This window comes from Lemur catta, chromosome 15 (assembly GCF_020740605.2).
Source record: "Lemur catta isolate mLemCat1 chromosome 15, mLemCat1.pri, whole genome shotgun sequence".
Classification (NCBI taxonomy): Eukaryota; Metazoa; Chordata; class Mammalia; order Primates; family Lemuridae; genus Lemur; species Lemur catta.
In genome coordinates this window covers 29,458,165-29,511,653 of record NC_059142.1, presented here as the reverse complement: position 1 = coordinate 29,511,653, position 53,489 = coordinate 29,458,165, and the positions used below count along the sequence as shown (strand labels likewise).

At 46.5% G+C, this 53,489-nt stretch overlaps 2 protein-coding genes across 3 annotated transcripts; both read right to left on the bottom strand.

Moving 5' to 3' along the window:
* Positions 1–10,017: 10,017 nt before the first annotated feature.
* Positions 10,018–29,416, bottom strand: TRIM25 (tripartite motif containing 25). The gene is made up of 9 exons (XM_045525698.1): positions 28,751–29,416; positions 24,450–24,545; positions 20,480–20,713; positions 18,126–18,297; positions 16,518–16,580; positions 14,178–14,204; positions 13,774–13,857; positions 13,598–13,696; positions 10,018–10,672 (listed from the first exon to the last, which is right to left on the bottom strand). Exons 1-9 carry the CDS (start codon positions 29,345–29,347, stop codon positions 10,143–10,145), a joined length of 1,902 nt encoding a protein of 633 aa, XP_045381654.1. The 5' UTR covers positions 29,348–29,416; the 3' UTR covers positions 10,018–10,142.
* Positions 29,417–39,646: 10,230 nt separating this feature from the next.
* Positions 39,647–50,246, bottom strand: COIL (coilin). 2 transcript variants are annotated; one of them, XM_045525696.1, is made up of 7 exons: positions 49,971–50,246; positions 47,203–48,307; positions 46,996–47,082; positions 46,689–46,736; positions 44,678–44,747; positions 42,152–42,240; positions 39,647–40,618 (listed from the first exon to the last, which is right to left on the bottom strand). In XM_045525696.1, the coding sequence occupies exons 1-7, from the start codon at positions 50,213–50,215 to the stop codon at positions 40,535–40,537; spliced, it is 1,728 nt and encodes a 575-aa protein (XP_045381652.1). In that variant the 5' UTR covers positions 50,216–50,246; the 3' UTR covers positions 39,647–40,534. The 2 variants fall into 2 exon arrangements, with proteins under 2 accessions (XP_045381652.1, XP_045381653.1); XM_045525697.1 differs by lacking the exon at positions 46,689–46,736 and having other exon boundaries at positions 49,971–50,240.
* Positions 50,247–53,489: the final 3,243 nt, after the last annotated feature.

Here is a 53,489-nt window from a genome sequence, read left to right as displayed (position 1 = left end):
CGTGCCTCTACCACAATGTAGGAGCCCCGGAGGGAGGGATTTGGGTTTGTTTTCTCAGTGCTGTATCCCCAACATGGGAACAACACCTGGCACCTAGTAGGCACCCAACAAGTGTTTACTGAATGAGCAAGTCACCCCTCCACTAAGGTCAGTGTGGCAACCGTACATTGTATGGAGGGGGTCAGTGGGACAGGGCAGGGGACCGCAGAGACACACCTGAGGGTTAGGAGGAAAGAAGAGTTACCCCAAAGAGCAGCTGTCCTAAATAGAGCAGCAGCAGACGGCCCGTGAGCAGGTTCTGCGAGTTGGTGGGGTTTTCATTAAATATTGTTGCCTCGCTAAGGAAGACGGGAGCATAGTTAGCAGCACAGGGGAGGAGCTGTCTGATGGAGAGGAAGGGATTGGAGATACAAGAAAGAGACAACTGTGGAATAGAATTTCAGCGCCTACTTTTAGCTTCTACCTTGCCGGGCGTAAGACAGGGAGTTATCACTTCTAGCAGTCTCTCCTTTCACCCGTAGTAGAGACCACTGATTCCTAAAAGTAGACAGCAGTGCCTAGTCCTGCTGAACTTAGTTTCTGGTTATTGGCTACATTCCAGATGGGTGCCAAAGGAAAAGCCACTGTGTGTCATTGTTAGAATATGTTGTTTTGTTTTGTTTTGAGACAGAGTCTTACTCTGACACCCTGGGTAGAGTATAGTGGTGTCATATAGCTCACAGCAACCTCAACCTCCTGGGCTCCAGGGATCCTCTTGCCTCAGCCTTCTGAGTAGCTGGGACTACAGGCATGCACCACCACGCCTGGCTAAATTTTCTATTTTATGTAGAGACGAGTCTCTCTCTTGCTCAGGCTGGTCTGGAACTCCTGGCCTCAAGGGATCCTCCCGCCTCGGCCTCCCAGAGTGCTAGGGTTACAGGCATGAGTTACCGCGCCCGGCCTAGGATATGTTTTAAAGAAATCTGACCTGAAGCATATTAAACAGTTAGACATAAACAGTAGTGTCTCATCATGAGTCATTAGGAATAGGGGAGAAAAAGCAAAACAGAAACTGCCCCACCTAACAGGCGGGGACAAATAGCTGCTCATAGACTAGCACAAAACTGAGCAGCAACTACATCAGGGACATACACGTAGAAACTTTTTTGTTTATATCTCATAGAATTTTTTTTAAGATTACATTGCTGGCATATATTTCTTTCTTTTTTTTTTTTTTAGAAATGAGATGTCACTACGTTACCCAAGCTGGCCTCAAACTCCTGGGTTCAAGGGATCCTCCTGCCTCAGCCTCCCAAGTAGCTGGGACTACAGGTGCACACCACAGAGTCCTGCTTGTTGGCATATACTTCTGACTAATGGTAGCTGGCAGTTACTATATCATTGGTAAATTTAGATTTATATTTTTAAATATAATTATCCAAAAATGCAATACAGCACAAATTGCTTTCAAACTTGTACTGTATAGAGGTGACAGTACTTTAATAGTCATTTCTTACAGATAAGCAGTGAGTGCTTTATAAAGTAGGAATAACAAGTTTCTGAGCTTTTTTTAAAAAAAGGAAGTCATTTCTGTTAAGGAAGCTCTGATTTGGTTTGGCATTCTAAGAATTTAGTTTCTGTGCTCCAAACACATGATACTGACAACTTTTTGTGTCATTTCAAGGGTTGTTACATCTGGTGGTCCCAGTAGCATCAAAGGGTGATTAATAACCCAATATTATTAATGAATAAATGGATATTGGTATTGAAGGTCAAATCTTTTTGTCTGTGAATCTTTTATGTAGGAAAAGATGAATATAAAATTACAGGTTTTTTTTTCATATGAACATTCCCCTATCCTCAAGAGTAAGACAATAAGGCCAGGTGCCGTAGCTCACACCTATAATCTCAGCACTTTCGGAGGCCAAGACAAGAGTACTGCTTGAGCTCAGGAGTTCAAGAGCAGCCTGGGCAACATAGCAAGACCCTGTCTCTAACAGAAAAAAACATTTTTTTTTTGAAATAGAGTCTCGCTCTGTTGCCCAGGCTAGAGTGCCATGGCGTCAGCATAGCTCACAGCAACCTCAAACTCCTGGGCTCAAGCAATCCTTCTGCCTCAGCCTCCCAAGTAGCTGGGACTACAGGCACCACCATGCCCGGCTAATTTCTTCTACGTATTTTTAGCTGTCCATATCATTTCTTTCTATTTTTAGTAGAGAAGGGGGCTTGCTCTTGCTCAGGCTGGTCTCGAACTCCTAACTGCCAGCGATCCTCCCCTCTTGGCCTCCCAGAGTGCTAGGATTACAGGCATGAGCCACTTCACCCAGCCAAAAAAATTTAAAAATTAGCTAGACACAGTGGCCCATGCCTGCAGTCCCAAGTACTTGGGAGGCTGAGGCAGGAGGATCCCTTGAACCCAGGCATTTAAGGTTACAGTTAGCTATGATTGTGCCACTGCACTCCAGCCTGGGCGACAGAGCAAGATCCCAACTCTTTTTTTTTTTTTTTTTGAGACAGAGTCTTGCTCTATCACCCTGGGTAGTGTAGTGGCATCATCATAACTCACTGCAACCTCAAATTTGTGGGTTCAAGTGATCCTTTTGTCTCAGCCTCCTGAGTAGCTGGGACTATACAGGAGCCCACCACCACACCTGTCTAATTTTTTTCTATTTTTGGTCGAGATGGGGTCTTGCTCTTCCCTCAGGCTGGTCTTAAACTCCTGAGCTGAAGCCATCCTCCTGCCTCAGCCTCTGCGAGTGCTAGGATTACAGGCGTGAGCCAATGTGCCTGGCCCAAGGATCCCAACTCTTAAAAATAAAATAAAATAGTAGGACGATAATAAATTCACAGAAAAGCAACAATAAATTAACACAGGTGCTGGCCAACCTGAAACCAAGACATAAATAAATAACTGTTCAAGGACAATGAAAAGACTGAGGGAGTTAGGGCAAATTTTATTTTTTCAAAGATGGTCACAGCATGACTTCCCATTCTACATTAACTTACCTAATAGCCCAACAGCACTCAAATTGTCTTCCCACAGAACACGGAGCTGACACTGCTTTTTAAGGGAATTAGCCTTGCTGTAGCACTTCCTATATCTCACGGTCTTGAGGTTGCTAGAATAATGGTCATTATCAGAACGTCACTCTCATCTGTTGGGCATTCACTATGTGAAGTACCTACCGTGTCTTGTTTAGTTGTGTCGTGACACTAGGTGTTATTGTTCTCATTTTACTGGTGAGGGAACAGAGAAGTAGGTAGAGTCACTTGCCAAGGTGGCAGGTCTGGTGAAGATGGGGTTTCCCTCACACCAGACTGCTTTGTCCCAATATTACAGTAGTGGTCTGTTTCCAATTCTCAGAAAAAGAAGATTTAAAATAGCCAATGGGACTTTCTCAAATTGAAGTTTTTCTTTCATCAATTTTTTTCAAACTTTTGCATTTCTAGAGAAAGCAAGTGGCAGCAGATGACACGGTGAATTAACAAGTAGCAAATAAGCATTCGTGGAAAAAGTCAGAGTAGCTAGTTTTGCTTGGTTCACTAGTTTGAATCTGTGTGTGTGCTGTGTGTGTGTGTGTGTGGCTGTACTCACGTGCTCACACGAGTTGGGGTGGGTGACGTGGCAGCAGCTCTTGGTTGTCAATATATAGCGCGCATCACTGTTTTCTTGTTTACTGATAAATTGTTCTTTGTGTCCATTATAAAATTAAATAGACCTTTTCATGGGGTTGCACAAAGATCATCAAAGATTCGCGTGGCAGAAGCTTTACATGAGTCCTGTAAAACTGTGTGCAAAGTTGTGTGTGTATGCGTGTGTGTGTGTGTGTGTGTGTGTGTGTGTGTGTGTGTGTTGTTCTGGTGAGAGAGGTCTCAGATCTACCCATAGTCAGATTCTTAAAGAGGTCTGTGATTCCAGAAGGATTAAAAATCACTGACCATCTACCATTCAATCTATCTGCCATCTCTCTATTTATATTTAGAACATTATTTATCTATGCATCTGTCCATTAATCCATTAAGAGACAGATTTCTTTTCAGATGGTAGCATTTGAGATAATCTCTTTGTAATTTTCTGTCCTCCTTTAATTCTTTATAATGACTGAAAGGATGGCATTGCTAGTAAATCATGTAACAAAAAAATCACTGCACACAGTGGTGTGCTGGCCCCCATTGTCTGCTTCTTGTTTGACCACCAGTGGCTTAACTTGTTCTTTTTTAAGAGCTTGTTTTGCAGAACTGGAAAAGTGCTGAGCAGACAGAAAAGGACACATAGCCCCCTCCACATTTGCCAAGCTGAATTCCAAAAAGCCAGATAAGACCAGCCTAAGGGAAAACAACCGCCTTCCCTTATCACTTTGCAACAACAACCGCTCTGCTCTTTATAACCCCAACAAAAGCCCAAGCCACCCAGCTTTGGGGCCAGCATTCCTTCTTCCTTTCATGCTGTGCCCTTTTCTCCCTTGGAAAGTAAAATAAACTCCTTACTTCAAAGCCTGCTTTAATCTTTGAGTCGAGAATTCTTTCTTGGCCCCAGCTCCGAATCCCCTAACAATGACCACACATCACTTTTAGAAAAATAATGAAGTGACTTAAGAAGAGGAAAGGACAGCTGACCTGGGTGACCGGACACTTGTCCAGGCTGTCTTCACATGTCCATGGATGGGAAACTCAACCAGCTCCCTAGGTGGTCTGGTCTGTCTTTGTACACTTCAAAGTACTACCATGTCCTCCATATTGAAGGAAATTAGAAATATTTTGCCCTGAGGTATATTTCTTTGATATATTTTGAGATGGCTGCCATGAGTCTCACAGTAACACTGCAAAGCTGTCTCTTACACCTGTAAGAGAATCTGCATTAATACAGCCAGGTTTATGCTTACCTGATCTACAAAAAATTAACTGAGAGTCTGACACCTTTAAAGGTCTAAAAAGAAACACTTACCATCTGTTCTCTCTGAGGGCTGCTACCTGTAAGGTTCATTTACGTAACAAGACCACCTTTGCTGACTAGTCAAATCTCTTTCTCTCTCCCTCCCAAAATCTGTTTTTCTGCTTTCAAACCCCCATTCTTTAAAAACCTCTGTACCTTATTTCGAGGAGTTGAATCTTCATTCTGAGGGTTCCCGTGTATACACGGTAAATAAATCTGTGTCTTTTTCCTCCTGATTCTCAATCTGCCTCATGTCAGTGATTTCTCAGCAACCCTTTATGGGGACAGGGGCCTTTGCTCCCTGCAATATATCGAATTCCTATTTAGGCAATGGACAAATCAATGACGCTCCGGGGCAGAGAAAGAACAGAAGTGAATCTTGGGGTGGGAAACAGGGAGGGTCATCTGTGGCTTGACCCCTAGAAGCCATCTGAGGTCACTTGCCTGCTTTCCCATCCCCAATCAGGGGCAAAGTTCAAGGACAGCAAGAGGGTTCAGCACAGCCTGGGGATGCAACGGTCTTGTCTGTGTTGGTGGAACACACTCAGGCAGCTGGAGGTGGGGGGATGCAGTGAGGCAGAAGGGAGAAGGGCAGAGGTCACATACACAGGGGAAAGGGAGTAGGTTGGGCTCACCTACTGTCAGGAGCCCCCTGGGGCAGGAACTCCGAGGGGAATGTGAGTCCAGGAAGGGAATGGTGGCAACACCATCGTGCCTCAGTGGAGAGAAAACGGCTCTTTCACTATAACACTTTATCCCAGTTTCCAAGACAGCCTTCAACTGATTTTCCCTCAAAATGCAGGTGTGTGTCCGGGTATGTAGAAAAGGTAGAAGAATCATCACATGTACCATATTTTAGCTTTTGACCTTTTTTATCTCAAAAATTTCATCTAGTTTTCATGGAACCCTAAAGTGCAAAGACTCAGAAAGGCGAAGTGCCTTGACAGAGGACACACAGCCGGACAAGGGCAGCAGGACGATCCAGCCCTGCCCTGCTCTTCAGGTGAGCCCCCAGGTGGGTGGGCGCCCCCTGCGGGGGTCAGATTCCTTTCTCAAATGCAGAGCTCACAGTGTTGTAGTCCAGAATGACTTAAACCTGATCTGAGAAAACATCACCCCAAGGAATCCATTACAAGGGGCCCAGAGTGCTCTCACATTTAGACCTCTCATGAACTGGTACTATTTATTCACTTGTTTTATCTATCTTTCTACCCATCCACCCGTTCATCCATCCATCCACCCACTCATCCATCCGTCTGTCCAACCATCCATCCACCCACTCATCCATCCTTCCACCCACTCATTTATCCATCCATCCACCCATCTACCCACTCATCCATCCGTCTGTCCATCCATCCATCCTTCCACCCACCCATCCATCCATCCACTCATCCATCCGTCTGTCCATCCATCCTTCCACCCATTCATCCATCTACCCATCCACCCACTCATCCATCCGTCTGTCCACCCATCCATCCTTCCACCCTCGGGTTCAATAATTCACTAAAAAGTCACAAAACTCGGGACAGCACTATACTTATGACTATAGTTTTATTAGAAAGATACAAATCAGGACCAGCCAAAGGAAGAGACATAGGGCAAGATCTGGGAGGGTCTCAAACACAGAGTTTCTGTGCCCTCACCTCTAGGAATTAGGGTGCATTACCCTCCCAGCACACTGATGTGTTCACCTACCAGGAAGCCACACCAAGCTTCTGTGTCCGGAGTTTTTATTGGGGTTTCATTGTGTATCGATTAAACTCAGTCTCCAGCTTCCTTCTCCATAGGTCAGGCTGATGCAAAGACCCAGCCCTCTAGTGCCAAGGCTGGTCTTCCTGGTGACCAGCCCCCATCCTGAGTCTTCTCACCTCTTAGCATAAACTCAGGTGTGGCCCAAGGGGATCACTGATAACAAAGACGCTCCTATTACTCAGGGAATTTCAAGGCCTGAAAGTCTTTGTCCCCCAGGAACCAGAGACAAAGGCCAGACAACTTCTAATCCACACCTCCTGCAACTCGTATTGCGATTCAGACTGGGGTAAAATTCACAGAATAGTGCCCCTTGCTGGCCTGGGCTGTTTTCTGTTTCATTTTTTAACTTTCTATTATAGAAATTTTCAAACACAGGCAATAGTAGAAATAAGGAGCCCTCACATCTCCATCCCTGTGCGCTGACTATCCATGTGTGGCTTACTCTTCCTCCACTTCTCTCTGCGCCCTACCCTGGCATCATCCGAAGTGAGGCTGGGACATATTATCAGTCTGGGAATCGTTTATCAACAGCTTGCTGAGGGGGTGCCGTACCCACAGCAGGTCTAAATGGGTGATAGGTCTGCTGAAGTTTCAACTCCTGGGAGCAGCTGGGGGGCGCCGGGCAGCCGGGGCTCCCTGCGCAGTAGCCTTCTGCAGTGGGCGCCTTGTCTGTTAACCTCAGCACGAGGAACAAGGAACAAGGAACGTTTTCTACCTGCACAGCGCTAACATCACTTTACAGCATTCAAAGCTTCTAAGGCACATCAGCCAGCCCCAGTCCTGTCTATGGCTGTGATGCTCTCCTTTAAGAATCAACTCTTTAAAAAAAAAAAGCTAAAAAAGTAACAGCTGAAATATTCCTAATTAATTAAAATCAATAGAGAGAGGGAAAATGAGGTAAAAGATAAGGTATTAGCATTATAAATCATAGATCGATTTCAGAATAATTAAAACAGGAATCATTTGCCACCCTGTCTTGAATAATACAAAGGTTTGACCCTAACCTTTGGTTTATCATGCCACAGTGACTGCGACAGTCCCTAGTACCCGGGTCTAGGATAACATTTTATGTTTGTGCTTCCGGGGGTTTCTGGTACTTCCCCAGGGTACCAGGGCTTCCCCCTCACACATGCTAGGGGGCATCTCCACCCCGATGGAATGGCAAGAGTGGTGAACAGTGACGCTCTGCCTTTTCATCTTATTCTGCAAAATGAGAAGTTAGATGGGTACAAAGGTTCCTCCAACTCTGGGACTCTAGGGTTGTGGGCAGCCCTGCACGGCTAGGTTATGTAAGGTCTCACCATTGCAAACAGAATGGCTCAAGACAGCAAGGTGTGCTCCTCGACTGATGATGACTCCAAAGCACCTTGCACGGAGCTCGGCTTCGGTTGCCTACTTGACTCTCTCATCAACAGAGGGGCTCACGCTTCCCTCTCCTGAGCTGCACCTTTGCCAGAAAGAGCCCTCTCTGATGCCCTCATTTCTGCAGAAGAGAGCCGTAGCAGGAGCCGCGGATAAATCTTTGGCGTTCTATTCCTCTAAACCCAGCTGTTTCCCAAGTATAATTGCCTTTAGACAAGGCTTTTGTTTCAGGAAATCAATGAAGATGATTTTGACCATCTTCAAAAGCAGAGAATTACCAAAAAACGTTTCTTCCAAGTAGCGAAGGAAGAAAACTTTTAAAGACCACATATCATCTATTGCAGGGATGTCTTCCCTACAAAGATTCTCTCTTCCCCAAGGAACTGAAAGTTCTTGTTGGGAGAAGACACAGATCAGGTACGTTCCTGTGCGTCAGGTGTGTACCTATCAGGAATCCCGGAGCAAGCGCTGTGAGCCTGGCTAGAGTGCCCTGGAATTCCAGCACAAGGCCTGAGATGTGTCAAATCCTCAAATATCCATATGAAAAGGTCTGGGGCCCCTGCTTCCCCAATGGTGACCTCTTTTCATATTGTAAGAAGCTTGAGGGGAGCTCTCCTCCTGGCAGACCCCAGAGCTGGACGCAATTCACTACAAGAGGTTAAATTTCTCACACTCTGTCCTGACAACACCAGGCTGCAAGGAGCTTGGGGCAAGTCCAGCAATCCATTCACTCCTGCCCCTTCATGGCCTGGGTTATTTTCACTGCACAGAAACACTGCAGGGAAAATAGCCACTTATCTCTTTAGCTCATTTCCTTCCTGCGCCTTAAAAGTCTTTCTGACCTCTAGCCTGGTCAATGTGAGCATCTAGAATTGGCCCAAACGAGGAAGACAGTGGGAAGGGCTCAGGCTGGCCCCAGGGCCTCTGACTGTGGCCAGGGATGAGCAGGACTGCTGCTGTTTACCATGGGGGTTGCTAAAAAACCCTTTGGGCCATAGCTAGTCACCACAGCAGGTGACCTTTAAGTCCCTGAGGCAGCCACACAGCCTTTGCAGGCAGCAGGCTTTGGATACCCAGCCTAGCTGGCTGCTCAACTGTGCCACCTGCAGAGGTGGCCGCTGTCATCTGTGATCCATCCAATGCCTCGCCATCCAGGGGCGGGGAGGCCACAGCTGAGAGCTGTCAGTAAGAAGGCAAGGTGCTCTAACACGAGCATCTTGCTTCCGTTGACCCAGGTCAGGGTCTCTCTTGCCCAGCAGAGCCCCTGGCCCCATGGCCTCGGGCATGGAAGCTCACGGCTGCAGCCAAAGTGTCTCTGCCGAGATGCCTCTCATAACGCTTGGGCCTGGGAAGGATTTTCATCCAGACTGGACCTGGGTCACTTTGACCTTGAATCACAAATTCAAGGTTCAGCTTAAAAGGTTCCTGTTCGAAGAAATGTTTTGAAACTATCGATGGGGCGAGCAAGGTGGGAAGAGAGCAGCACGATTCTCCAGCGGCAGGAGGAGGATGCGCCTCTTTAAGAAACTCTGGTCTTAAAGAGTTTCTTCTTCCGGGTGGAAACTGCTGTGGGCAGTTACCACGAGCAGATCATAACCAGGGAATCGAGCCCCACTTCGTGGGTAGAGGGAGCTGCTTAATATTGAAATTCAGTGACTTTGGTATTTTAAAAACAACTTAGAGAAAGTTATCAAAACTCCAACATCTGAAGACTACCCCAGAGAGCAAAGGGCAGATACGGAGTGGCCCGAGAAGGAACGTGCAGAGGCTACAGATTGTCCCTAAGAGGAGGGAGGCACGCATGACTTTACTCCCCAAAGCTCTGCCCAGCAGCCCAGAGGCTTCCCAGAGCCACGGGGAGGAGGCCAGCCCGCCCTGGTAGGCAGCAGGAGGCAGAAAGCCTTCCTTGCCCACAACACAGTCACCCCACCCCTTTCCCTGGCCCAATCCCTTCCTCTTATCCCGCCTCCCCACCCTCCCACCAGCTCCCATCCCATCCCATCCTTCCAACCCTTGGGGGCTCTTGGGGGAGTTCTCTGAGGAAAGTCCCACCTGCAGTATCGTCGTTAGAGTCTCGGGTCTCTGCAGACAGTCAACCCGCGTGCCTGTGGCCTGCCTAGTTGCGGGGGCAGATAGAGAGCGTGCCACCTGCAGAGAACACCCAGAAGCCCGGGTACACGGCTTCAGTAAAGTCCACCTTGTACTTATACAACAGGTGGACCTTGTCGGCAACAGCGAAGAAGATGACGAAGCCATGGTCACAGTTGAGAAGCACGCCGACCCGCGTGGCCTTGGTGGAGGGCAGGGTTTTCTCCACGTTGTTGTGCCAGGCAGAGATCTTGGTGTTGAACCACTCCACGCACCAGGAGGCACTGTTGCGGCCGAGCCTGCTCTCGGGGCCCCTGCGTTCCATGCTGCCGTAGCAGATGCCGACCCCGCAGAAGTTGTTCTTCTGCAGCTCCACCTCCCAGTAGTGGATCCCTTTCTTGTAGCAGTGCAGGCCCAGCACCTGAGAGCAGGCCGTGAACCTCTGCGGATGCGGCCGGTAGCTCTGAGGAGTGTCGGCCACAGAAGCTACAGTGTAGTTCTCTGACAGGGCCACCTTGTTGTGGGCAGTGTTGTAGTCCAGGATGACTTTATCATAATCTGAGGAAACATCACCCCAAGGAATCAATTACAGCAGGCCAAGGTGCTCCCTCTTGTAGACCTCTCATGAACTTGGACTATTTATTCACTTGTTTTATCTATCCATCTGCCCATTCATCCATCCACTTGTCCATCCATCTGTCTGTCCATACATCCATCCATACATCCACCTTTCCATCCACTCATCCATCCATCCTTCCACCCACTCATCCATCCATCCATCCATCTTTCCATCCACTCATCCGTCCATCCATCCACTCATTTCATCCATCCATCTGTCTATCCATCCACTCATCCATCTATCCATCCATCCATCCATCCATCCATCCATCCATCCTTCCACCCACTCATCCATCCTTTCCAGCCAGCCAGCCATCTATCCATCTATCAGTCACCCACTGGTCTGTTCATTCATCCATCCAAAATCATTTACTGAGCACCTGATTGATGCCAGATTCTGTGCAAGACTCACAACCAGGAAACAGAGAAACAAGGTGCCTGGCCTTACAGAGCTCACACTCCAACAAGCAAGGCAAGTCCAATACTGAGGCCCACCCTCTGCTAAAAGTGTGGGCACAGGCAGTAGGCACATGGAGACGTGTGGAGGGGCAGGGAGAGCACAGGGGACCATTTCTCAGGCAGGCTGTCATTGGAGACAGGCAACAGAAGATGAGAAGAACTAGACAGAGGAGAGAGACAAGCCACTCCAGGCAAAGAGAACATGTAGGGGAAGCCATGGAGTCCCAGGATGGTGGCCATGTTCTGGGACCAGGGAAGGCTGAGTGGTGGCAACAGCAGCAGGAGGAGGGAAACACGTTAGGGCCAGAGAGGGAAGGACTAAGGGGTCTAGACTTTAATTGGGGGCAGCAGGGAGCCAATCAAGGTTTGTAAGCACAGCAGTAGCCCAACCACATCTCTGCTTGGAACACTAGCACACGCTCCCTGCCCCTCCTGCCACGGTTAACCAGCTCCAGGACATCTGAAGACTAAGTCCCACCCCCCCCACCCCCCACCCCCCCCACCCCCCACCCCCGTGTCATCCTCACACTCAGCCTTCTCCTTAGGACACAGCGTGCCTGCCCCTCCCCCTCGTAGGCTATCCTAGACCCACCCACGGGAGGCCGGCTATGGTACAGCCAGGCAGAGGGAGACAATCCCTAGCTTAGGAACCTGGGAGCCAGGAGACCTGGGCTTTCACCGCCATTTACTACTCCCTGGCTAGGTGGCTCAGGGCAGGACGCTTTTCACTGAGGCCTGAGTTTCCCCCAGGGAGAATGAATGGGCTGCGAAAATGTCCTCTAAGGTCCTAAGTTGCTAGATCTTTACTTTTTCTGCTTATGGGGCTGCCACAGAGCGCATGGCAGCACCTGGAACATGTGGCTCAGCACCACCGCCAGCAGCCTGAGTGACAGCTCTCTCCCAGCACTGGTCGGGCCTCACATGGGGCCCAAGGACAGCAAAGGGCTCTGGGGAGGCCCAGCCTGAGAAACCAAGGTGCCCACCAAGCCTCAGTAGCTGCAGAGAAGGGAACAGCCAGAGTGCATTTTTCAGTGATGCGTTTGGGCCGCTGCGTGGAGGTGGGTACGAGTGGAGGGAGCCGCATGTGAAGCTCTGGGACAGCAGGGCCCCTGGGCCTGGCCTCGAAGAAGGAACTCCACCCAAAGGAGGCTGAGGAGCGACTAGAGAGGTGGATGGAGACCTGAGGAGTGTGGCGGCTCAGGGGACATGGGGACAGAGTGTCACAAGGTGAAGCTAAATAAAAGCTTAAAGGGTGTCCTTTGGATTTCATGGCACAGAGGCCACCGCTAACCTCAGCCGGAGCTGCCTGGGTCAAGGGCAAGGACAGAGGTCAGACTGCAGGAGGGCAAGGATTAGATTTCTGCCTCTCACTCTGGCAGCACACTGCAACCCCTGGGCCACTTTAAAAAACACTGAGGTTCTGAGCGAACCGGGCTGGGGAGCAGTCTGGGCATCAGGAAGTTTACAAAGCTCCCAAGAGCTCCAACAGGAAGCCACAGCTGAGAACCACCAAGGCAGACGCTGCAGAGCTGCATCTGCCCAGCTTTCCTTGAAAGGATCACCGAGGAAGTGAGTCAAACACACGGCTTTCCATGCCCGCCCTGGAGTCTGATCTTGCAGGACCGGGCAGGGCTCGGGGATTTGTATTTCGAACAAGCGTTCAGGTGAAAGGGAGGCAAGATGCAGAGCTGTGGCCCAGAAAGTCTTCCTGGTTTTGTTTTTGTGATTTAGGGAAATTTTAAACATGCTGTGTAGAATGGGCAGGCCCCTGTAGAGACAATAAGGGCAGAGAGATGGGAGTGAGAAAGCCCACCCGGGAGCGGAAGATTCCAGAGACAGCAGGAGGGGCGGGCCCCAGAGTCCAGCGGAGGGACTGGCCTTGGGGAGGGGGGCAGAAGTGAGGAGGAAGGTGGATAGGTACGGGGGAGGTGACAACAACAGAGGCCAACATTGTTCTTTCTGGGTTGTCCCTCTTCTCCGTGAAGCAGAGGGTGGGTGGGACAAAGAGAAACCTGGAGTTAGGGCAAGTGGGAAGGCTTGGAAATAAATGGCGGCTCTGGGGTGGCAGGAGTGGGAGGGGCGGCAGAGCTATGGGACACCCGGTGAGGCTGGTGACCACAACTGCCCTGCCCGCTCTGCAGGGGACAGCAGCTGGCTACAGGCACTGGCCCAGAGAGAGGGGTGAGCTAGGTCCCACCAGACTGGACCACAGGGTGGAGATACAAAGGACCAATCGTGGGGTCTGAGCTGGCGAGGAAAAGAGAGGAAGAAAGGCAGGTACTGAAGGGAGGGAGGAAACAAGGCAGACACTGAGCAGGGGACAGGCGCAGGGGCGTGGGCAGAGCCAAGGGCGAGGGGTGGAGACATGCAGAGTGGCCGGACCGCACCAGCGCCCAAGCTACTCACACTCCAGGAGCTCGGGTCTGGACTTGGCTAGGAAGTTCCCCAGCACTGTGGCCTTGATCGACTCTGAGTTCGCCTTCAAGTTGGCGGCTTTGGCTGCAGCTGGGAGAGGGAACACAGCGATTTTCAGGACAAACTCAGAGTGAACACCCCAGTGGCCCTTGCCCACAATAACTCACCCTCCAGGCCAGCTTGTTTTAAATCCACTGACTGGTCCGGAGCTCCGAAGGTGGGAAGCTTGCTAGGTGAGGCAGGGGGCGCGGCTGGGGGGTGAGGAAAGAGAAAGGCGAGTTGGCAAAGGGATGAGAGTGACACGGTGGCCTCTCCTCCCTCCCAAGCCGAATGCCAAGAGCCACTTAATAGCTGGCAACAAAGGGGAGTCCACACGGGGCTACGGTCATCTTATTCGTCTTATTCTTTTACTCCTGCCCTCACCTCAGGCCCGTCTGCCTTGACAGGTTAGAGCCATAAAGCTCAGGCCCGTCTCAGAGCCCTGGGGGGACAGGCCGACTCTCCCTGCCAGCACTCGGTGCTGCGCTCGGGTGGGCCCAGAAATGAAAAGGTGCAGAAACGCATGACTTACAAAGCTTCTTGGATGTCTTTTCGTCTTCTGAAAAAGAAAGTTTTCAGAATTAAGATCTTTTAAAGCACAATACAATGACGCTTTCCAAAGCCCATAATGACATTCATTTGCACGAATCTGACCCGTACAAATGAAAGGATGTTTTAACATGAAAAATACGAGAGGCCGGTGGGCAAAACGAATCGCTAGTGATAGAAACCAGCAACGATCGCTGGGAGGGGAGGGGCGGACTAATAAAGAGCACAGAAAAATTTTCTGGAATAAGGGAAATTCATTACCTTGATTTGGATAATGGTAACGTAGGTAAGCATTTGTCGGAACTGATCTAACTGTACATTTAAGACCTGCACATTTCAGAGTTACTGTAGGTGGTGTACAAGCTGTCCGGGTGGTCCCAGAGCATACTCAAGTCACTTGATTTCCCAAAAACTGGATGAAATCTTGGCATCCCCTCCCCACCCGCCTGCAGGACACTGCATGTTCCAGACATGCCCCACTCTCTCCCGTTACCCTCCGCCTCCCCACGAGGCCCTGCCTCACCCCACACGGCCCGGCTACCCCTTCTCCCACTCTGGAGTCACATTTCTCCCAGTAGTGCACTCTCAGCCCCTTTCCTCAGCTGCCACCACTCTCCTGCCCGCTCCCAGAGGACCAGCATTTTGGGGGGCCCCAGACTGTGACACCAGCGTAGGGCACAGGCCACCCCCTCATTGCTGCTCTAGGTGTCCCTCCACTGTGACTGTCCACCCGTCTTACCTCCTTCCGCATCTCAGCAACCTGGAGCCACTTTCAACACAGAACAGCCTTGATCACCCCCTGAATTTAACTTTCACAGCTCCAGCTATTTTCCAGGGTGTCAATAAGCAGAGCAAGAGCGCGTCACCTCACTGGGGGACCCGCCTGCCTGATGGCTAGCATCACCAGCTCATTCGCACAGAGGATGGTGTTTGTGACCTGGGACAGCCGCAGGGAGTTTTCAAGGGAAGATGACTGGGGAAGGATATATACAGGCCAGCGATGCTTTTTCATCTACTCTTTCACTTCCCTTTCACACAAACTGCCCTTTGACGTCTTCCGGCCTAGCTGAGGGCTCCCCCTCCCTCTGCACCAGGCGCCCCAGCCCTGACTCTACTCCATCCAGGACCTGGCCCCACACGTGTTCTGCTGAAGACAACCTAAGCACTAGCAGCAGGCACACACGGCAACGAAGAGCGAGCCCAGAGTCTCTCATCCCCCCAGCCACCCCACGGCGTGGGGCATTCCTCCCAGGTTCACACTGACTTTATAAGCACACTTACGGCTTGTAAAGAGCTCTCACAGGCTGGGCGCGGTGGCTCACACCTGTAATCCTAGCACTCTGGGAGGCCGAGGCAGGAGGGTTGTTTGAGGCCAAGAGTTCAAGACCAGCCTGAGCAAGAGTGAGACCCTGTCTCTACCAAAAACAGAGCAATTTTCCAGGCACGGTGGTGTGCACCTGTAGGCCCAGCTGCTGGGGAGGCTGAGACAGAATTGCTTGAGCCCAGGAGTTTGAGGTTGCAGTGAGCTATGAAGACGCCACTGTACTCTAGCCTGGGCAGTAAATTGAGACCCTGTCTCCAAAAAAAAAAAAAAAAGAGCTTTCACAATCAGTGCCCCATGTGAAAGTCACAATAATCAATAATCCTGTGGGCTCGATATCATTATTGTCCACATTTAACAGACCGGGAAACTGAGAACCAGCTGCCACGTCAGCAGCACATGCCTTTCCAGTGAGGGCAGTCACCCCCAAGAGGGCAAAAATAGATTCTTGAGGCAAGAGGAGTAAAACAATCTTACTCTTTTTATGTGCAAAAGCACAGAATATAAACAGTTATGGGTGGCATTAAAATTTCATGGGTGGTGATTAGGAAAGAAAATTTCTAGCATGGCTCGAGGGGCCGCAGGGGGAGGGGCGACAGGGAAGCGCTGGGAGCACTGTGACAGCAGGAGCACGCCACCACCCAAAGGCCACCAGCAAGGTGTGGCCCTGGCTCGTCCAGGACCACTGTCGGCGTCCTCCGGGGGCTCTGCCGGCTGCAGGAACTCGAGTGTAGCGACATTTCTCGCAACAAGCGGGCTTCGGGGGCTGAGCTGCCCCAGGCAGCCCAAACGTGCGATGCTCACGGAGGAGGCCTCCCGAGCCCCGGGGGAGCTCCTGCGACAGCCCTTCCACTGCCCCTTGGTGGCATCCGTAGCCCAGCTTTTCCCCAGCTGAGGCCCGGCCCCCCGTGGTAACTCGGGACGCCCTGCGAGTGGCTCAGCCCCAGTGCCAGCCAGTCACAGCCACGCTGTTGCCATGGGGACGGGGACGGGGCTACTTACTTGAGACTTTCACAGGGCGTGAGGCTTTGTGTGTGGACACTGGGACATGCTCTCCAGAGTCACCTGTGATAGAGAAAAAGGCTCAGTGTGTGCAGCTCCTCCCACCTGCCCCAGAAGCCCCAGAGGCCAGCTTTGCCCTGGCGGGAGGGCGGCAGGCAGAGGGTTTACGTTGACAGCCATTCCCACGGACCTTCCCCATCCTGGCGTTCACAGGAGCTAGAAACAAGGGCACAGAGGGGCTGGCTTGGTGTGTTCCCTTTTTTCTCTGTGTTTTCTCCACCAGTACCCAGCTCTGCGACCTGAGGCCTCTCGATGGGCAAGATTCCACCTCGCTCATGGGTGACGTGACCCCTGAGCGAGGTCAGGTTGCCCGGCATGTAGCGGAGGCTCAGTCAACATTTGTCCCTTGCCTGCTGCTTTTTCTCTCCCCTCATCCTGCACACCAGCCATGGACAGCTTTGCCCCCTGCAGAGCACTGCCGCACTGGAGCTGCACCACCACTTATTTCAGACGCCCTCTGCAAGGACATGCAGCTGGCCAAGCTGAATTCAAGGCCACTCCTGGATGACACAATGGAGATCTACCATGGACCAGGCTCTGTGCCAGGCACGGGGGGAACAGCACTGAGCAAAGACCAGGCACAGCCCCTGCCCTCACTGAGATCCTAACCTAGTGAGGGAGACAGATGGGAATGACAAGGAAGAGTAAACAGGAGGATAAGGATCCTGGGACCGGGTGTGAGGAGTAGGAGAGGTGGCAGGGGAGGCTGGTGGGACATGGAGTGTTTCCATGATCTTCAAAGGGTGAGAGGAGTTAACTGGTGAGGGTGGTGGAGTGCAAGCCTTCTGGGCAGTGGGGAGGAGCGTGTGCAAAAGCCCTGTGGCAGGAAGCTTAGCGTATTTGAGGAACTGACTGCAGAAAGATGCACAGGGGAAGGGCGGGGGCACCTTGGGGCTGCAAAGATGAACAGGACCTGACCGGGCTTGTAGGCAGGGTCAAGGGTCTGGTCTGTGCTCTAAGGGTGATGGAAAGCCCATTAACAGGGTGAAGGGGGAGAGGTCCCGGGGGATGAGATCTGCAGAGCTCTCTCTGGCTGCAGCCGTAGGTGCCGAGGGGCGTTCAGGAGGCTGCCACAGTCACGGGGCACCGGTGATGGCAACAGAGAGCGGGTGGCTGTTGTTGGGATCAGTGGACTGAGTCAGGAGTTACCAAAAAAGCAAAATTTGGCAATGGACTGGTATGGGGTGAAGGAAATGGAGTGTCAGGGAGGAATTCCAGGTTTCTCCCCCAAACTAGCCATTCTCCCACCAAACACAATGACAGCCCAGAGTCCATTTGAAACCCATCCGAGTCGGCCTCAAGATCACAGACCAAAAGAGCCTGTCTACCCAGAAAGTCCCACCATAACATCAAGCCCCCAAAAATGTGCTGTAATGTCAGGATGAAGCAGCTCCCCACTTCCCCCCAGATGCAGGGCAGATGTTTCAGAAGCCCTGAAACTCAGGATCACACCCCCACCCCATCCAACCCCATTCCACCCCAAAGCGCCAAGGGGACCCATGGGGCTCAGGGCTCCACAGGGGGCAGGTGGCAGCTGCTAATGGTCACCTGAGCCCGTGTGCTCCTCGTGCTTCCTCTCCTGGAGCTGCCTGAGGCAGCGCTTCAGCTCATTCTTGAGGTCCACGGTGCTCTGGTGGACGCCCTTCATCAGCTCGTGGTTCAGCTCCACCTTGGTGACGTACACCGGCTTCGTGGAGATTCCCTGCAGTTTTGACGCTTTCTGGAACAAGCCAGGGGATTAGCGCAGGCAGCTCCAGGGAGAGGGCAGGCAGCTCCAGGGAAACCAAGGCCTGAGCTCAGTCCTCACAAACCCTGTGAGGAGTTCCCAGGCCCGGGGGCACTAAGTCCAATCATCCCTCTCAAATCACAGGCCAAAGGTCACCGGGGATTAAAGTGCCACTTGAAGACACAGCAATCTGAAGCTAGAAGGGACCTCAGAGGTGGCTCATCTTATAGAAGCAGAAACTGAAGTCTAGACATGACAAGTGGGCTGCCAGGAACCCTGCCAGTTAGTGGGACAGGCTCGGTTGGGACAGAGGTCTCCTAAGCCCAAGGACGATGCTCTTTCCACTCCTCCAGCTGTGGCTGGAAAAGCACAGGAAATTCAGGACCACCTCCGCCCTAGAGGAACAGCTCCAATCACGTGTTCTGATGGCAGACAGGGATGCCTCAAGGGATGTGGGATCAAGCCAGGGCAAACTAGGGTCGTACAGTATCAAGAGGCTCAGATGTGGACCCAGAATCCTTCTCAGAGAGCTCAAGGCAGCTGCTCCAACAAGCAGGAACGAGCATGTGGGATGAAGCTTGGCAACCTCCCACCCAGGCAGGGATGAGCATCTACGCACAGACAGGAGACGGTGCCCAGTCACTCCTGTGCTCTCCCCACGACCTGAACAAGGAACCAGGCCTCTGACATACAGTGACAGGTCACCCAATCAATGGGGCACACCGGACACCCCCGAATGCCACGCACTTTACTATGCACTGGTAAGACAGCCAAAACAGGTGTGGCACAAGCACCTCTGAGACAACATCACCCAGTGCTGTAGTAGAAGGAGTGTGACGTGCTCGGGAACACCAAGAGCAGCATAGCAGTGGGGTCCGAGGCCCTGGAAGGACAGCATTCTAGGCAGAGAAGGTCAGGCACGGCGCTCCCACCCAACGGCCGCTGTGGTCAGGGCATGGGTGAGGGGGTGCGTGGTAAGAGATGAGGCTGCTGGCAAAGACAGGGCCCAGTTCCCAAGGACTTTGTGGGCCTAAAGAACCTGAGGCCAGAAAGGGTGGCGAGGGGGAACCTATGCTCTAGAAAGACACTTCTGGGGTCACTGGAGGAAGGATAGGAGGAAGAGGGTGGAGGCATGTGTGGCAGACAACAGTTTAAGATGGCCTCAACACCCCTCTCCACCCCCAGTGCACACACCCTACATAATCCCCTCCCCTCGAGTGTGGGGGGGGGATGGTAAATGTGATGGGGATACCCTCCTGTGATGAGGTTATGTTACATGGCAAAGCGGAAGGAATACTACAGGTGTAATTAGATCTCAAATCAGTTGATTATGAGTTCATCAAAACGGTGATTATCCTGGGTGGGTCTGACTTAACCAGGTGAAAGGCTTTAAAAGCAGGACTAGACCTTTCTAGAAGGAGAGTCTTCTGCTGGCTTTGAAGAAGTAAGCTCTATCAAGCTGAGACAGCTGGCAAGAAAGCAAGGACCTCTTAGGGCCGGGCGCAGTGGCTCACACCTGTAATCCTAGCACTCTGGGAGGCCAAGGCAGGAGGGTAGCTTGAGGTCAGATGTTCGAGACCAGCCTGAGCAAGAGTGAGACCCTGTCTGTACTAAAAATTAAAAAAATTAGCCGGGCATGGTGGCATGTGCCTGTAGTCCCAGCTACTCAGGAGGCTGAGGCAGGAGGATTGATTGCTTGAACCAAGGAGTTTGAGGTTGCCGTGAGCTAAGCTGATGCCACGGCACTCTAGCCAATGCAACAGACTAAGACTGTTTCAAAACAAAAGAAAGAAAGAAAAGAAAGCAGGGACCTCTTAGTCTTCCAACCATATGGAACTAAATTCTGCCAACAACCACGTGAGCTTGGAAGACAAGCAGAGCTTTAAAAGGAAGGGAGTCCAGCCAACCCTGACTGCAGCCTCGTGAGACCCCAATCCAGGCCACCCACAAAGCCACGCCAAGACTCCTGAGCCAGCAAAACTCTGACATGATAGATGCACGTTCTTTTAAGCCCCTATGTTTGTGATAAGTTGTTGCCCAGCTTAGAAAACTAATACAGCGGGTGTCTCAGGGATGACCTCTTACAGCCCCGACTCCTCGAGGGCCCTACTGCACCTACGGTCAACACCGTACCACTAGGCAAAGAGTGGCCAACAACGGCCCCATCACGACCCACCTCCAGAAACTCCAACTCATCCCCTTTGGTCAGGCCGAGTTCAATCTCCTCCTTCAGCTTCTGGATCTCACCCTTCCTCTTGAGGAGAGCCTGATAAATGGCGTCAAACTTGCCGTTGACCCTCTTCTCCTCTTCCTTTATCTTCCGTGTCGAGGTGGCCTCCGAGGCCTCAATGAGAGCCTTCATCTCCATGTATTCTTGTCTAAGCTGCTCCATCTTCTTGTTTATAGTAGCCTAAGAGGGCCGAGGCAAGAGGGCACGCGTCAGCTTGGCAAAAATGCTAAGGCTGCAGCCCCAAGTGTCGGTGAGATGTGGAACCCCAGGGAGTTCAAATTGGCACGACCGCTTTGGAGAGCAATGTGGCAATACCTAGTAAACACGGAGGTGCTCGTGTGCTATGTCCTAGCACCTCTAACCCTGGGAATATACTCTAGAAACATTCTCAGCCACCTGCCCCAGAGACACGCACAAGAACGTGCACACGCAGCCTTGTTTGAAGTAGCAGAAGCCTGGAAACAGCATGAACATCTATCAACAGGAGACTTGGTCCACAGACTGAGAACCATTCACGGGATGGAATATCAGTTACAAAAACCAATAATCTGGAGGTACGCATGGATAAATCTCCATGAGAGAAAAACACCTTGTAGAAGAAGACATGCAGTACGATGCTCTTTACATACAGCTTAGAAACAAACACGGTGGTATAAAGGAATGCCTGGGGACGAATGGATAAATTCAGAACAGTAGTTACTTCTAGAAGGGAGGAAGGAAGTACGATGAGAAAGAAACAGACAGAAGGGGCTGCACCAGTGATATTTTATTTCTTCAGCTAAAGGCAGTGCACAGGCAATTTTTTTAAAGAAAAGATATGAAGCAGCTCTAGAAAACTGCTAGGGAACATCATCCTCTAGAACCGTACTTTCCAGTAACATAACCCTTTGCTGCATGTAGCTGTCGAGCCCTTGAAATGTGGCTGGTCCAGCTGAAAGGTGTCATAAGCATAAAATACACATTGGCTTTCAAAGATTTAGTACCAAATAAAGGAACGCAAAATAGCCCATTAATGCTTTTCTATTGGTGATATGTTGAAATGGTAACATTTTGGATATACCAAGGTAAATAAATTGTCTTGTTAAAATTAACTTTATGTGTTATTCAAATTAATTTAAAATTACATCTGAGGCTCCTGGGGAATTTCTGTTGGACAACACTACTTTAGCAGCTGCAGTTTTATTTAACGTCCTGGGTAACCTTAATAACTGCTATGATTTGAATGTCCCCCTCCAAAACTCACGCTGAGATTTAATTGCCATTGTAACACTGTTAGGAGGTAAGGCCTTCAAGAAGCCTTCAGGAGGCGATTAGGTCATGAGGGCGGAGCATGGATTAATGCTACTGTCTCGGGAGTGGCTTAGTTACTGCGGGAGTTTGGTCTTTTTCCTGTTTCTCACCCTCTTTCGCCCTTCTGCTTTCTGCCCTTCCACCATGGATGACCCTCACCAGATGCCTGCGCCATGCTTTTGGACTTCCCAGCCTCTAGAACTGTGAGCCAAATAATCTTATTTTCTTTATAAATTACCCAGTCTGTGGTATTTTGGTATAGCAGCAGAAAATGGACTAGCTCAGAATCAAACATGATAAACAAACACACAAGAGGCAGAGGACACTGGAAAAAAGAATTTCAAGTATTTCTTTATTCAATTCTTTACACTACAACTTCCAATTGTACTATGAATGTCCCCCAGTGTTCATTCTCCCCTTTTTCGTTTTAGTAAAAGAACATCCTTGGAGTTTTATCTGGGCATGTGGCTGCCCAGACTACATTTCCCAGCATCCCCTGCAGCTAGGGTTGGTGATGTGACCAAGCTCCTTCCAATGAGGCATGACCATAAGTGATTTGTGAAACACTGTGTCACTTGCTAAAAGGAAATTGCTTTTTGTCCTCTACCTCCTCCCTGTCCCTTTTCTCACAGGCTAGAACAAAGATGTCATGGTGACCCAGCTTCCACCAAAGAGATGAGGGCAACACTCTGTGGAGCAGTAGAGCAATAAGAAGGAAGGCCTTTTAATCCCTGAATGATCACATGGAGCAGAGCCATCCCACTAGTACAGGTTACTCATGTATGGGCTTGGACTGTCACAGTGAGAAAAATAAACTTCTATCATATTTAAGCCTCTGAATTTTGGAGATGACTTTGTTACAGCAGTTTAGCCTGCCCTCTACCCAATACAGGTACTCTCATATGCATCCTTTCACTTAAGTCTCATAATCACCTTCAGAAGGCAGTTGTGATTCCATTGTGCCCATGGGAAAACTAAAGCTCAGAGATCTGCCAACAAGACCAAAGCCACATAGGCTAGTAAGTGGCAGAGCTGGTATTCTAACCCAGATTTCACCTAATTAAGCCACAGCTGTGCAATAAACCCGGGTGCTGCAGCTGCAGAATAGGGGATTTAAAAATCAGATCTTTCAATTTCAAGGCAATTTAACCACATAAAAAATTTGAAAAACAGAGGAACCAAAACCATCTCTGATTTCCCACTCCAGCACTTTCACTACTAACCTCCTATGATACTTCCTTTTGCTCTTTTTTCCAATAATAGGTTGACTCCCGGCCCCCTCAAAAGATATGTCCACATTCCAAAACCTGTGACTCCAACCTTACTTAGAAAAAGGGCCTTTGCAAATATAATTAAATTAAGGATCTTGAGGCGAGATCATCCTGGATTACCCAGGTGGTCCCTAAATCTAGTGACAAGGGTTGTTATTAGAGATAGAAGACGCTGAGCGGAGAGGAGGTGGCCATGTGCAGATGGAGGCAGCGACTGGAGTCTGGCGGCCACAAGCCAAGGCACGCCTGGGCCACTGGAAGCTGGCGAGGCAAGGAAGCATTCGCCCCTAGAGATGCGGGAGGGAGTGTGGCCCTACCAACACCTTGATTTTGGACCTCTGGCCTCCAGAACTGTGAGAGAATAAATTTCTGTTGTTGTATGAAAGGTGGCCTTACTAATAACCTACCTAACAAAGGAAAATAAACTATTGAACAGAGAGTAAGAGAAGTAAACTCACAGCACATAATTGCCTCTGTGAAGAGAAAACTCACAGTACCACTGCCTTTTGTTTTTGTTTAAGTAAACACCTGTGGCCTAACTCTTTATCTCTAAGAGTTTTTTCATAGCCCTGAAGAGCCCTAAGCACACACAGTAGGGGTGCGAACTATCCAGTTCTGCCAGCACCTGATTCCAAGGACTCAGATAAAGTCAGCCTCACAGAGAAAAAAGAAAAATAAATAACACCTACAACAGCTTTGCTGCACTTCTGTTATCAGTCTGCTAAAGCAGGAGGGGAAAAAGCCATTTTTACCTGTGAAAACTCCAAGCAGCTTTTTCTCAGCTGCCTGGCATTTCCGCTCCTTCCACTCCTTCGTTCGTGTGTTGTGGCCACTCACTCCCTCTCTCTTTCTCTTTTGCTCTCTCTCTCTTTCTTTCTTTCTCGGAGAAATAAATAAACTTTTACTTCTATATATCCTAATCACCATGTGAGAAATCTTTCTCCCTCCACATACAAATTTCACACCCTTTCATTGTAAGCCACCAAGTTTGTGGCAATTTGTTATAGGAGCCCTATGAAACTCATATACTTCTTTTTTTTATAAATAGATGCCATCCTAGTAGGGTTTTGCTTCCTGTTTTTCTCCCACTTTATATCATAACCATTTTTCTAAATTATTACTTTTCAACCCTAATTTTTAATGATTTCCCCAAAGTTGGGCTTATAGGTAGTTTTCAATTTGGCTTTGCGAAGGATCTGCCTTGGACATGCAGCTCTCTCCACACTCTGCAAAGCTGATATTGGATCCTGACACTTGTGAGTGCACCCAACACCACCTTGTTGCAGTGCCGGTCCTGCCTGTGGGCCGAGGGAGGCCCCAGGGCGGTGCTGGCATTGGAGAGCCCTGCCACTCACCCGCACATCCTGCTGCCTGGTTCTCACGTCCTCCAGCGCTCTCGATGCCCCATTGATCTGACTGTACATGACAGTTATTTTATGCCTCAGCTTGGTCTGCGGAGAAAACAAACGAGGGTAAGAGAGCACCTTTTCAGCCCAGCCCCCAGGAGCACCCAACCCCAGGAATCATGCCCTGAATCCACCCCACAGATGTTTCTGCCACTCCCAAGCCTTGGCCTTCTTGTAGCTTTTGAAGCATTCCCATATTTACTGACTCTGATCTTTTCAGGGGGACAGTGCAGTAAGGAAGTCAAGAGTATAGGATTTGGGCCGGGCGTGGTGGCTCATACTGTAATCCTAGCACTCTGGGAGGCCGAGGTGGGTGGATCGCTCAAGGTCAGGAGTTCGAGACCAGCCTGAGCAAGAGCGAGACCCCCGTCTCTACTAAAAATAGAAAGAAATGATCTGGACAGCTAAAAATATATATGGAAAAAATTAGCCGGGCATGGTGGCGCATGCCTGTAGTCCCAGCTACTCGGGAGGCTGAGGCAGGAGGATCGCTTGAGCCCAGGAGTTTGAGGTTCCTGTGAGCTGGGCTGACACCACGGCACTCTACCCTGGGCAACAGAGTGAGACTCTGTCTCAAAAAATAAAAAAAGGAGTATAGGATTTGGAGGTGGAGGGACCAGGGTTCAAGTCCCAATTCCCAGCTGTGCAGCTGTCTCTCACCTCCCTTTTCTTGGCCACAAAACAGATACAACTGTTCCCACCTCACAGGGCCAGGAGGAGGACTGACTGATACAACGTAAGTCCTTAGCACAGCGAGTGCCCAGATCTTAGTAAGCAGCAGTACACGGACCTGGGTGGGGGCAGGGGGAGCTCGGGCGGTGATGCTCAGTTCCTAACAGCCACGGACTAGTACCGGGCCGTGCCCCAGGGGTTGGGACCACAGTTAGTAAGGACATACTAAATATTAGCTTGTATTAATATTATTATGAATTTCTTCACCATTACCCATTGTACAGCTGATGAAACTCCGGCAAGGGCGATAGCAAGGTGGCCAAGCTTACACAGGGACAGAACGAGATGGGACAGCTGCTTTGGTAACAGCAAGTGACGTCATTCAGACCACCCCTCCCACTGCAAACAGCCAGAAAAGCAAGCAAAATATTGGGGGGAAATCAGCTAGAAGACATTGGAGAGCAAACAAAGCAGAGGAGGATTATGAAGCCAAGATCCAGGAGAAGGGGATGCAGAGAGCTAAGCCTGACATCAGGGATGGTTCTCTCCAGAGGCTCCTGCCAATTCCAGAAGAATGCTGGGAGCCTTTGTCAGTCTCAGGGAGGCAGAGATGGAAGCCAGAGTCCAAGGTTCACCTGGCCACCCCGCTGGCTGGGACCCCCAAGGGCTGGGAATAAGACGAACCAGCCCACACTGCTGAAGTCCAGCTGCAAATCTGCTCAATCCCTAAAACTAAATTAAGGTCATTCAGAATTGCTAGGCCCCTTGGCCACCTCCAGAAACAAAAGCAAATTGTACATGAAGGAGGATAATAGCATCCTCATATTATTTCTACAAATTTTCATAATCAGTATCTGAATCTCTTACCTCCTTGCTCAGATGAAATGTTGGGGCATGGAAACATGGGAAGGAAAATGACCACCCCCACCCCCATAATAACAGCTAGTATTTATTACATGCTTACTGTATGCCAGGCACTGTTCTAATGCTTTACATGTATAATATTAACTTAAAGCTAAGAACAATACTATGAGGTGAGAATTACCCTACTTTTACAGATGAGGACACTGAGGCACAGAGCCAATTAAGTGACTTGCCACACTGCTATTAACTGGCACAGCTAAGATCCTGGTATTAAAATTATAGACGTGGCCGGGTAAGGTGGCTCATCTCTGTAATCCTAGCACTTTGGGAGGCCAAGGCAGGAGGACTGCTTGAAACCAGGAGTTCAAGACCAGCCTGAGCAAGAGCGAGACCTTGTGTCTACAAAAAACAGAAAAATTAGTCAGGCGTGATGGCAATAATAGTCTCAGCTACTCGGAAAGTTAAAGCAGGAGGATCACTTGAGCCCAGGAGTTCAAGGCTGCAGTGAACTATGATGAGCCCAAGGCACTCTAGCCTGGGTGACAGAGCAAGACTCTGTCTCAAAAAAAAAAAAAAAAAAAAAAAAAATTATAGACATGTGCCTAAACTGAGGATGCTGGAAATTTCTAGAAAAGCAAAAAAAAAAAACATTTCCTTCCCTAATTAGCTGGCTCCACATACTCTGTCCCTCCCTTCCATTTTCCTGCCTTTTCCACTCCACCCAAGATACTCTGGGCTGAACCTAATCTTGAATCTGGATTTGAACAAGCCAGTGATAATCACATGTAAGGGTTGGAAGCAGGGACCAAGGCCATACTAACTCAACCCTGGTCACTGTGCCATTGCCCTTTGACCTGACCTCTAACAGTGGCTGCAATAAGGTGTGGGTCAAAGGCCAGGCCCAGACAGATCTGGCCTTGCAGGACTAAGAACAGGAAGAGATCTCAGAACACTCCGAGGCTGCCAACTGCTTTATTTCCAAGAGCCACTCTTAGCACTGCACCCTGAACCCTATAGTCTGAAAGATTTTATCCGCCATTAATCAAACACATATGACCCCTCATCATGAATAGGGGCCCACATGACTCTAAACCAAAGGAAAGTGGCCTAAGGAGTTTGGTAGCTGCAATAATCCCTAATCAAGGGGAATTACCTGTTTTAAGTTCTGAGGATCCCCTCACAGACTGGAGACTTGGGTCCTCCACATGGGAGGCTCCCAAGTCCCGAGTGGGCCACACGCCAGTGGCCAAGATAAGCACAGGCATCCAATTTGGCGGCATCAGCTGGGACTGGCCCTACCAACGGCAGTGAACAGTAGCAGGGCTCAAAGAGGAGACCCATTAAAGGACTCGACAAAGGGGCAGGGAATGGCAGAGGAAGGCCCGTTACAAGGGTTAAACGGCTGAGCTTGCACGGTGCACTGAGCTGGGCGTGGACTCCAGCTCTGGCTTCACTCAGGACGCTGTCTCCGTTGAACACAGGAGAGGACAGGCCTTGTTCTCCCTGACTGTACTGTGAGAATGAAATGAAATCAGGCCACGCTTCGGAGCTTAGACTGATATAACAAAAGGTGGTTTGATTTCAGCCTCTGCTTTGAGTTCTTAAAACGCCCTTTGGAATCCAGCTAGTCCCACCTTCTCATTATACTGCTGAAGACCCAGGTCCCTGGGCCAAACCCTTTGCTCAAAGTCACACAGCCAGGAGGGAGGACACTGTGGTGCAAGAGCGTTGGCCCTCCCTGTGGCTCAGATCCAGGGATTGCAGGGACTCTGTCCCCCTTCCCTCTCAGTCCTCTAGCGACCCTCCCTGATCACTAGAACTTTCCAGCCTCTGTTTACATGACCAAAGGCTTCTGCTTACATGATCTCAAGACTTTGGGAGCATCCCCTGCTCTGGATGCTATAGACCTGGACACAGGGTTGGTCCATGGGGAGAAACTGCAAACTGTGGAGTCAAAGCAACCAGGTCCCAGTGCCTGCATGGCTACTTACTGCATCAGCTCAGGCTAAGTGAGCGTCTCTGGACCTCAGTATCCTTAATAATACCCACCTCCTGGGTGCTGCCAGGATTTAATGAGGGAAACGAGATAACCCCCTGGGTTCATATTTGACACTCAAAACCCTCTACTAAACACCATCAGGCAAGGACAGGTTTAAGGCAAGCAACTTCACCCCTGTCTTCAGTTGGCCCTTCTGTAAAATGGGTGTAAGAGGGGTAGAGGGTGGATGATGGGAGAGGGTTATACAATCTCCCAGCTCCTTTCTTTTCTTTCTTTTTTTTTTTGAGACAAAGTCTCGCTCTGTTGCCCAGGCTAGAGTGCCCTGGCGTCAGCCTAGCTCACAGCAACCTCTAACTCCTGGGTTCAAGCGATCCTCCTGCCTCAGCCTCCCGAGTAGCTGGGACTACAGGTGTGTGCCACCATGCCCGGCTAATTTTTCTATATATATATTTGTAACTGTCCATATAATTTCTTTCTATTTTTAGTAGAGACGGGGTCTCGCTCTTGCTCAGGCTGGTCTCCAACTCCTGACCTCGAGGGATCCTCCCACCTCGGCCTCCCAGAGCGCTAGGATTACAGTATGAGCCACGGCGCCCGGCCTCCCAGCTCCTTTCTACTCTGACATTGGGGATGCCCCTGTCTCGCTCTCAGGGGATCCAGGGTATGGTAGAGAGATACCCACGCTGCCCTCTGCGCCCCCAAGGGTCACCCCTACCTCCAGGTCAGCGCTGGCCTGGCTCAGGGACACGGGCGAGCAGGCTTTGTGCTCAACCAGGCATATGTGGCAGATGCACTCGCCGTGCTCCCAGCAGAAAAACTCCCGCAGCCGGTTGTGCTGGGGACACTTGCGGCGCAGCAGGTCTCCAACTGGCGGCTGCAGCGGGTGGTCCTGGAAGGCGGGGCTGTCGAGGTGCGGCCGCAGGTGCTCCTGGCAGAAGGAGGCCATGCACACGAGGCACGTCTTCACGGCGGCCTCCTTCAGGCAGTGGTCGCAGGCCACCCAGGCGGCCTGGCTGGGGGCCGCGGCACGGGCGGGCGGCGTCCAGCCGTCGGCGGGAGCCTCGCGGGCCAGCTCGGCCTGCAGGAACTGCTCCACCACGGCGCACAGCACCGTGTTCTTGTGCAGCTGCGGCCGCGTCTGGTAGACGGCGCGGCAGTGCGGGCACAGGTACGGCGCGCCCTGGACGGCCCACGTCTCGCTCAGGCACGACCCGCAGAAGTTGTGGCCGCACGGCGTGGTGACCGGCTCCTTGAAGGGCTCCAGGCAGATGGAGCACGACAGCTCCTCGGCCAGCGGGTACAGCTCCGCCATGGCGATCGCGGGGCAACGGCACGGGACGCGCTGGAACCGCGGCCGCCACTGCAGCACCAGCCCCGAGGCCGCCGAGGAAACGAAACCGAGCGGGGGAGGGCGGTCCGCGCGGCTTTCAGGAAGTCACGTGGGGCGCTGGGGGCCGGCGGGGACAGGGACGGGACGGGACGGGGCGGGCCCCATGGGGGTCCTTCCCCGCCCCACCCCTCCCCTGAGACCGCGAGGTAGCCGATGAGCTGGCGAGGTTGGGCCACGTTCCCCCGGGATGGCGCCTGCGGGGGGGTGGGCGTGGGGCGCTTGGCCCTGGGGGTTCAGATCGTCCTCGCGACCGCTGGGAGGCTGAGGGCCACTCTGCGGACGAGGACACGGACCTCAGACCTCCCGGTCAGAGCCCTTGTCCAGTCGGGCTTCTGCACAGACTTGCGCCTGGAGCATGTCCCTTCCTTCCCAGAACTCACCCGAGACTGGAGATGTCCCCACTGTCCCCGCTAGCAGGGCAGGCCTTTAAAAAAAATAACTGTAGGCCTTCCCCTTACCCTCTTCCCTGGACCCTGACTCTGACATATCGGCATCAGTCCTTGAGACTGGAGCCCACACTCCGACTTAAACTTGGTGATTTCTTTCCGTTCCACCAATAGAACATGCTTTTTTTTTTTAATTGTTATTTTGCCATTTATACTTTCCTGAGATTTGGAGACAACCAGTTTAACAAAGGTTCTCTCTCTCTCTCTCTCTCTCTCTCTCTCTCACACACACACACACACACACACACACACACACAGAAATACACACATGTAATACTGGAAGTTTGGAACTGAAACATTTTTCTCAAAATTGTTTATTTAGACTTATTTCCTTTAATTTTTTCTTTTGTTCTGTTTTTCTTCCCTCTGGCCTAACTGCAGGAAACGTGGTAGACAGGAGAGTAAAAGTGTTCAAGAGAGGGGATGGGATTGTGGCAGAGAAAGATAGTGTTTCCGGAAGAGTTGGTTGGAGTTTGCATTGGAAGCAGAGTGAGAGGGTAACAAAAATGAGGAAAAGATAAGTGTCTTAGATTACGTTGCAATAGCTACTATTCATGGAGTACCTACTGTGTGCTAGATAAGTCACGTGTATTATCTATTATAATCCTTACAAACCCTGCAAGACAGTTTTATAGATGAGAGTCACAACGTAGACAAAGCAGGACTGGGATTCTAGCTCAGGACTGCTGACCTCTGTGTTATCACTCCTGGTTCCCCTAATTATTGTCCTGAGGGCTCCATTCTCCCAAAACTGTTTACCCCATTTGTTCTCTTTCACATTTTGTTGTTGTTTGCATGGAGAGGAGGAAGATGGAAGGATAGGGGGTAGGAAATGAAGGCTTATGCATAGCATTAATATCTCATTTCACAATAAAATTATCTCATGTTACAGATGAGAAAGCAGAGGCTTAAAAAAACTAAATAACTTGCCTAAGACAGTGGGTGTTGGCACCCAGCCTCTCTCATTTCAGAAGCTAAGGGTTTCCTACCATGAAATGCTGCCTCCCGAGGGAGGAGTGGAGCAGTTTCCAGGAAATACGCACTATGAAATCCGCTCTGACCCATTTGTCATGGGTAGGGTGGCCTTCTGACTCACGCTAGAATCTGGAATTCACTTCCCAGGCTGAGGTTTAGAAAGGCTGGTTAGACAATGAAGATGACTAAAAGGGCCATACTTTATCAAATTCCACACAGCAGATATTTACTAAGATCTACTATGCACCAGGCATGAACAGACTGAGCACTAAAGAAATAGAACATTAATCAAACAAAAGCCTGCCTTCTCATACGGGGGGAAGACAAGAGCATAAAGCAGTAAAAGGGAATATGGGGAGAGACCATTTCCTGCTAGGGGTACGGATTCCTCATCTGCAAATCAGGGAGCCCAATAATACCTTCTTCGTGGGGGTGTTGTGGAAACAAATGGAGTGCATGCAGAGCACACTGAAGTAGGCAGGAATGAGGCATCATGAATGTTAATCCTTGTAATGGGCTTATGGAGGCCCAGGGACTCTCCCTGGGCTGGAGGGTGTGTTTATCAAAAGTGACCTCAGCAGAACAATGTCCTTAAGTCAAATATGACCCAGCTGTTCACAAGGAAGCTGTGCAGCGCAGTCTGGCCATACAGCAGATGGCTGGCTATCTCTGGAGGTTGGGAAAACTAGGTGGAGTAATACACTTATTTGTCTGCAAATATAATTTGCCTATTATTTCTATCAATGCTATTTCATAGATTTAAGGTCAGATTGTGGGTGTGGTTCTAACATCCAGGGCTCCAGTGCTCAATCTCTTATGACGGAGCTCTGCTCTTGTTCTCATCTGAAAGATGGCCAGAGAAATCTCAATGACCTGAGACCATAGAACTAGAGACAGAGATGGTCCTGGGGTACAGCCTCTCGACTTTTAGATTCTCCATGTATGGAAAAGACTATGGTGCCCATGCCCCCACACCTTGAAATTAAAAACAAATAATCAAAAAAGCCTATTCTTCCCCCCCCCCCCAGAAACAGAGTCTCACTCTTTTGCCTGGGCTAGACTGCAGTGGCATCATCACAGCTCACTGCAACCTCACACTCTCGGGCTCCAGCCTCCTGCCTCAGACTCCCAAGTAGCTAGGACTAAGGTGTGTGCCACCACACTCAGCAATTTTTCTATTTTTTTTTTTTTTTGTAGAAACAGGGTCTCACTTGTGTTCAAGCTGATCTTGAACTGGCCTCAACCAATCTTCCTACCTTAGCCTCCCAAAGTGCTAGGATTACAGGCATGAGCCACTCGCCTGGCCTGCCAATCATTTTTAAGTATAGCCATCATAGTGGGTGTGAAGTGTTATATCGTTGTAGTTATAATTACCATTTCCCAATGTCTGATGTTGAACATCTTTGCATGTGCGTGTTGGGCATTTGTACATCTTCTTTGGAAAAAATGTCTATTCAAACTCTATACCTGGCCAGGCATGGTGGCTGATCCCTGTAATCCTAGCACTTTGGGAGGCCAAGGTGGGAGGATTGCTTGAGGCCAGGAGTTCGAGACCAGCCTGAGAAAGAGCAAGACCCTGTCTCTACAAAAAATAGAAAAATTAGCTGGCATGGTGCTGCGCACCTATGGTCCCCAACTACTTGGGAGGCTGAGGCAAGAGGATCTCTTGAACCCAGGAGTCTGAGGTTGCTGTGAGATAGGCTGATGCCACTGCACTCCAGCCTGGGCAACCGAGTTAGAACCTGTCTGAAAAAAAAAACAAACCAAAACAAAACAAAACAATAAGATACCACTACACACTTAGTAGAATAGCCAGATGCAGAACATTGACAACGACTGCTGGCAAGGATGTAAAACAGGAACGAATACATTGTTGGTAAGAATGCAAAGCAGTACAGCAACTTTGGGAAGCAGTTTGGTTGTGTCTTAAAAAATTGAGCATACTCTTACCATATGATCCAGCAATCACACTCCTTGGCATTTACCCAAATAAATTGAAAACTTATGTCAACACAAAACCTCCACAGGAATTTTTACAGCAGCTTTATTCATAATTACCAAAACTTGCAAGCAACCACCATGTCCTTCAGTCAGTGAATGGGTAAGCCACAGTACATGCAGACAATGGAATATTAATCAGTGCTAAAAAGAAACAAACAATCAAGTCATGAGAAGACCTGGAAGAATTCAGTGAAAGAAGCCAATCTGAGGCTGATCTGAAGGTAGTGGGTTATCTCAATTGATTGTTCACAGTCAGCTACAGATCGAACTCCTTGTTCTACTCTTCCACTCTTTTCACTACTGTACTTGATTAGTCTTAAAAAAAATTTTTTTAAAAAGAAAAAAAAAATTTTTTTTAAGTCAATCAGAAAAGGCTACATACTATATGATTCCAACTATATGACATTCTGGAATAGGCAAAATTATGAAAACAATAAAAAGATCAGTGGTTGCCAGGAGTTCGAGGGAGGGAGGGGGATTTTGCAAAAGCACATTCTTAAGGGATTCCATCCCAAACCTTTTGCTCAATTCCTGATGGTGGAATTTTCTTTTTGTTTCCTCTTGCTCCATTCCTAACCCAGTGACCGAGAAGGGGCAGGCACACTTGGCCATGCCCAATCCACCCTGTGAGCAAACCAAGTCTCAGGTGGCAGATTAGCCACCGTGGGGTCTGGATCTCATCTCTTCATTGTCCCTCCCCCTTTCCACCTCAAACAGAAGGGATGAGCTTCCAAAACATTTGCAGATCCTTCTTTTTTCCCTCTCCACTCTCTGTCCTATTTGGACAACTGTGAAGAGGAGCCCTAGGAAGAGGGAAGCATCCCCGATGACCAGGCTCCGCTGCACGTTCATCTCGTGCTGGAACTTCATCAGCACCTGGATCACTAGCTGCCTCTGCACCCTCTTCTATCCCACACCCACAACCCTGCAGCCTCTCCATTTCCTGTTGCCTCATGGTCCTACTTCCTGATGTCTTCCTTGGTGACATTCCTATTGATACCATATCCCTTTTTTGAAAAATATTACAAAATTATAAAAGCATAGAATGCATGTGGCAAAACATTTACAGAAAAGGAAGTAAACTAGTCAGACAGAGATAACATTTATTAGTCTAATGATCAGGGAGCAGCACCGATGTCCCAACTGTGCCCTCTCTAACTTGGTGCTTCTCAGACTTTACTGTGCACACAAGTCACCTGGGCATCTGTTAAAACTTCTGATCCAGTGAGCTGGGGTGAGGCCTGAGATCCTGCCTTTCTTATCAGCCCCTGGGGAAGTGTGTGCTGCTAATACGCAAGCGCACTGGAGCAGCGAGGTTCCACCTTACCCCACCCAGCCCTTTTCCTTAAGGTTCAGTCAGACTTCTTTAGCAGACGTGAGAGGAAAAGCCCAGGAACAAATGGGGTGGCATGTTCCTGTTGGCACAGAGGGTTTATCTTGACCTGTTTCAGCCGAAATGTGCTGGCTGAGATAGTAACCAATCCAGTGCAATACGTGGACTACATTACAGTGGGTTTGTTTAGGAAAAAAATCAGACATTTTCTTACAGCCATTTTATATAGCAAAACCCTGCCAAAACCCAGTAAATGGAGCCCCTAAATCTGGTCATTTACCATGTGGGGTTGTGTTACTGCACCGCTAACAAAATGGCTGGGGTGCACACCTGCAAAAGACAGGAGCCAAACATCAGACCCATTGTACCCCAATTGCATTATTCTGGAGTTTTGTTGAATTTATTTTCCTGCAATCTCTCACTAATTTATCTGATTTTTTATTTAACTTAAAAAAACCCACAAAACTGAGTTGTTATTTTCTTAATATAACCTCTTTGAAGCTAAGGATCATGTGTTGTAAGTGGTCAATCATTGGAAGAAAGCTATACCACTCAAATACCAGGATAAGACACAGTGGGGAGATAATAGATGAATGAATTCATCCCCAGAAATCTGCTCTGTAGGACAAAAACACCACTGATGAGAATTAGGTGACTGACTTCCTCCTACCCAAAGACGTAATTAAAGAAAGTCTAAACATGGCAGCTATAATACGAAATATGGCACAAGTTGCTTGTAACAGATGAAAAGAAATTAGAAAGAGTGGGATTCAGGCCAGGCACAGTGGCTCACGCCTGTAATCCTAGCACTCTGGGAGGCTGAGGCAGGAGGATCATTTGAGCTCAGTAGTTTAAGACCGGCCTGAGCAAAGAGTGAGACCCTGTCTCTACTAAAAATAGGAAAATTAGCCAGGCATGGTGGTGCACGCCTGTAGTCCCAGCTACTCAGGAGGCTGAGGCAGGAGGATCCCTTGAGCCCAGGAGTTGGAGGTTGCAGGGAGCTAGGCTCACGCCACAGCACTATAGCCTGGGCAACAGAGTGAGACTCTGTCTCAAAAAAAAAAAAAGAGTGGGATTCAAGTTCTGCTGAAAATTTAGAGCAGGGCCTTGGGTAAGTTACAAAATAGGAACATAATAACTAACATCTCCTCAAGCACTTACCGGGCATCAGGTCCTGTGCTAACTGCTTTACATGCATTATCTCATTCCATCCTCGCCATGCTCCTACTGGCAGTACTGTGACAAGGAAACCGAGGCTTAGAGACGTTAGAACTTTCCTAAGGTGAAGTGACTAAGACAAGACCATGGCAGAATCTGCACCTGGATCAGCAGCCTGTAGAGCCCATGCTCTACCTACTTACTGTCTGCGATTTCACCTCCTCTGGGTCTGTTGTCTCAGAAGTACAATGGAGGTTGGGCTTCATTATTTTGAAGGTGGCTTCTGGCTTTAACATCACAGGACTTTCCCACGGCCAAAAGACTGGGTGCTTAGATTCCAGTTAAGACTCACAGTTTAGACCAGCGCTTTGTTTCCTCCTTGAGTCCGTCAGGACACAGGAGAGATGACAGGCCACGGCTATCACATACCCATGGGGACACCTGCTTGTTTCATGAGCTGGGTGCTGTGACTCCACTCTTACTTAGGCAGTGAACCTTTAGACTGAACAACCATTTGGGGCCGGATAAAAATACGCTTTTGACTAAATCAATATAACTTTTGCAAAGCAAAATAAATCCACGATATGAATATCCCATGCTGTCCGGCCACGGCGGCTCGGCACTTTGGGAGACCAAAGTGGAAGGATCACTTGAGGCCAGAAGTTCAAGACCAGCCTGAGCAACACAGTGAGACTCTGTCTCTACAAAACACACACATACACACACAGCCCAAAATTAGCCAGGTGTGGTGGCATATGCCTGTAGTACCAGTTACTCAGGAGGCTGAGGCAGGAGGATCGCTTGAGCCCAGGAGTTTGAGGCTGCAGTGAGCTATGATTGGACCACTGCACTCTGAGTGACAGAGCAAGACCATCTCAAGAAAGAAGGAAGGAAGGAAGGAAGGAAGGAAGGAAGGAAGGAAGGAAGGAAGGAAGGAAGGAAGGAAGTCACATGCTACACATGCTAACACCCAGTCATGACTTTTCTTCCTTAGTGCTAATTAATTGGAGTTTACTTACTCAATCAGCCTCTTCTGAATCTGATTAGAGGCTTAAGAGTAAACCAACACTTTCCTCATATCTGCTGTGTGCCAGGGTCTAGTCTAGCATGACTCTGACTTTCTACTCTAAGTCTGAGGATGATTTAGGCCACGGCTACAAATGAAGACACTCACCCCACGTCATCCAGCTTGGACCCAACTCTGACTTCAAAACCCATTTTCTTTTCACTATGTCAGTAGTTCTCCAAGTGTGGTCTGTGGACTCCTGCCTTTAAAACCATTTTAGGGATCTGCAAGGTCAAAGGTAGTGAGATGGTTTTTGTCTTTTCACTGCACTGATGTTGGCAATGATGGTGGGAAGGCAATAAGCAATGAACCCTTGCACTTCACAAATCTTCTAGCCAGGGGCGCCAGCTGCACTTGACGTCCTTGACAGAGTAGTAACAATTATTGTTATTCAACCTTGACCCTTAAAGACACACCCGCTCAAGTACACATATAGCACTTCTGCTGCCTTCCATAATACAATGGCCAACTCCAAGAAAAGCACTTGTGCAATTGTTTGAAACTGTGAGCTGAACTGGCCACATTTTTCAGGGCATACCATTTTTACTTGAAATAATTACTGAAAAAAAAACCTGCAGTCATTTGGACTTGGGCACTGGCATCCATTTCCTTGACAATAAACAAAGTGAGCTGCTCACTTCAAGAACAACTGACAGTATTTGTTGCCAATGAAAAAATTGAGCTTTCAAGCAAAAATTAGAATGTTGGAAAACTTGTATCTGCCACAGTGAGCTGACATCTTCCCAGTACTTAAAGACTTTCCTCGTGAGATCAGATAGTTGGCGATATTAACAAATGTAATTTTGAAATATCACCTAATTAAATGTACTAACATTTGGGAGATGGCAGGTTTCCAGCAAGTTCTGCTGGTGCAGCATCATGGTGACTTCTGCCCTCAGTGAGGTATAGCCATGTCCTCCCCTGGGGACAGGATTTGGGGGCTCTTCCTCAGGTGCTCTCAGCCCCCGGAGTAGCAGCTACTCCTGCTATTCCTATATCCTTTGAGTTTTCTTGACTTCTTACTAGCTAGTTCTCCATTATTCTAATCCCCGTGGGAGTCAGAAATTCTCTACATTAAACTTTTCGTGTTTGAATTACTGTGTGGTTTCTCTCTCCTGATTGGGCCTGGACTGATACAGCAGGTCTGGCAAGCAAGAGCTGTGCACAGTCCACTGGAAAGAAAAACAGATTAGTGCAGTCGTTACAGTGAAGGGAAGGGTGCAAAGGACAGGGGCGTGTTCCCGCCAGCCCTGGTTTGTGAATGGCAAGGGGGGGTCAACTTGACGTGGGTGGGGGGAGGTGTTGGTTTAAGGAAAAAGTTTGCAACAGATGCTTTTAGGTATAAAGAAGTTGAAAATTAGAACCAAATAGTATCCACATGTTGAGTGAGCCGGTGCTTTGACCTGCGAAGAGTTTTTGTGACATCATCTCTTCAGGACAGTTGAAGGAGCAGGGAAATACCCAACCAATCTAGGTTTAAAAGTAGCTAAAAAAAAAGTTAAGGGGTACTTAAGTTATACCATGGTGTCCAAGACAAGGACAGCAAAGAAGAGACCAACTGTATCAGTGACATGGTTGAAGAGGAACAGCTTACGGGTTTCACAAGGGACAAATGATCCACTGGGACACGACTGACCGAGTCAGGGCCAGTGTTTTTACACAGAGTGACAGCAGCTGGCGACTGAACAGCGAGTAGACAATCTGAAGATGGGTGCAACTGAGTCGCAGGACAGAAAGGTAATGAGCCAGAAGGTTCACGTCCCACAGCTAACGGTAGCACAGTGGGAAACGTGAGGATGCTTACACTCGAGGCCAGGACACAGCCACTTCAGGGACAGCCAGCCACCAAAACATCCTGGGGAAACAGAATACTGCCCTGAAGTTACACTAGGCAATCCCCACTGCTGGCTGGGTGGTCACTGGCAAGTTATTCACCACTGGGCTGAGGGGGTTAGATGACTTACCACTTTAAACCCACAGAGTAATCCCATAATAAAAAGAGCTGGTATTTGAGTACTTCCTCCTTGCCTCATCTAGAAGAGTTCTTCTGAACCCCAGTCCAGGAGCAATGAGGCAAAGATTTGGTCTCTGGCACGTACTTCTTGCTCAGCACCTACAATTTCATCTCCCCTCTTCTCTCTCACTCCTCGGTAAATATTAATAGTATCGCTTGGCGTTAAATTTGAGTACAACATGACAATTATATCCCTGATTTCAAACAGTAAAAAATACATTTACATTTTAGGATGGGCGCGGTGGTTCATGCCTGTAATCCTAGCTCTCTGGGAGGCCGAGTCCGGAGGATCGCTCAAGGTCAGGAGTTCGAGACCAGCCTGAGCAAGAGCGAGACCCCGTCTCTACTAAAAAATAGAAAGAAATTATCTGGACAACTAAAAATATATAGAAAAAATTAGCCGGGCATGGTAGCACATGCCTGTTGTCCCAGCTACTCAGGAGGCTGAGGAAGAAGGATCGCTTAAGCCCAGGAGTTTGAGGTTGCTGTGAGCTAGGCTGACGCCACAGCACTCACTCTAGCCCAAGCAACAGAGCGAGACTCTGTCTCAGAAAAAAAAAAAAAAAGAAAGAAAGAAATACACTTACATTTTAAAGGGTAATCCAGTATACACATGGCTATGTGTAAGTGAAACAAAAGTTTTATAAAGCAAACTTAAATTCACTAGATGTGATGCACTATTTATTTCTATTCTATTGTATTCTCTTTTCCAAAACACTCGTCATAGCCCCCTAAATTGATTTCATAACCTTTCTAGTGGACTCTACTCATACTCTCAAAAAAACAAACAAAAAAACCACTGTAGAGGAAAAAGGTAACTCATAAACTGATTATAATATGAAAACAAAAACACTGTGAGCTCAACAATTCCCTTTGGCCTAGTCAATGTTTACTAGTTATCTTAATTTGATTTCCAAACCCTGGGAAGAAAGCACGCTACACAGAACCCCAGTGCCATGATCTCAGCACTCACGTTAATCTCACTCTTTCTGGAGAAACACTTCTCATGACAAATCAATAACTCACATTCACATCATGCAAATTAAAACTGGACGATGTCTTCATTAGTCCAATGACTCCCAGAACTGATGAACTCCATCAGACCAAACTCTGCAACACCAGATTCTTCAGTCAAAGCAAACCTTGTTACAGCAAATTACAATCTCCCGATTATAAAACAAGACAGTGATCTGCATTACACAAGTAACATGATGACTCAGAATGGACATTTAGTTTAATAAGATTTTATTTAAAAATTTGCAAAGCTGAAGGAAGGATATGATCTTTTGTTAAAAGAAAGCAATTTTCACAGTATATATTTAGCCATTTTAGCTTTGTGTCGAATAATAACAGAAAAGGAAGTTTCTGTTCAAGATCCTCACTCCAGCATACTCAGCCAGGTGCATGGCATCACATAGCAAGATGATACATTCCCTGGTCTGAAGCTCACAGCAAATCCTCTCACCCAAGTGGAACACCAGTTCTCCAGGCAAACACACGATGTCTTATTTTCACTGCTCTACACAGGGCCCTGAGAATCCTTAATTTTAAAGTTGGGAAAAATGTGAAAGGATTCCTTAACTCATTGCCTGTAACAAATCCAACTACCTGTTTAACTCTTTAACAACTGCAAGTATAAAAACTTGAAATTTGTAAGATGTTCCATTTTATGGAACAACTCTAATATTAAAAAATTGGGTCAAGTAACATGCTTTAATGTTTTAAAATGCTACTTAATAAAACTTATTGAGACAAGATATGCAGCACGTTCTTGTACTTGGTATTATAAACTCCTATTGACGATTGCTACTTGATGGTCAAAAAAAATTTAAAAAAGAGAAGAAGCCACACATATTGGTATATAACAATACCTGCAGGGAATGTCATGTTTTAAATTTTTTTAACTGAAATTAAACCTGGAAAAAAAAAAGTCTATAAAACCAACAACCATGTGATTTTAAATGATGAGGTAGATTTTTCCCTATGCAGTAAAGTGAAGATAACAAAAAAATTCATACAACTTTCAAATCCTCTTTTAAAAAAAAAAAAAAAAGTTCAGGTTATAGTCACTTTCACAAATAAGACATTTATAAACCAAGAGGTGGAGAGGTCATACTCAGACAAGTTCTGTATTTGATGTTTTACTCGGAGATTCAATAATCAGTCTTGGATCAATCAACTCTCTCCAGAAAACAGTGATCTGAGAAAAAATACAAAATACTCAGTTTAAATACTTCATTTTGAGGTCATATAGGTTTTTAGTAAGTTAAAAATTTCAGTCAAGTAAATTTCCATTTGTAAAGAATGGTTGAAGAACCGGAATGATTTGAGTTCCAATAAATTGGGTATAAGAACTCATTTACCTAGAATGCAACTAAATTTTACGTGAAACATATTTCAACTTTCTTTGACTAAAAGCAGGAGATGCAGGGGTTGGGGGAAGGAGTAGCTGCTTACAAGGTGGTTAGGATTTGCCCTGTGGACAGATGGCTCAAAGACTTCCTGGGAACCAAACGTGGCCCAGATGGGAAGCACTAGACTACTGATGCCCTTTGGTGCAGCTCTATAGCTCTTATCCTATGCTGCCTAAAAACAGATCTGTCTTACAGCTTACCAAGAGAAAGCAAACGCTAATGCTTGGCCCTATGGATGAATAATGAGGGCCATCTACTGTCAAAAAAGGTTATTACAGGCTTTCTATTCTACTTGGGCATCTGTTTAATAGGGCATAGAGAGGAAGGTCTCCAAGGTTTAATTTTCCAATGCAGTTTCCAGGAATATATTTTAACAAAAAAGTGGGGCTGCATATATTGAAAATAAATACACGAGACTGGGCCAACTCTGCTGATCCTACCACAAACCCTAATATGTGTTTTTGGAATAAATCCCTAAGTGTCATCTACCTTAAAGTAAAACATACATACAGTCTGGTTAGGGTTTCTACAAGTTCATGCTTCAGAAAAAATGTGAGTTTGTAATATTGAAACCTACACAGAATAATATCTGTGACATTCCAAATAAAAACACCTTAAGAGAGAACATTTTCTTAAATCTAAATTCTATTAATTCTATTTACTTTAATGCTACCACAGCCTAACAAGCTAGCCACTGCCAGCAACTTTGGTAGTCTGGTTGCCTAAAAAGGTACAAACCATAGTCTTACTAAAATGGCAATTTAAGGATTTAAACAAAGTCAAAGGACAGAATCACCATTTTGTATTACTCTCCAAACCTATGCTGTTATAAGTCAGAACTAACGTTTAGAGGGCAGTAGTGACTGCAAGGGGACATACATAGGTGTCTAGGGGGCTGTTAAAGTTCTAATTATTGATCTGGGTTTGGTTACATGGGTATGTTCATCTGTGAAAACTGTTTACACTATACAATTATGTGTACTTCTCTGAATGTATATGCCAATAAAAAGTTTTTAAATGTTACTCTTTTCTACTGGAATCCTCATATTACTATAATTTTAAGCAACTCTATGCTCTTAAACAAAAGTTTGTTATTGGTGCATCTTGTTATACGGGCTCTTTGAGGTCCACGATGGTACATTGATTTGCCTCTTGGCACTGTTATTGCCACACCGTAGGAAGGCCAGATTCCCCCTGGCCCTAAATCCTTTGTGGTTTTACTATAGGCCGTTTAGGAAGCTGCAATGTCACCTCCCAGACCCCAGGTAATCAGCTGAGAGCGAATGCACAGCCAAGCAATGCAAGAGAAACACGCCTACCCTCCTCTCCCGCGTCACAGCATACTCCACTACCTCGGTTCCATTTTCATTGTGATAAACCAAATCAAACTTCCCAGGTTCTTTCGCAGCTGAAACCAGAAGGCAGGGAGGAAATACAACATGTTAGTCATTTCACAATAATTAAAATGTTCCTCTAGGGGAATTTATATCATTAGGAAAACAGCTACAAACAAACTGCACTGACGTGAAGGCTGGGTATGTACCTGAAAGCACGAGTGCTCAGTACCAGGAGGCCCTGAGAAAAACCCTGCGCCAGCGACTGGGGGGCTTCTTGGCCATGTATCAGAGACGACCTTTCCTTCGTAAGCTTATGAACTGTCACTCGTACTCCCAGAATAGAATGTGGAACCACAAGACAATCCCAAAAAGCAATTTATATGTTTCAATGAGGGACGGTAACACGAAACGTTTCTCTGTCCTCAGAAACCACATATGCTTACTACTGGGTACACAGGCAGTCCTTGTTTCGCACAGTATTCTGGGATCAGAAAAATGGATGTACAAGCTAAAACCACGTAAAAGTCTTAATAATCAATGGGAAAAATTAGATTGTCTCACAATCTTTAAAAATTTTTGTCAAAACATTAAAAACCTTCCCTGTATAATGAAATGAAAAAATAGTGAAACTAATATTTATGTAGCATGCTGTAATTTAAAACATTAGGAATACTGACAATTAAAGTGTTTAATTTCTTGATAAGAAACTAATCAAGGGTAGTTTGAACCGCACTTGCCTTCTTGTTGTATAACTTAAACAGAGCAAGTGTCTTCTCTAAGCTTTACAAAACTGTCATACTCCTTTCTAAGTTTGGATCTGCTTTCAACATTTTTATTATTTGAGCTTCTAATGTCATGAAATAGCTCTGAGAGTTTCTTTGTTTTTCATTTTGTGAAGTTTTTGCTGGTGTCACTTCTGGGACATTTTCATCCTTTTCATTACTGACTGACTTATGTCAGTAAGTTCACATAATGGGCAATGTCAACATTCCCACAGTGAGCCATTTCTTCTATAACTCCTCTTAAATTCAACGTGGATGGCACTTTCAGCATTATGACTTTTTGTTTCTTTGCTGTGTTTTTATCTTTGTTGGCCAATTCCCTATTTCAATTACCCATTTATGTAAACTGTAATGTGGGTTATTACTGAGAGACAAGATGGCAGCAGAACTGCATGCGTTCCTGTCTGTGTATGAACTGAACAGTGACCAATCACCCACAGACTGGTCACAGATTGTGATGCACATCTGTTATTTATGCAGTGACTTGTGGACTGAACAGCTAGCAGTACTTTATGCAACTACTCACAGTTAACATATCCAATGTTGTTAGGGGACTAGTGGGGGACAGATAAAGCTGTTTCTTGATGCCCCACAAAAGAAAAGTTCTAATTGGATGTTATCACTGTCAATCACCTGACAAGCAATGATCAGGCTGTGTCCACGGAATCTGACTATGGACAAACTTCTCTGTCCACCACTCCTAAGGAGAATTTCTACAAATGAAACCTCAACGGAAGAAAGCCAGCAAACCAGTGTAAGTTATATCTAATCATTTACTTAATATCATAAAGGAACTTTGTTAAAAAATGCTTTTGACTGATCTTTGTCTACTGGAGTTTTGAATCTTTTACTCAATACCTTATTTAAAAACAAACAGAAAACAATTAATTGCTTTAGGATCTGCTAAAGAAAAGATGATCTGCTTTCTGACCCCTACAATACACCCCAAGTTAAGCAATATACAGTAAAAGCCCTCTTATTCCAGGCTTTCAGAACCAATAATGGGTGAGGTTAATCAGAGATAAGGCAGGAAACCATTTAAAATTATAGGTGAGTGTGTATACACACACTTTAAACATTTTATTTTGACTTAATACACAAAAGTATGTTCATTTGACAATCTTTTGAAATAGAGCTGAGTAGGTTTTATGAGTTCACTGAATAGAGTTGTCTTTCTTTTATATGCCATACCCTTAACGTCCTGTCTGTAATTTCTACAATTTACAGTTTTGACTTTTTTGTTTTGTTTTGTTTTGTTTTGTTTTTGAGACATCTCGCTCTGTTGCCCAGGGTACAGTGCAGTGGCATTATCTTAGCTCACAGCAACCTCAAACTCCTGGGCTCAAGCTATCCTCCTGCCTCAGCCTCCCAAATAGCTGGGAACACAAGTGCATGCCAAGACCCACCCTGCTAATTTTTCTATTTTTAGTAGAGACTAGGTCTGGCTTCCTAGAATAATTCTCTTTGATCAATTTTCATCAGTCCATATAATCTTTTATGAAATCACATAATTACGGTAATAAGGACAACTAGCCCAATAGCTTTGGAACAAATCAACCAGCAGGTGCACAGGCCCCAGGGCTGCAGTGTGCTGAAAGAGGTAGTGGAGATCACCAGACAATCGTGGAGGCCAACAAAGAGAACACCTTCTGTGTATAAAAGCTATTTAAAAATCACTGTAGACAGAAAGAGCTTAAATTTTCGAATTCTTTTCTAAATGACTCACCAGGTAAGGATGAAAGAATTTCTATGTCTACTTGCTGGGTCTCTGGATTGTGGCTTAATATTTTTCCTTCCTTTCGAAAATAAAAGTCCAAGTCAAAAATCAACATGTAAAATATTGTGAATATACTAAAAACACACTGAATTGTAGACTTCAAAATGATTAAAATGATGAATTTTATGTTATGTGGATTTTATCTCAATAAAAAAATTTAAAAATAAATAAACATGTAAAGGAAATAAAAACAAACAGGTGAACCTATAAACACTCTATCTGAATATACAGAAATGTCCTCAAAAGGCAAAATATAATAGATACAATTAAATCATAAATGACTTAATGAGACACTGGCCTAAAGAACTCAAAGAGAAGCAAAGAGTACATTAGGTTACCACTAGTGTACTCTCCTTCGGCCCTTCTAGAAGGGTGTCAACCCTCGAGCAGAAACGAGAAGGCACTCTGTCACTGGTGAGATTACAGTTTCCTTCCTCCCAGGTCTCCAGTGTTGGGAGAAGGCATTGAGAGGAAGCACTGCCCCTCCCTGTGGGTGATGAAGAGACAGATGGGCAGCCTTTGGGGGCATCCAGTGAGCCCAAACAGTCACTTCCTCCAGCTTCTACCCAGAATTTCTGAGCACAGCCAACAGTGTTTTCAAAACCAGATTTATCAGGAATCAGGGGCCTGGGACACCACATTTTTGATGATATTGTTAACTTTTGGAGACAAGCTTAATAAATAAAGCAGATGATAGAGCTGAATAACACCATTCGAAGTCAAAGCAAAAAAGTGGGACTGGATTTTCCTTCTCAAAATAGTTTTGAAAACGATTTCAAAAATCTCCAAAAATTATTACAAACTAAAGTAAGCAAATAGCCTTCCAAGGTAATAACTATGATGACTAACACCAATATAATATGCAATTTAAAAAATCAGTATCATCTAGAATTATAATTTGTAGAGGTTGTGGGATATATCAAGTCGATATTCATTTCCATTTGCTATATATCACACAATTAAATTAGTTATCTGCAGCAGGGTGACAAAACATCATGGTTTGTTCAAGACAAGACAGGTCTGTACACATCTTTCCTTCCAGCAGAACTATTAATAGCACCCCCTTTCACTCTCAAGGATCCTGATTTGGATGATAAATTATATGGTCGCCTCATCCATAGGAGATATTAAGCGGCTAAGAAGATGAAAAACATAAAATACCAATTACCCAGAACTAATATAACTGATTCTTCTTCTAGCCTGCTTTTGAGGAAAGGTTTTTACCAAGACTTTAGAAGTCTTCCAAGGCATAAATTGGATTAAATCAAATTCCCTTGTACTGTATCTATATTACTATTACTAATTATTACCTTAAAAAATGGACTTACATTACATTCCACATATTATATCAAAAAAAGACAATATGCATTTTAACTGGATTTTCAACAAAATTTTATTTGGTGAAAAAGGGAAGGAAACATGTAGTTCTGTGATTCTACTAACTGAGTTGGGCTTTTACTGAACAACATAAAGTCTCATACAGATATCAAGTGAGTAAAATCCAAGGATGATATTTGTGAACTACCTGTGGTTAAATGATAATGCAAAAGAAATCACATTAGACCATAATAACCAGAAATAATTCACAAATATATAAGATAGATTCTCATGACAAAAATAATCAAATTTTCTGGCTGAGAGCTATTTATTATTTTCTTTCAAAGTTTAGGATCATGAGAGAATAGATACCCAAATAAATTTGCTTGTCTAAACTGATTAGAAAACAGTGATTAAAAAAATTAAACTCACCATTCTCATTCTATATTCTAGCATAAGGAAAATAACACTGGGAGACTTCACTGATACCATTAAAAAGTTTACATTTTGGTAGTTTTCATTTTCTACTTTACGACATTATTTACTCAAAGAAATCTACATTATCTATATGAGCAGTATTAAATATGGCTTTAGTTTTATTAATATACTAACAACTTACTTATTTTCAAATAAACAGCCTTACCTTATAGTCAGAGACATCAGGAGAGTAATCAGATGTTAGTTCCAAAAGCTAAAAAAGAAAAAAACCACAAGTACACAAGCCCTTTTATATTCTCACATTCCCATATTATACCCTCTTCCCTTCTACCCCTGAGAAAACGTGTAGTGTTGGGGCAGTGCCCATGCCACCAGTTTGGGTGCAATACCACAAACCTGTGACATATATATTTAAATATATTATAAGCATATGTAACCTGACCTGCCAAGTGAGTTTATTTGAAAGGAGAATTAACCTTTTTTGTTATAACAGTTGCTGTTTTTAAAAATACCTTAAATGCAATCTTTTCTCCAACTTGAGGGGCAGCTGCCAGCAGCGGTAACAGAGTATAGTCCTTCTTGTGTGTCTCTACTGGATTCTGAAAAACAGGATTAATGATGTGACTCTGTTACTGGTGAGAAAATATGAACCCATGACATGAACGGCAGACACACTCCATAGAGAAAAGGGAGGAGGTAAACTCACAGTAAATACTAACCTGGATAATAGTAGACGAGTTTGTCAGTGTTTCATTTAACTGCTGCTGCTTCTGGTATTCAGTGTTTCTATTTAAAAGACTAGAAACAGCCTGCCCTCGTCCTCGCCCTCTCCCGCGCATGCCCCGACCCCTAGCTCCCTTCCAAGAGAGAAGGTCCTCTCCTCTACCCCATCCTCTTCCTAAATGAGTGGGGAGAGACACGTTGAGAGGAGGACCAGGAGCCTGTCTGCCACCGTTTGAGTCAGAATGCTTCCACCCAGCAGCACTTGGAGACTGTGATGATGACCCTGGACCCGGACAACCTCTTCCTGCAAAGAGGCCTACGGTCTTTAAGAAACTCGCAGCACGCTCTGGAGTGGTCTTTGATATCATGCATTCGTCATCTGACTCTGAACTAGAGTCTGAACTAGAAGATGATGAAGTCTTGTCCTTGCTGGGGGTACGGTTAAAGCCAGCTTTTGTAGCCGGTTTGTTCGCAGCTAGGTTTTTTATAGAGGGTCCTTCCTTTGATAACTCAGCTGATACTTTCCCTGAGGAATTTCTGACCTCCAAAGTGGCATTGCTGAGACCATCACTGGTGGATTCATGAGAAGACTCAGACTCTGAAGAGGAACTGGGACTATCTTTTGAACAAATGCCTACACCACCTTTCTTTCTGACATTAGCAAGGCTGTTTCTAGCAGAACCTTTTGGAGGACTACAGCTCTGGATGGTCCGCTCTTTTACTGCCTGTGCTTCTGGAGACTTGGAATTCTTTGTCTTTTTTTGATATTCACATTTCTCCTTTTTCTTTGGTGATTTTCTTTTGGTTTCTTCGTCACCATCATCCACTACGCCACATGTTGCTTTGTTTTTTCTCTTGTTTTTTTTCCTCACAGTCTGATCTATGATAACTTTTGGCTCCAGATCCAAGGCCTTCCCATTATTGCCATTGTTCTCTTGCCTCTTCCAATGCTTCTTTGAATATTTGTAACCTAGTTCAATTTCTTCATCCTCCTCTAACTTAAATGCCCGCTTCTTTGCTTTTCTAGCTGATAAATGAGTACTGTCACCATTACTAACTACTATAGAATTCTCAGCAACTCCTCTCTCTTCTAATTTAACTCTGTCAAAAGAACAAGAGAGAAAGCTAGAGTGAGCAATTCACAAGCATGTCTCCAGGACATAGTTACATACTGAGATGATTCTGCAAAGTGTCACCACCATCATAGAATATACAAAAGCATGAAACTAATTATTTTGGTCTACTCCAACATTAAGTATCTTTGGGAACAGAGATTACGTTTTCTTCTGTAGCTCTGAAGAAAAGGGAATTTGTCAAGGAAAGACAGAATGATTGTGGGCATTAAACAACAAAAAGAAAACTTTTCCAAATTCAGTTTTACCTAAGATCTGCCCCATTTACCACTGAAGCCAACTGCAGAGGTATTTCTTGCCATATGCAATGCGCATGTGAAGCATTTAGGAGGAAGTTATCTGTCATTGTGCTGTAATTATTACTTTTAACAGTTTTCATTTGTCTTTGACATTGTTAACTTCATTATAAAGAGTATAATTCCCTGGGAATGACATTAAGAGGAGTTAAAATTAAAAAAAAAAAAAGAATGTAATTCCCAAATGATTCATTCATTGAAGTATAACTGTAGTTAGCTAGTGGCAAGTCATTAACTCATTAGACAGGGGACAATGCAGAAAGTAAACGTAATAGGAGGAGATACAGCCCTTACAACTGTAATATTTAAATAGTCCCTAAATTGCAGAGAGAATAGAGACCTATTTCATAGTCAATAAAAAGGAAAAAGAACCTTTTGAAATTTGGATTATTTCAAGTTGTCATTTGAAAGAGTCGAACATTATTAATAAATTGTACTTCTTCTGATTTGAGAGAGAGACTCAGAGATGTAGTCATTGTTTCAAACCAAAATCTTATGAATCTGACATGCTTTGGGGACAGGAATATTCAACAACTGAGGGCAAGCAAGGAAGGGAAAGTAGCACAACTCTGGAATTAACTCAGTGTAGCCGAAGCTTAAGGGGGAAAAAAAAAAAAGCCCCGATATGAATCTGAACGGGAATTATCACATCTCACCATCTTACTGAGACAACTGACATACTGGTAATTCACACTATTAATACAATTGCTCCTGGATACTTACCGCAGTATCATTTTTCTAATCTCCCAAAGCATATTTAAAATTATTTTGTGTTTCCCAATTCACAGCCCAAAAGGACCCAGACACCTATTTGAGTGAACCCGCAAACACCCAGGTGAGACACAGAACGATACCCACCAGGAGTCTCAGGGGACACGGGGCACAAGAAAGTGAGGACGGACAACGCACACGCTACGTGGAAAGCGCGATTCCGCTCTGTCGGCCTGGGTCTCCCACAGCCCGACCCTAAAGCCGCCAAGGGTAAGGCCAGGTCTCCACGCCACGCGCACGGAACGCGGTCGGGCGGCGCCTAGCTAAGCGAAGATTTGCTAAAACAGGGCTGAAAGCAACACGGGCCCGCCCGTACCCGTCACAGTTTTTTCAAGTTCGGTCCACCTGTAATGAGAGGCATCCCGGGGAAGGACGCTCGTTAAAATACAGACTCTTGAGCCGGGCACTTGACCCGACCAGCCAGGATCTCCGCGGTTCACGGGAGCGCATTTTTACAGTCGCTCCCCATGCCCCCCCGTGCCGCGACCCCTGCCCACCGCGGTCTAGCGGACCCAGGCCGGGAGGGGCGCGCCCCGGCCCCGCCGCCCGCCCGGCCGCGCGCACCTGAGGCAATCGTTGTCCCTCACCAGGCGCGCGCTCTCGGCGGGGGGCAAGAGCCCCCCTTCCAGGTAGAGGCCCAGGATGGCCCCGGAGCTGAAGCCGAAGCGCTGGCGGATGAGACTGATGAGATCCGTGACAACTCGACATCGGTTCAAGTCGACCAGAAGCCAGAAGGCCGTGCAGTGCGGGGTGGCTGGCGGCGGGTAATCAAATTGAAGCCGTAGCCTAACCGTCTCGGAGGCTGCCATCTTGCTCGGTGCTCAACGGAAGCCGAGAGATGCCACGGGGCTGCGCGGAGGCGCGCTCGGGCGGCCCGCCCCCCGGCGCCGGGAACTGTGCCACCTGCTGGTGGGAAGCGGCTACTACAGGCTTCGTCGCTGGCGAGAACTGCGAGCGTGGTTGATTGCACTCGATTTTGTTCATGGCAGGAATAGGGAAGAGTGTAAATGAGATGCCTTTATTCCCTCCCTAGCGAGGACTATGTAGGGTCCGAATTTAGGCATGTCTCTGGGTAAGCAAGCACTTCTCCTCAGCACTGGTATTCTAAGACATCTGCTCGTATACATAAAAGATTTTTAAATAACAACTCCGAACGCATTTCGTTGACAAATAAAATTTGTCATCATAAAGAGCTGAAAAAGATGTAATTCCTAGCGTGTTGTCAATATTGACATTTTAAAATAAAACCATAATTACTCTCCTAAATGTATCTAGTAGACTATAAATACCTTAGCCCTTTAGTAGTACCCACCACCTTGGTTAATTTAAAATATTGCCACAGCCTGGACAACATAGCCAGACCCCATTTAAAAATTAACTGTGTCTGGTGAACCTGCACCTGTAGTCCCAGTTACTCAGGAGGCTGTGGCAGGAAGATCTCTTGAGCCCAAGAGTTCAAGGTTACAGTGAGCTATGATCATATCACTGCTCTTCAGCCTGGGTGACAGAGCCAGACCCTGTCTCTTAAAAAATAAATAAATAAAATTAGATGAAACTGAGGTAAAAATGACAATTTCATAAAAATGGGGATTGTGGAGTTAGGATTTTCCCATTGGCTATGATCAAAGACCTGTATATTCACGTTAAAGAAATGGAAGTTTGTGAACTGTTTGTTATATATAAATTTATTAGCAATTTAATCTCATAGTTGAAATCAATTATGCTTATAAATATGCATTTGACAAAATTGGAAGAATATATCAGTATCTAAGAAAGAGGAGTTAGTCCCAATAAAATGAAACTGTTTTGTCAAGTTCAGGGCTTTACTAGATTTTATGTATCAGTGATTGCTGTTATGCACATTATTTATAGTGGAATCCATTACATATTCTCCTAAAGTTAATGGCCAATGCAGTGGCTCATGCCTGTAATCCTAGCACTCTGGGAGGCCGAGGCAGGAGGATCGCTTGAGCTCAGGAGTTTGAGGTTGCAGTGATCTATGATGACACCACTGCACTCTAGCTGGGGTAACAGAGTAAGACTCTGTCTCCAAAAAAAAAAAAAAGAAAGAAAGAAAGGAAGAAAGAAGAAAAGAAGTATGTGCCAGTGAGGCTATCTAGATGGTGGTGGTAGAGGGTGCATTTCTTTTGGGAGAACAGAAAACAGTCCACAGGGACGTTCTCAGACCAGCAGCTTCAGGAAATAGTCCAGCTGAAAGAGGGAAATGTGAAACTTGATTCCTTTAAAAGCATCCCTGCTTGTCTCCGCTTAAAAAGTATTCAAGCACTCCTCAGGATATATTTACCCTCGTCTGAAGACTGCTGCTCCATAACATGGATAGTTACCTAAGCAGTGGGTGGCTTCTAAGTACTTACCTGGCTATTCATTTTTCTTGCCTAAAGGTAGGGAAAATATCACCATTCCCCCTACTATGGGGACCTCCAGTGAAGACAAAAGACAATCTCACCTATGCTTTTCAAAAGGAGTCAGAAGTGAAGTGTTAACATTATTTTAATAAAGTTGAGTGGTAGGTACACATTTCTTCATACTTATCTGTATTTTGCAATATTCATGATAGCAAAAATTTATAGACAGGATCTATTTTTTGCCAAATGATCCCTTAGACACCTCTAAAGGGTTATTTGGCAATATTTGTCTAACTTATAAAAGCATGTCTTTTGACCAAGCAATTCCACTTCTAGGCATTTATCCTACAGAAAGACTATGTGCAAAGACTTCTGTGCAATGGTTATGGCAACATTGTTTGTAATAGCAAGTTACTGGAAACAAAGTAAATGCCATCAATAGGGATCGCATTAAATAAATTAATGTACATCTATCCAATAGCTGTATGGTATTCTATTGTATGGATATAATATAATTTATTCAGTTCAATCCCTATGAGGTAGTTCCAAATACATTGATATAGAAAGGTGTCTAGAATATAACACGAGAAAAGAGCAAGAAGCTAAACTGTATATATTATATACTTTTATTTGCTTTTTTATTTTTTGGTTTTTTTTTTGGCAGGGTCTTGCTCGGTTGTCCAAAGTCCTTAAACCTATATATCAATGTGGGAAGAAATGTCATCTTTACTACTATAAGTCTTCCAATCCACGAACATGGTATGTCTCACCATTTATTTAGATCTTTGATTTCTTCATCAGCACTGTGTAGTTTGGGGGGGGGTTGTTGTTGTTTTTTTAAGAGCCCTGAGGTTCTATTCTTTTTTTCTTTCTTTTTTTTTTTTTTTTTGCCTATTTTCTCTCAGTATTTCAGATTGCAGAATTTCTATTGTTTTATCTTTTATTTTCCTCTGTCCTCTCTATTCATTCTCCTGTTGAGTTCATCCACTGAGCTTTTGGTTTCAGTTATTGTATTTTTTCATGCTAAAATTCCCATTTGATTTTTCTTTATATCATCTATTTCTTTGCTGAGACTTTCTATTTCTTTGCTTTATCTTTCTATTTTTTCATTTGTTTCAAACATGTTGGTAGTTGTTCATTGAAGTTTCTTTATCATGGCTACTTTAAAATCTTTGTCAGACCATTCTAACATCTCTGTTATCTCAGTGTTGGTCTCTATTTACTGTCTGGCTTCATCCAGTTTGCGGTCTTCCTGGTTCTTGGTATGCCGAGTGATTCTTGAGTAAAATCTGAACATTTTCACATTATATTCTGAGACTTTGGATCTTGTTGGTTCTGTCTTAGCTGGCTTTCTCTGACACTGTTCCAGCAGGGAGAGGGAAGGTACCACCTCATTACTGCCAAGTGGGTTCACTACTTGGGCTCTCTTGATACCTAAAGGTGGGTGACTTCTCATTGTTGCCGACTGGTGGGGGAGTTCATTGTACAAGGGCTCATCCTGACAACTGTGTACAAGTGAACTCAAGTAAACTCATTAGTTTCTGGATCCTGATTTACTTTTAATTGGGTTTGGAAATTCCAGAATTAAACTGCATTCTGCTACACCCACACATAGAGTTGAATGATTATTCCTGTTATTGCACCTACAGGAATTTAAACTTAGAAACTGGAGCTGAAAATAGGGCACCAAACAAATTGTAGATATAGTGAACCATCG

Coding starts and splice junctions, on each gene's coding strand:
- COIL (XM_045525696.1), bottom strand. CDS start 50,215: ATGGCAGCCTCCGAGACGGTTAGGCTACGGCTTCAATTTGATTACCCG. Junction 47,083..47,202: donor ACTCGTCTACTATTATCCAG/GTTAGTATTTAC, acceptor CCTGTTTTTCAG/AATCCAGTAGAGACACACAA. Junction 44,748..46,688: donor CTGATGTCTCTGACTATAAG/GTAAGGCTGTTT, acceptor TATTTTCGAAAG/GAAGGAAAAATATTAAGCCA.
- TRIM25 (XM_045525698.1), bottom strand. CDS start 29,347: ATGGCGGAGCTGTACCCGCTGGCCGAGGAGCTGTCGTGCTCCATCTGC. Junction 20,714..24,449: donor CCAGGCAGCAGGATGTGCGG/GTGAGTGGCAGG, acceptor CGGCCCTCTTAG/GCTACTATAAACAAGAAGAT. Junction 14,205..16,517: donor ACGCCCTGTGAAAGTCTCAA/GTAAGTAGCCCC, acceptor TTTCTTTTTCAG/AAGACGAAAAGACATCCAAG.